This window comes from Acinonyx jubatus, chromosome A3 (genome assembly GCF_027475565.1).
Source record: "Acinonyx jubatus isolate Ajub_Pintada_27869175 chromosome A3, VMU_Ajub_asm_v1.0, whole genome shotgun sequence".
NCBI classification, from domain to species: domain Eukaryota; kingdom Metazoa; phylum Chordata; class Mammalia; order Carnivora; family Felidae; genus Acinonyx; species Acinonyx jubatus.
The window spans coordinates 120057324-120129412 of record NC_069388.1 but is presented as its reverse complement, the minus strand read 5'-3'; the positions used below and the strand labels follow the sequence as shown (position 1 = coordinate 120129412).

General features: G+C 41.4%; 2 long non-coding RNA genes and 1 other non-coding gene across 3 annotated transcripts; 2 read left to right on the top strand and 1 right to left on the bottom strand.

Annotated features, from left to right (window-relative positions):
- The first annotated feature begins 17697 nt into the window (after window positions 1-17697).
- LOC113592442 (uncharacterized) lies at window positions 17698-41326 on the top strand. Its single transcript, XR_003412310.2, has 3 exons — window positions 17698-18540; window positions 21118-21297; window positions 41172-41326. It is a non-coding gene; the product is annotated as an uncharacterized LOC113592442 (long non-coding RNA).
- LOC113592551 (U6 spliceosomal RNA) lies at window positions 32218-32322 on the bottom strand. Its single transcript, XR_003412458.1, has one exon. It is a non-coding gene; the product is annotated as a U6 spliceosomal RNA (small nuclear RNA).
- A 701-nt stretch (window positions 41327-42027) lies between the features above and the next one.
- On the top strand, window positions 42028-51131 carry LOC113592443 (uncharacterized). Its single transcript, XR_003412311.2, has 2 exons — window positions 42028-42213; window positions 50673-51131. It is a non-coding gene; the product is annotated as an uncharacterized LOC113592443 (long non-coding RNA).
- The last annotated feature ends 20958 nt before the right edge of the window (window positions 51132-72089 follow it).

Below are 72089 nucleotides of genomic sequence, written 5' to 3'. Positions count from 1 at the left end.
CAGCCCAGAAATGAGACCCAGTCTCTGAGCCAGCACTAAAATCCCACCACAATCCGGCATGACCTAATTGTGCACAATCACTGAGGACAGGGTCCTTGAACCCCTTCTATGCTTCACCTGTGAAAAAGATGTATCCTTGCACATATTTTCAATGTGATTTTACCTGCCTGCATCACAGAAGCATGCCAGTCTCTGTTGGAAATAATCTCCCTGCCTCTCCCTTCTCATCCACGGTGACACATCAAAATCCTACCCACGCCTTCCATACTTAGTGCAATTTCACCTTCTCCAAAATGTCTCCCCAGTGCCCCCAAGTCAGAGCCTTCCTAGTGACACACAGCCATGCTGGACATCTTTTCAGGTCCCTTTCGGGCTGTGAGTTTCATGAGAGCTGAGGATTCAGTCTATAACATGTGTCTCCCCACCAAACACAATGCCTCCCCATAGCGTGTACTCTGTATGTATTTTTTTAATGACTGAATTCATGAAGACATGAACAAATTCTTTCCTCTCTGCAGCATTTGCTCTGCTATCTAGGTAAAAATTAAATCTTTAGAACATGCCAAAGCACTCTACATAATGGATGCATCTTCTGATTGGATTATAATTAAAATAAGATTTTTTTTTTTTTTTTTTGGTAATAACATAGTTACCTTGATTGGCAGAAGGGAGATGGCAGATGTAATGGATAATTGACGAACAGTTTGAATGTTGCCACACTGTACATCCTATTATGTTTCCTGTTTCAAAAGAGAGCTTTAGAGGAACACCCCAAGAACCTAATGTTGAATTATCATTCCCAGGTGTAGCCAAATTATGCAACGTGAGAAAGTCAAAACTTTCAAAGAGCTTTCAAAGACAGAGGAAGAGGGCACAGAGCAAGAATGCTATGGGGAAGAAAGAACAGGGCAGTTCCCTAGGACACCACAGAATGTCATGCAGGTGGGCTCTAAGCAGCCCAGGAGGCAGGGCCTTTGCATACATTCTAGACCTGGCTGGTCCAGTACAGAGGCCACCAGCCACATGTGGTTATGGAGCACCTGAAATGTGTGTTGCATGAGTTAAGATGTGCTATCATTGCAATAGAAATCCACAGCAGATTTTGAAGATTTAGTGTGGAAAGATGAATGTAAACTATCTCATTAATGATTTTTTACATTGATTGCAGGCTGCAGTGATAAAATATTAGATATGTTGGGTTAAATAAAATATATATTAATTTCAACTGCTTCTTCTTACTTTTTTAATATGGCTGCTAGAAAATTTAAGATTCCATATGGGGATAGCATTTGTGGCTTACATTATACTTCTACTGGACAGCACAGTTCTAGACTAAGTTTCCTAGAGAGAGTAGGATGTCAGTCTTCTCACTCCCCAGAAGGAAAAAGAATATTATATACACTCAAAAGCAAAAAAAAAAAAAAAAAAAAAAAAAGCAGATGCCAGAGCCAGGCAGCTTTGTGGTGGCATGAGAGTCATTTTCTGGCCAGATGTCCATATTCATTTTTCCAGAGCTCTGAGGCCTGGGACTGCTGTCCGAGTCTAAAGAGTAATAAATAAACAGTGTGACTATTACCACAGCCTCAGGATCACTGACCATCTTAAGCCCCAAGCAGGAAAAGTGCCAAGAAGTATTTATCATATTTTGATGTGTGAACAGGAAAAAAAAAAAAAAAGGAAGTTCTTTAAGCAGGAGCTGTCATGATTTAACTTGTATTTTTCTATCATTGCAGGGCTCATTCATATTAATGGTTTATTTGACCTGGTGTCTCTAAATGGGCTAGTAAGTATGGCTTAACTGATTCATTATCAGCTTTGGGTACCATTTGCAGCGATGATTAGGCCTAATTTCTTACCCAAACAAACAAAGTTTAAGATTAACATATAACCAAAGGAATCCCTGAAGACAAAAACTTTGACCATCACTTTGCCTCCTCATCCTAAGTAAACAGATTCTGCATACCAACCTAAGTGAGCCACGTGCACTCCTGGGTAGAAAAACGGTAGAGTTGGGAGGTGGAGGAGGATAGCCTGAAGGTGAATATGCCTTGTATTAACAGAAATTTCTTTGCTGTAATTAACTTAGCCCTCACTTACGTTACACTTACCCAAAATCTCAGGTGGTGTATTTGTTATCTATGGCTGTGTAACAAATTACCCCATAACTCAGCAGCCTGAAACAACACACATCTATTATCTCATAGCATCTATGGGTCAGGAGTCCACATGTGGCTTAGCCACATCTTCCGTCTCACAGCTCTGCAGTCAAGGTCAACAGAGCAGTCATATAAAGTTTCAACCAGGGCAGGATCTGTTCCCAAGCTCACTCACATGGTAAATACTTTGCTGTATGTACCTATGTACATATGATAATGAGACAATTCTAACAAATATTGCTAGTACCTTTTCTAGTAACTGGAAAAATGACTCACCCTGAATTTACATCTGCTCACCACTCCCCTTCCCTCCCTCCCTGCTCCCTCCTTCTCCCCACACAGGCCTTCAATCAAGGATAAATTTATTTTTATTTTATAAAAGACTGAGTCAGAAGCTTATGTAGAACCGGCCTCCCTGTATCACATGTGAGTTCTACAAAAAAAGAAAAAAAAAATGCTTGTAATGCAATTGTTTGTGAGTTTTCACTTGAAATTGTACTAACAGATTAAAGACTAAAGAGGGAGCAGTCCCTTGCACAGCAGAATGTCAATGGCCTCTGGACACTAAGTCATCAATCTCTCCACAAACAGGTGTCCACCCTTTTGCCAACCAATTCATTTCACCCAAGAGATCGCCGGAAGAACAACTGGACTAAATGTGAAGCTGCAGCTTTTGAAATAACAAGGAAAGGCAAAGCCTCTTAGGACAAGATGTGTTTTATTTCTCCCATACTTTTCTGTTTGTTGAAGCTCATCAAGTCCCTCCACCAGTCAAAGGACCATGGAGGTGGAGCTGGGGATTTGCGGCAGCATCATTCAGGACAGACATCCTGCAGATGAGTAATGTGGCAAGTACAGCAGAAGGAAGCCTGGGACCCAGGATGAGCCACGTATGGAAGTTTCTTCCCTAACCCACTGCCCCCACTCTGGCCCTTTTGCCCAATCATGAGGGAACTTCCACCAACGTTTTCACTCCCCTGCCAATGGCTGTAACATCACATTTTAGTTTTACTGAAAAACTCATTTCTGTTTTATTTATAAAACCTACTAATTATTTCTTTGACTAATTAGGTAATAGATCTGATGGTCACATATAACCTTTTACTGATGACTCAGTCACCAGTGACCTCAGGACCACTGAGTGTGTGTGTCTACTTGTTCCTGGTCAAAACGGCCTCAAATTTTTGTGCCAGTATGCTCATGTACTACTTCCTATAGATTTGTGCCCGTCTCTCAGAACTGGGTTTTGGCAGTCATTTCCACATATGGTTAATCCACCTGACTAGAATTCTCTCCTGTATGCAACACACAGATATATATACTTTCACACACTTCTCATGAATGTAGTGTTTCCCATCAGATGTGGGCTTAGGGTGAAATACACAACAACAACAACAACAAAAGATAACTATGCAAAATGAGTTTAAAGGTTCTGACTAAAGATCTCACAGTCTCTCTCCTATGATTTTCCCATCTTTACCTTTATTATTAATTTGCATGGATTCTTACTTATAGTTAAATAGCTTTGCTCCTAATAGCAAAAAAAGGTGAACTCCCATTAGGAGTTTTCCTAATAGGAAAAATGCTGAACTCTGGATACGTGATTAAAGTTCAATTTTTCCCTTAATTTTATGTGTTTCTAATAGAGGTTGGTGTGTGTAGGTGTGCTGCTTTGTGTTCCCTCTGCACATCTCCCACTCCATCATCTGGGATAGGAACACTGAAGACATTACTGACTCATCACCCTCCCTTACTCCTCACATCTGATCAGTCACCAAGACCTTATGATTTCACTTAGACTATTTCTCAGCTCCATCTCTCCTGGCGTATTCTCTTGGCTACTGCTACATGTATTAGTTTGCTGGGCTGCTGTGATGTTTAATTTTATGTGTCAACTTGACGGTGTCATGGGGTGCCCAGATATTTGGTCAAGGACTATTCTGGGTGCGTCCCTGAGCATGTTTTTGGAGGAGGCTAACATTTGAATCGGTAAACCAAGTAAAGTGGATTGTCTTCCCCAGTATGAGTGGCCCTAACCCAATCAGTTCAAGGCCTAAATAGAACAGAAAGGGCGACCTTTTCCCAAATACAATGGAAATCCTCCAGCCTAACTGATTGAGGTGAGACATCAGTTTTTCCCTGCCTTTGAACTTGAAATGAAACACCAGCTCTTCTTGGTTCTCAAGCCTACTGGCCTTGGACTAGAAATTGTACCATCTGCTCTCCTGGTTCTTAAGCCCTTGGATTTAAACTGGAATTACACCATTGGCTCTGCTGGGTTAAGAACGTCTTGGCCTCCATAATTATATGAATCAATTCCTTAAATAAGTTTAATAAGTAGATAGATATAAACAAACAGACTGACAGACATATCCTGTCAGTTCTGTTTCAATGGAGAACTCTGACTAATATAGCTGCCATGACAAAATACCACAGAATAGGTGGCTTAAACAACAGAAGTTTATTTCCTCACAATTTTGGAGGCTGGAAATCCAAGATCAAGGTATCAGCAGATTTGGTTTCTCTTGATGGCCACCTTCTCATTGTGTCCTCTGGGCATGCCCATGCCTGGTGCATCTCTTGGGTCCTAACCTCTTCTTCTTATAAAGACATCAGGCAGATTGAATTGGAACTTATCCTAACAGCCTCATTTAACTTAAGTACTTATTTAAAGACCATATCTCCAAATACACATTCTGAGGTACTTGGAGTAGGGCCTCAACATAAGAAATTTGAAGAGACACAACTAAGTCCATAACGATATGGTTGCTGTCTTAGCTTACATAAATAGTCTTCTATCATTTTTCCTTCCTCCACTGTTGCCACCTTCCATTCCATCTATTATTAGTTATACTTCTAAAATGCAAATCTGATCAGGCATTGTCTATTTCATTTGGTCTCATACATCCTTAATGCTTCATTGCTTTTAGGACACAATTGAAAGTCTCTGGCCAGAAACTACCACCATATTCTGGGTCTTGTCCCTAACTACTCTTTTGTAGCTTCATCTCTCAACATTGTTGCTCACTTGCCCAATATCCTATTTGTAGTCACTCAAAACAACTCTCTGAAGAGAACATTTTTTTTTCAACTATATCCTGTGAGATTTTCAGCCTCCCTGAATACATAGCTTCTGGCCATTGCTGCATAATTATCAGTGGATGTGAATCTTTTTTTCCAGACAGATTAAAACTCCAATATTGCTTTTTGTCCAAATAACGAACTGTACTAATTAGTTAACCCGTTAAATATTTGTTGGGGACCTACTTTCAGTCTAGCCCTTTCCTAGGGACTAAACTTCTCTGTCTTGAGAGGTGGGAAGTATACATGATCTAAAAGAAATAATAATACAATTCATACTCTCTTGGCCTTCTCCCAAAGATGGCCAACAGAGATAACTCATTCAAATCTACTGATAAGGATTTGATACAATCAAAGGTTTAAAATAAATTGAAAAACACTGTCTCATGGAATAGCAACTTTTCTTCCAGCATAACACACACAACCAACCAGTAATAGCCAGCTCTTGGAGTCCAAGTCTTGCCACCTAGAAGTAACATCTAGAAATAACATGAGTGTGACAGTGTAAAGACTCAGACTGTTTATCAGGACAGTGATTTCAAAAGCTTCGTGTAGGTGGATTTATTGGACAAATAAGCCACCACTGCCATATTCTATAATGAAGTAATATAGATCCCAATGAAACCTGGGGAGCTACATTTTGTGCATATGGTTATGTGAGTAGGGGTGATGTATTTGGGGGATACCCACTACCTGAAATCTACACACTGAAACTTCCAGTACAACTTCAACACCTTAAGTTAAATTAAGGCAGCAAAATGCCATCAGTTAATTTCTCCTCCCCCGTCAAAACAAGCTACAGTATCACTATTGTTAATTGTCTGAACAAGGTGCTTACATGGAGAAATAATACCATCACAAAAGAGATCCACAGTGCTTCCTTGGATTTCCTATTTTAATTTTTTTTTTAAGATGTTAAGGTCAGGTGAGTAACATCTCGCCAAAAGGAAACAGCCTTTTTTTGAGTGTTAACTAATTGACCAACCTAAACAGAGCCATTGCAGGTTAGGGGTTCTATGGGGAGAAGATATATGCAAGGAGATGTGAAGAAGTGCTATTAATTGGTTAAATATTGCCATTATAAGGTGCCAGGGAGAACTGATGAAGTCATGGTAGAAAAAAAAAATCTTACTAATAATTTCCAAACTGTCAGCACAGAGACCGTAACTACCATATACAGAGAAAGTATGCACACATGATATATTAATTTCTGGGTGAACGACCAGACCACATAGCTCTGGGTGTTCTAAAATGTGAAGGCAATTGTCCTAGTATCGTTGAAGTGATAACTCATGTAATGCTGCCCTGTTAGGATGACGTTAATAGGGGCTGAAGTGGGAATAACATCTCCAGAGAGTCCCCCATGGTCCAAATGATGGTGGCGCCTGTGAATTTTTCTGGTCCATGGCTCAGCTACAGGGCCATGGTATTGAACCTTCTGTTTTGAATGCATCCAACCTTGAATATGAAATGATGGATCTCCTTAGATTTTAAGCCCCCGACACTTTATTCCATTAATAAATATTCATTTTCCTTTTCTCCCTCCAGTAGCATTTTCTCATCAATCATGGCTGAAGCCACAGCTGTGAAAGCCCTTTATCCGTTACTGTTCATCTCTACATGATTCTGTGCATCTTTCCAAAATTATGAAATTATCGAAAATTGGGTGCGAACCTTTTGTTTGGCGTGGTTTTTTAATCGCCATTGAGTCTGTGTTTATTCCCAGAATGAAACCACTTTGTTATTTTTTTCTTCATTTTCTTCCAGTACATGTATAAATCACTCCATTGGATTCTACTGTCTTGTAAAAATAAAAACGATCCCCAAATGTTCAAGAATTACTCAGGGACTATTCAGTGTTCAATATGTCAAAGCAGCCAAGACAGACAGTCAGGAAGAAGATTAGAATCAATGAAGAAAAATCCATCCCGGGCACAAGTCGTCCTGCTGCCAGCACTGTGGGGGAAAGGCCTGCTCATTCGGCGCTCTCATTACTGGGAGAAAAAGTCTTCAAGCATGCAACCGGGGAGGAGGCCACCAGCCCTGCTGCCTGAGTTCTTCGGACCCATCCATGGTTTATTTTGTCAAAATGGATATTCCTATGGAGTGGCTGTCTGCTGTGCAGTTTTAAAGATCTCCTTTACCTCTCTGCTGCCTCCAGATAGGGAACAGTCACGTGGGCCCCCGCAGGGGCTCTGCCATAACCCAAAAAGCTGGGATACTGAGATCTCCACTTATTCCCTGCTGGTCACCGACATCAGAGGCTCTCTGCCCAGGGCAGACTTTCTGCTCACTTCTGCTGCCCTTCTCATCCTTCCATCCAGTGTTGGATATCATCTGGTCTCCTCCCACTCCATTCGAGCTCATTCCACAACTGGGGGCCTTTAAAAGGTTAACATCTGCCTGGATTTTAAGGATGAAAGCTGGCCCAGGTGTTGATAGAGTTGATAATCATAGATTAAAGCTGCAAAAAATGGGATCGATGAGCACATCGCAACCCGATATTTCATGAGCAGCTTCTGTGGGCATGGCCCTGTGCCAGGCTGCACATTTGCAAAAGCAGCTTCTGGAAACCATAGGGTTACTAGAAGGGTGAAGGCAGGAAAGAAGAGACGCAAAGCAATTGGGGCAGATTTGCTAAAGAAAGGAAACACTTGGAGAAATCTAGGAATATGCTAGAAAAGATGTCTGCTCCTAATGCATGTTAGACTCCCACAACTGCAAAAGGAATCTCAGCCTTAAATACTGACATTTCCTCATCTGGAGGGGAAGTAAACTCATTTCTTCTGGATGAAAGACAGGAACTGCTTGAACCCCACTCCCAATCAAAAACCCTAAATTCTGAGGCACCTGGGTGGCTCAGTGGTTAAGCGTTCAACTTCTGTTCAGGTCATGATCTCATGGTCCTGAATCCAAGCCCCACATCAAGCTCCACACCAATAGTGCAGAAACTGCTTGGGATTCTCTCTTTCTCCCCCTTTCTCTCTGTTCCTACCCCCCTCTTGGCATGAGCGCGCTCTGTCTCTCTCTCTCAAAATAATACATTAAAAAAAAAAACCTCTTTAGAGCTGAGTGACAAGGGAGATGTATCATGTCAGCTTCCTCATTCACAAATTGGAAATGCAAGATGTAAGAGCAAGGAAGATTAAAAAACAAGCCCAAAGTTATGCATCCAAGTGGTCATGTGACCAAGGCTAGAAGCCACATTTCTGGGTTTTCATTCCTAGACTCTTTCCCCACATATCTTAAGTGGGGATGATATGGGCAATGGGTTTCTCCTTCCTACTGAAGCTAAATGTGGAATACAGCTTCCATAAGCCTGAGAAATAGAGCCAGGATGGCTGCAGGACTTAGCCCGGAGAGCCCGTGGCATGTTATGGAAATACAAAGCTTTTAACCGAGACTGCCACAATTTTGTCTCAGGTGACACCAATACCTATTATGGCTTTGAGTACATGCCTTGCAGCTTTACCCTGGTTTCTGCATTTGTAAAATAAGACAGAGAACCTACTGCTCTTACAAAGATGCTGGATGACCAAATTAATGATTAATTATGAGTACACAGAATTTCATGGAGATTACTCGTCAGTTAACATTATTACTCTCAAAAAACCTGTTGTTATAATTATGTGTCCAACAAGTAGGACTAAATATTGAAAGGGTTTTTTTAACTTAAAAGATGACAAATATAATCTGAAGAAAACAAATGTAGTAAAAGCTCATAAAGCATTGTGCAGTTATGCTTTACATGCACAAATCTCCAATACCAGATGCCCAGTGAGACAGCTGCTGACAGGCTTTCAGTTCTTCACAGCACGGCCAACAAATACAGACTGCTGGCACCCTCCCCAACCAGCTCTGAAGACACCAGAAGAGGGGGGTACTCAAAAATTAAAGTGTGTGTGAAGTTTCTGGGGAGACAGAAGATTGGTAGTTGAGTTTGGGCAGTGGCCTAACAAGGGGCAAGCCAGGACTCACTTAGGAAATATCTGATTTACCACTCTGAGTCCCAGGATGGCCCCAGCATATCATTTTTGGGCTTGTTTTAACACAAGGCTTAATATAAGAGTGCAGTTGTTTCTATCTCCCCAGTTAGCGTACCAGAGCCGGCCCGGGGTGGGGAATGCCCTACAGTAGAGAGCATGGGGAAATTCTCTGGGAAAGAGTACAAGGGATGATTAAACATAAATATCAACACCAGAGCCTCCACATCTTCCTAAACTCACGAAGAGGAAAAATCTAGGACCTAAGGTTTGCTCCTCCATACTAGTCAAGACAGCTGGTGGTCCCAAGGGTATTAAAGACAAGCTCATAGAGAAAAGTGAGGTATCTGAAGACAATATACACCATAAAAAAAAGACAACAAATGGACCAACCAATAGCAAAAGATAGAATACACACCAAAAGGAAAAGAGTTCTTAAATCTACTTGGACTTTATTTTCTTATAACAATGAGCTGATTTTTTTTTTCAAAGCTTTACTAAATGATCTATTCATTCTTCCACTGGTTTGTGATGATATGTCTGTCATATACCAAGTTCAGACATATACGTGGATTAAAAAAACATTGTGAATGGCAATAGTATTAAGTTAACAGAGAAAATGTAGTAGAACATATATTTACGTAAGATTGGACAGGTATTTACCTTATAGTGAGAAAGGCTTTGTTAAACAAAACTCAAAATACATAAACCATGAGGGGAAAGCTAAACAGAAAAAGATTCCTGTACCTCAAATGTCACTCTGTGCAGAGCCAATAATAAGAAAAGCCTGGAAGAAGATATTAATAAGGAATTACTGTTTAGATGTATGAAGAATTTCTATAAATCATCTAGAAAAGATAATAAACCCAATACAATATACACAAAGGATAAGAATAGGCAACTCAGAGGGGATCCAAAGACTAATAATAGATGCTCATACCCAGTAGTTATCAGTGAGTATCACTTTGCAAAACAAAACCTGATAAGTAGGAAAAACCAAATGTTGCAAATAGAAATATCCATGCACTGCTGGTGGCTTTCTGGAGAGCATCCGGACAAAACTTAGTGAAATTAAACATACACATAAACCATGGGCCCCAGTCATGCCATCCTTGAGTGGACACCCCAGAGTAACCCTCTCACAGACATTTATGAGGATGGCCACATTATTTGTGGCAGCAGGAAGTTGGAGGCAACCTAGATGCCCATGACCAGAGCATAGATACATGAAACGTGGTATAAGCCCACGGTGAAATACTCTGTCTGCAACAGCCAGAAATTGTCAACTAGTTTTGCATAGAATAACATGGGAGTAATAAGTAAAAAGAAAGGGACTTAATCAATGTTATTTATATGAATTAAATATACATAATAAAAGATTTTTTTAAGCTACACAGCTTATATAAATTAACGTGGAAGTTGAATTGGGAGGACATACACTAAATACACTGGAGAGAGTGTATTTAGGGAGGAGGAAGGGGGACTGGAGTTAGAAAGGAAAGCGATTAAAATTAAATGCAGCAGAAGAGGCACCTTTCCTGAATAACAGTACTACACTAGTCACCTGTGCACATATTGCCTCATTGGTCCAGTAAAAACATGCAGAGTACCTTCCTGTGCCTTGTAAGAACGCTAGGATCCCATAGGTGGATGGCAGAAAGTTACCTGCCCACAAGGTACTTCACATTTGTGAACTGAGGAACAGAAGCACCAGTTGTTTGTAAATGTACTCTGGGCTTCTATGATTCTAAGAGAAATGAAGACGATGGTGATTACAACCAGGATGACATATCAGAAGCGACATATCCTAAGATTAATCACTCCCAAACCTCACCAGCATATATACTTAAATGAATTTAGGCAAACTGGATTTTGAAGTTTGGTAGATGTCCTCTGGAAACAGACTCATGGGAACATGGAAATTCCCTGCAGGAGGACCTCTAGTTATCTGGTGCCCAGCAGCATTTCTCAAGCCCTGCTCTGTCCCCCACATGCACACGGCACTCAGACAGCAGCAGATGTAGAAGACATAAAATACCACATGATCAGTTCATTCTTCCCAGTGTTATCCCTCATTAGATTTCTCCCCTGGAGCCAAAATACAGCCCAGGCCACTAGTGCTGGGCTGGGTTCTGTTTCCTAGGAGTAGATCCGTCTCTAACCCAGGTGGCCAAAGGCAAAAGATGAATTCCTTCTAAAAAGGAAAAGGGCTAGTCGGTGTAAAAGGAGTGCTCCACTCAACCCCTTGTCCTACCTTCAAAGCTACTCAGGAGTAATGAGTTTTGATGACATCTTATCATGCAATCTGCATTTTCAGGACAAAGCGACAGCTTTGCAATGTCAGAAAGTGGCTCGGCCTGGAGTATGTGTGCGTGCTGGTACTAGAGGGGGTGGGGGCTGGGGAATAGAGAGGAAGTTAGAATATCCTTGGGAGACAGCACCTAACCTCAAGTTTGGGGCTGAGATATCTCAGCCTTAAAGATCCTTCTCAGAACTTGAATTTTTCAGGAAAGGGGCTAATTTCCTTAAAGACTATGCCATTTGCTATTTTCACCTTTCATAGACATGAAATATCCTGGGTCCCTCATTTGTCCCACGCTCCTTCCTTCCTCCTTCTTGCACATTTTCTGCTGCTTCTAGATAGGGGATACAATAAAAAACAAAAACAACAAAAACAAAAACAAAAACAAAAACAGACCAATGGATACTGGTTGAGGCTGCAGGTGGGCAAGGATTTCCAGAAGAAAACATGGACATTTTCTCAGGGTCAGTACCCAGGCACTTAAAACCTTCAAAGATTCTGAAACATCACAATACCTTCCAGTGTTGGCAAAGGTATGGGGAAGAGAGCCCTGTCACAGCAAATGGCAATGCATTTCAAGCATTTTATATATGTCCACAACCTCTGGACCAGTAATTGCTCTTATGGGAAATTATAGACAGGGAATTATCAGAAATATGGGCAAAGACTGACATTTAGGAATACTTAATGCAACATTTTGTACATGACCCACATGCCATCTGAAGCCTCCCTGTCTTCTGAAAATTAAATAAAATCATCCCAAGACTCTATCTCGTAGCCTGTGGAAATTCCAGCATCTTCCTCAAGATTTCTGATGATTCTCTGTGCATAATCTTCAAGTTCATGTAATGAGTGAACCCTAAATCTTTCCAGCATTAATCTAAATTCACAGCTTTATACGAACTGAGATCAGGGAATACATTCCCTTTCCTTGACATTCTCTCCAAAACAAACAGGTGGAATTTATATATGCTCAGTCTGCAGAGACGAATCAGGAAAATGGAGGGAACATATACCACAGGAATATAAAGATGTTAAGTTTTAAAACTAAAAAAAAAAATGTTTTTTAATTCTCAAAAACTTTCTTCAGCGTCCCAATTCCCCTGTAACGTCACTCAACTTGCTGTCCTTTTGTTTGTTTGTTTTAATCTCTTTTCTCTCTGTCTCTCTCACTTCTCTGTTTACTCCAACCCCATATTTTACCTAACACCATAAACAGAGCAATGTAGCGCTCTCCTCTTTGCTATCTACAGATAGATCATGCCCTCGTGGCCACACCAAAAAGCCTAAAGAGATATTTTTCTAAAGATGGTTAAGAACGATTTCCTTCCTAATAAGGACATGCAGAGACTCTTTGTCAGCTGATGTTATCATGCTTCATGTGATGTCTGGAACTGTGGCAATCATTTTGTAACCATGGGGAAAAAATGCAAGAGCCAAGAATGGAAGAGTACAAAGGGCCTGGGAGCTAAAAAATGTAACCCTAGAAGGAATTACTACCATAATTCTTTTCATAAGAAATAATAAGCATTTCTGTGTTTATCATTATTTAAAACATTTTTAGACAAATGCATCAACTCAACTCTGACACGATGATCCCATAGGTTAAGGACCCAGTCCCACAAGATTGACTCCCCCCTTCAGATATCTGTTCAAGCCCTGGTTATCCGCTTGCTTCTGGCCACCTGGCTGTGGTCAGAAGTTACAGTGACCCCTCTTTAGGTTTGACTGATTTGCTACAGTGGCTCATGGAAATGACAAAAACATTTCAACCTGGAAGCTCTCCAAATTTCTATTGGGATTTTATGGAGGATTCCTCATGTAGGTATGATTAATTATTAAGTCTATTTCCAGCCCCTCTCCCTTCTCTGGACAAAGGCAGGGAGGGCTGAAAAGTCCAAGCTTTTAATCATGGCTTGGTTTTTTTCTGGTGAGCAGCCCCCATCCAGGAGCCCACTAAGAGTCACCTCATTAGAACAAAAGACACTGCTATCATGCCAGAAATCCCAAGGAATTTAGAAACTCTGTGTCAGGATCCAAGATCAAAGACCAAATATTAACACAAGAGATGCCCCTAGTGCTGTTATTACTTAAGAAGTTACCAGGGTTGGGGGAGCTCTGTCCCAGGAACTGGAGCAGAGACCAATACATGTATTTTTTATTATCTCACAAGCATACCTTTACTTGCAGCCAAAGGCTTCTTAATAGATGCATTATACATCACACTCTTAATATTGATAAGCCTCAGGGTTCCCATCTTTACTAAGGGAATAACAATAGTAATTTATTATATTCAGTTCTTATAGAGATATATTGATCTGATGCCTCCATATAGTAAATAACCTCTACATGTTATACTTGTTATTCTTCCATTAATTAATTCATTCCCTGAATATTCTGTCCTAGATAACATAATGACTACTAGAGGTTCTGAAATGAAAAATGAAGATGCTTAAGATTTTTATCATTTAGCACCTTTAATAATCTGGCTTTCCCAGCTTCTGTTTTTGACAAATCCCACCAAAAAACCTTTGCTATGAATCCACTATATTCACATGTTATTCACCTACGATACTAGACTCTTTCTTCATTCTTGTATGTTTGCTGCTCTTTCTGCCCTGCTCCTTCCTCCCACTCTGCAGGACCGAAGGAATTCAACCTTCGTTTCCTTACACACCTGTAGAATATACTGTTTATTTTGGTTTCCTCTGTGATCCATAAAATGTGTATATGCTTCCATCAGCATATTTTATGAATACAGATGGGAATTTGATGGTATTAAGGCAAGGGTCCAAAAAAGAAAAAAAAATGAATCCTACTAATCAGGGCTTCTGTCCAATGGTAACCCAGGCAGAGAGAGTCTGAAGGAACTGTAGCCGTATGGGTAACAAAGTACTATTCTGCTGTTAGCTCAGAGAGTGTCCCAGGGCTGAATTCAGAGTTCGCTGTCCAGCGCTGAGCTCTCCTCAAAAGTGGGTTAGAGACGTGGGTTTGGTTCAAGCCTCCTAGTTCCTCCCTCCCACTTTTGTGAAGTCTAAACTTGGGCCTCTTAGCATCATCTTAGCAGCCATATAAAGACCAGACTAAGGAGAAAAAGGGATGGTTGGGCACCAAAGAAGTTGCCACTTCAGTTTGCAACTTCTATCGAATATGGCAGAATATAGTGAGAGCGATACAAGCTAGATTTTTCTTAAGGACAGGATCTATCCTGGTCTGGCAGCAGGATTAGGTGCCTGGAACAATGATCAGGCATTTTAGCAACTTTTCCTTTCTCGGGATATTTCTGATGAAGGGAAAGGAGACTAAAGCTTCCTTTCCCAGTAGTATGTGTATGACTGCCTTTATAGATTTATGTGTTTGCTACTTGTAGTAAACTGTGTTCCTATTCAACAATATTTACTGCCTTCCCTATACCTTCCTGCTTTATTGCCTGTGGCTCTCTTTGGCCAGTGAAGTGTGTGCTTCAAACCAGATGACAATACTCGTGGTTGGAAGCTTCAAGAGTAGCACTTGCTTCACCAAACTCTATTTTCCCACTATCAAGTTAACCAGCAATGATCTAGAAAGTAGCTGCTTCATCATCCTGGGCCCTGGGGTGAGGAAGGGAAGGACACAGAGCAGAGCCTCAGCCACCCATCAGCAGGTAAGTGGTGTGAGTGAGCAGTACAACAGGTGTTCTCAAAGTGACTAAGAAGTTCCAGATGTCTATTACAGCAGCACAACCTGGCCAGCACTGGTGGCCCCGGGAGTCCCTCCAGGATTGAAAATATCACCTTGTCATCAGCCTAAAACAAAGCCCAGAACATATGCATGCTCAATGGACTTGCTGAACAAACTGATGAATGTTTTTAATCAAAACTATCATTTTCTTCAGTGAGAGGCAATATAGCACAGCAAAGGAGATTAGACTTCAGAGTCTCAGAGACTCACTTTAAATCCCATTTTTACCACATACCCGTTGTGAACCGTTAGGCAGCCCAACTTTCTAAGTCTTAATCCCCTCTTTTAAGAAGAAATTTGTTTGAAATGCCTTCCTTCAAGGGCTTCCTGGGAGTGTTAAATGAGATAACATCTATAAAGAACCTGGTATGTTGTCAGGACATCATAGATGCTTAATACCTTAAGTTTATTGTAAAGTTATTGGCCAATTGGCCATTTTGGTTTTGTTGTTTTATTCAAAAATGGTACACTCAGTAGCAGTGGAGGTAACAATACATTACAGATACCTCTGCAAGATAATCAACAGTACTGAATAATTGACTGGTTGGGCCAGAATGAGAAAAAATAAGGAAGAGGAAAAATAGAGGTTAATTACCAGATTTTTGAAGGAGATGGGTGGGCACTGCTATCTGATCTAGATAGAGCAGACAGAACAGGTCCTATGTGACTGGGCTTGGTTGGCAGGACAGGTGTATGGGTTATAAATTGAATTTTAGGTTTCCTGGGCTCCAGATGGCTATGAGTCATCCACATAGAGTTGTTAAGTTGATAACTAAATCCACAGGTCTGAAATTTAGGAAACATATAGGACTACACATGTTTGTTAATTAAATGAATAGTTACATGCAGGTCAAGAGAGGTAAGTTACCACTAAATAACTTCTGCGGTAAGCACAATTCATATTTCATGTGTACATTTTTGCATAACCAATTGTCCATGGATAAAGGGATTAGCCTACTTTGCACCTGATTTGCATATGTCCTATTCTGAGGGGAAGAATTTTTTATTATTGTGAAATTTCAGGTTTACATTGAAGGAGACCCATGGCCATTTAACCAAATACAAAGATAGTTACTAAAGATAAACTATTTGGGGAAGTATGAAAGAAATAGCCTCATGAAGCAAAATTTTCAGATGCTAATCCTTTGGTAGTGATGTTTGTGAGTTTTCAGAAGCATCTTAATCAGTACTAGTTATTAACCACAGATGGAGATAGATGGTAGTTAGAAGATAAAGTCACTTTCCCCAAATCATTAATTCAACAACTATCTTGTTTTATTTTGTTTTGTCAACTCTAAGAAAGGCACTGCCCTGGTCATATTGTGAGACGATAAATTAAAACCAGAGGTAGTTCTTCACTTTCATGGCTTCAAATGGGCTGATGATAAGGAGGATTACTACTACAGGGTGATCCAGGTTAGGCTCCATGGTTGGGGGAGTGGGGAACAGTCACTTCCAACTGAGCAAGCCAGGTGGGTCCATGTGGAGCCTGTGATTTTTGAGCTGCTTCTTAAAACTTAAACATCTGTATATGCAGGGAAAATGGTTTGAAGAAGGCATTGTAAAGGGGAGAATGACAGGAGCAAAGGTATGGAGGTGGGAAGAGTCAGGTACTTATGCAGAAGAGTAAAAAACTCAATTTGATTATGATTGAATATTAAGTAGTGAGCAAGGGGACAGAAAATGTAGATGACGGCCAGATGGTAAGGAATTCTGAATACTAGGCTAAGGAATGTGATCTTTACTCGATATTAGATCCTAGGACTCCATTGTTAAGAACCTGAACAGAAGAGAGACTGACTCTTAGAGGGAATTTCCAAAGAATGATACCCGGGGACTTTCCTGGGGATAGTTTTTCTCATCATAAAGTCAGAGAAATAGTATTCACTGCACAAGGATGGTCTAAATGAGATAACCTATATAATGTGTTGGTTGGTAATAGGTTCCCTTCCTATCCTCTTTCCTGAAAGTGACCTGATAATATCCACCTGCTCCTCATTAAGACCCCAAGGGCAGCAACTGCAACAACACAGAGATATTAACAAGGCCAGGTGCTATAAAGGCAGCTGGAGACCCACAAGCAGGGATTTAGCAGATAAAGTAAAGGCAAGCAATAAAAGGAGAAAAGGGGGAAGACATGTTTGCCACAGGCTGTTGAAAAGAAATAAATTGGAAACCTGTTATGCATGTATCTGGGACACTGCTGTTACCTTGGGAAGGGAGGGGGGGCTTACAGAGGGAGCTCTGGTGGGTCCTAGAGCACCCAGGAAACCGGCCCCCCAGGCTGTGTGTGTGCATGCATCTGTGTGTGTGTAGACGCTGCAGCCCATCCCAGCTGTACTGGCTGGCAGAAGGGAGCTAGAGCTAATCACCAGGATTGTTTCATTTAGGAAAATTGGTCTCATCAAGTTGCAATTGTGACATCATAGCAGAGCAGTGTCTGCAGGCAAACTGACATATGCAAAGTTCCAACAGGAAAATCTGAGGAGACACAGCAGGAGCCCTCAGGGCACCACTAACAAGAAATGTATAGAATGGAAACAGCTGAAGATGGGCCTTGCCGCTACAGGGTTAAGTTCTTACCTGTACAGAAAGCCCCCCGAAGTAACCTCAGAGTGTGATCCAACTACCTACCTGCCCACTGAAGTATCATCAAGTCAGCAGTGCCCATGGAACAATGTGTCCACTATTCAAGAATAGAACAAGAGGGACAGCACTTAATGTTTGCTCTCCAAGGAGACCAGAGTCTAGACAGAGAGAGACAATATGTCCTCTATGAGCTATGAAGTCTCCATGAAATATGCAGACATATACTAAGGGATGGCGATGCTCCGAGGAGCCATATATAATCAATCTGCTATAATCAGGGAGTTTCCTGGAAGAGGCATACGTGAGCTGAAGCTCAAAGAATAACAGGAAAACAACAGGGAAGCCAGCTAGGGTTGATAACATGAAGGGGACAACATAAGGGTAGGTAATTAACAATGGCAAAACTAACTCAAAGACAATGACTCTGCTCCTCCTGCTTAACGCCTTCACATGTGTGAACTGCAAAACATCTACAGAGAAGTTTTAAAGTCATGACTCACTGCCCTTCTTCCTAGCACATCTCCTCCAGAGCAGACACCCACCCTTCTGGAGGACCCTGTGAGGCAAACCTTGTGCCTGACTCTTGAAAAGCATCCAGCTTAGGTGTCTCCTAAGCAGCCATGAATCATCCCAGCTCCATACCAGAGATCCTGGGCAAAGAATTTTAGTTCTTCTAAAGAGCTGTATATGACAATGCAAGCTCCAGAGGGTAAGGATGTTATTAAACGAATAAATGAATGAACAGGATAGGTAAACCTTCCAAAAGAACTTAAGCTGGGGCCCCATACATATCCTAGTGAGAAGTGTTGGTAAACTGTTTACACATATAAGTATCTGTTGAATTACTGAGTTAAATAAGGCAAGAATCAATTACTGAATGAGTAACTAAATGAAGGCAAGCATATGCTACTTTTAAAACTATCAGAGTTTTGACCCCTGAGGGAAGTCTTCCTGAAGGCAGGTGCTGGGCAAGCTTTACAAGAGCTTAAGTTTCTAGTTCCCCTCTCAGGGCACATAACCCCATTCATACCCCCACCCCAACTGCCTGTGTACACACAACCCGCCTTATACCAGGTTGCATGAAACCTAGTAACTCACCTAGTGAGCTTTTACATACATCAAAGCCAGCGCATTTTATAGATGAGAAAAATGATACTGATCCAGATCAAATCTGAGTTGCAATAAATTTAGGATTCTAGGATTCTCCTACCATAGGTTTTATTCTGAGACCCTGGGAAGATGGCGACTATTTTCTTATCACCAAAACATACTGACTGTGCCCATTCTTCACAATGACCCCAGTCAAATCCCCAGGGAGTAGCTTTCAACTCAACCAACCAGCCCACCAGCATACTTGGACAAGCTCAAGGTTTTTGTGGCATTTCATTTATTTAAGCTATATAAAGTATATACTTTGATGTGGGTCCTATTGGTAGATATTCTCCTCCATTCATAAACCAGGGTTTAAAATGCTGAAGAAACACTCTTCCTTTAGTGTCCTTAACTTTCCACTGAGAGTTTTGTTTAGCTCATAAATCTCAAGCCTCAGTCTTGGTCTTCTGGATATGAGCAGACTCTTTCCCTGGCAACTTATATCCTGTCTGAGAAATGAGCACAGCCCTATGCTAGGGAGCAACATAAAAATGAGCTCATCCCAGCAGAGAAAGATTGGCCTATTAGACATTCATCTCAGTCTTAGCCACAGACAGAGCAGGAGGCAAGCAGAGTGCCAACTGCTATTGAAGTCAATGATGAGACATGGTTGCCGTGTCCAAGAGGTGACTCTGGTAAGGCAGAGGGTGGCAGGAGGGCTGGGAGGTGGGCTGGCTGCCTGGAGCGCTCAGGCATAATTTCCTTTACCTTCATGCTGTCACTCACAGTCCTTTATATAGCACCAATGTCATGCCACATCAGCTGCACCTGTGCCCCTGTGATGACTTTCAAACTCAGATAAATCCCATCAACAGACATCAGGATGATGGGCACAATGGAACACCCTAGTGATTGATCTGTTTGTTTCCATCCTACGGCTGTGGACCTATTAAATAAACACTGGTGTTTTTGAAGGAAAAGCAGGGGAAATGACTATTGGGTGGCTTTTATATTTCTTGTTCTGTTTGGATGTTGCTGTTGTTGTTTGCTCTTTGGATTTTTTTTTTTTTTTGGTGTGAATGATTCTTTTCAGACAAATAAATCTGGACATAAGCAGCAGGACTTTATTTGCCAGCTCGAATTCCTTAGTGAATATACTCCACAGCTGGCACGATGTCAATGATTAGCTGATTTCCCTGCATTTTGATTGAGCAAAATTCTGCTCAGTGGCCAAGTTATACATGAGAAGTAGAGGGGCTACATGATCTTCCCCAGAGACCTTGCCCCTGAATGCTCCCAAGGCCAGTCCTCTCATGTCAGGCTGGTGGAGAGAATCTAGGATGACGCACACTTTTTTCCTCATTTTGCACAAAGTAAACTAGGGTTTGAGGGCAATATCATGCCTTGCTGTTGCATAATCCATTGCATTTTGGGTTGATTTCCAAAGGAAACAATTTTTTTATTAAGTGTTTTAAGTTTATTTACTTATTTCTGGGGGAGGAGCAGAGAGGGAGAGAGAGGGAGAATCCCAAGCAGGCTCCACACCATCAGCACAGAGACCCATGTAGGGCTCAGACCCACAAACTGCAAGATCATGACCTGAGCTGAAATCAAGAGTCAGACGCTTAGCCAAATGAGCCACCCAGGCACACGATCAAAAGGAAATTATTTATAAAAAAATGTTTATAGTATTTCAAATATATAGTTAGAAGCATTAAGAAACTCTAGACCATAAAAATCCACCCTCCTCAAATCTTTTTAAGTGTTTTTTTCTAGTTTTTAAAATCCTGACCAAAAAAAAAAAATCTATTCAGGATCTGAGAGTCCCTTTTCTTATCTGTTCACCCAAGAGAGTTCCTTAATTAGTATGTTACTATTTCTTTACCTGTAAAATGCAAATGATGTCACTAAGGGTATCATAAAAGGAGTGACTCCAAAGCTATTTCAAGAATCACTTCAGGGGTGCCTGGGTGGCTAAGTCAGCTGAGCATCCGACTTCAGCTCAGGTCATGATCTCGCGGTCTGTGAGTTTGAGCCCTGCGTAAGGCTCTGTGCTGACAGCTCAGAGCCTGGAGCCTGCTTCGGATTCTGTGCCTCCCTCTCTCTCTGACCCTCCCCCATTCATGCTCTGTCTCTCTCTGTCTCAAAAATAAATAAACATTAAAAAAAAAAAAGAATCACTTCTTCATTACAGCCTCCCAAGAACACTGTGCCTTGGAGAACCATGATATCAACACTGGGTATGTGAGAACCTGGAGTACCACAAGTCAACTCTGTCTTCTGCATCCTCCCCACCAGGCCCTGAATGGAATGACCTGAGAAACAATGGGGAAGGAACCTGCATGTCCTTACAGGAATTAGTAGATTCTCAAAGGTAAGGTGGTGACTCCCAGATTCTGCTCATCAGTTCTACGATCAGTCTAAAATGAAGGCATAAGAATTTGGAACATAAGTCAGTCTGTGCATTGTGAGAAAACTCCCTCCAGTTTTCTAAGTTTCGTTGAGAAATGTGTGAATAAGGGCAAGTGACAGCACGACACCCGCCTACACTGCTCCCTATCTATAGTTGTGCAACTCGAGGTGTGGTCTGTGCACCAGGGCCAGCGTGTAAGCTTCCTGTCAATGATCTGCAAGGAGATCAATACAGACATTAGAAGTAAACGTGTCAATACCTGTGTAGCAATTTGGCATTGTCAAAACTTCCAAGGAAGGAATCTACAGGCTCATCTATTTTGAACAGTGTGCAGATTAATCTGGAAGTTGTCCAACTTGGATGGCAAATCACATTGGTCACCTGTACTAGGATATACCTATTCATGACTGACTGGAAGTCAAAAATGCTATATACAGACAAGAGGTACATAGGTAGGTAAGTAGGAAAAATGAACAGGCCCTTTGCCATAGACAGTCTGAGAAGCACAACGCTATCATATTCACCAAACTTATAAATTTCTCATTCATTGTCTTTTCTGACAGGTTGATTATAAGCTTCATGAGGGCAGAAACTGTGTCTGCCTTCTTCAATGCTCCACCACCAAAACCTAGCACAATTCCTGGTTTGTTGAATGAATGAATGAATGAATGTTTAGGATTCTGTCTCCCTCCAGTTTGGCAGCTATTAAATATCAAGAGAAAATGACCACAGTGTATTTGTCAAGTCAAGTCACAAGCTCTCACTCTCCCCACTTAGGCAGTCTTCAATGTTAGGATAAGGAGACAGGAGACTCCAGAATACATCTCCAAATGTATAAACCACATCTCTAGAGAAATACAATTCCCTCTATAGCTTCCATTTCATCACCACCTCTTCAGGAGCACAGCTGAAAAAGTAGAGTATAAGTGACATTTCTTGCTTTAAAGTACTTATTGTTTGGAAGTTGTCCGTGTCCCATAAACATGCCATGGGGTCTTGGTAGGCTCCAGAGAGTAAATGAGGCTAAAGTTCAAGGGCTGCTGACATTACCAAAAAAACCCACAAAAGTCATGGTCTCATTTCCCAAGAGGATACAGGAGAGACATACCACATTCAGCATATTGTAATATTTTGATTTAAAATATATTTTGTTGACAAGTAGTAAAAAGAGAAGCATTAGGTTAGAATCCACAGTGGCTCCCACCTGAGGTCACACAGGCCCCTCAGGGGAACTGGGAAGGGGGTGGATGTTCCAGTTATCTGTTGCTGCATAGCAAAGCCCTCCTAATTAAAATGACATAAAAAAAAAAAAACAACCATGTTGTTATGCTCATAGATTTTGAGGAATCAGGAATTCAGATAGGGTATGGTTGTCTCTGCTCCACAACACTTGAGATTCTAGCTAGAAAGATTCAAATAGCTAAGAAGTTCTCAAATAACTGAAGACCAGAATCGTGGAGATGTTTTCACTCATAGATTTCGTACCTGAGCCAGCATGACTCAAAAGCTGGACTTGGCGGGGGCCGTCGGCCAAAGCAACTCTATGGATACATGGTCTCTCTCTAGGGACTGGGCTTCCTCACAGCATGGCAGTCCCAGTAGCCAATCTCTCATATGATGTCCCAGGCATCCAAGATTAAGACTTCCTGAAAACAAAGGGGAAACTACCTTGCCTTTTAGGACCAAACTTCAGAGGTCACATGATGTCACTGTGGCTGAACTGTATCGGCACAAACAGGCGCAGGCACACCCAGCTTCAAGGGGACATATGTAGACCCCACCTCCTGATGGGAGAAGTGTCAAAGAATGAACAGCCATATTTTAGAACTTCTCCAGTGTAGAAAACTTCTGAGACTTTAGTGATTAACAGCCAGGGATGCTGAAGGTACTACCGAGCATGTGAGAGTTTTGCACCTCAAAGAACTAACCTTCCCAGGATGTCAGGATGCCTGTCCCTACAAACTCCAGATCCTTAGATTTAGAGAGCTAGAGGGGCACCTGGGTGGTTCAGTCCCTTAAGTGTCCAACTTCGGCTCAGGTCATAACCTCACAGTTTGAGCCCCATGCCCAGCTCTGTGCTGACAGCTCAGAGCCTGGAGCCTGCTTTGGATTCTATGTGTGTGTCTCTCTCTCTCTGCCCCTCCCCTGCTCATGCTCTCTCTCTCTCTCTCTCTCTCTCCCTTTCAAAAATAAACATTAAAAAAATTTTTTTAAGAAAGCTAGAGAGAAGCCATTTCACCCAAGGCCACCATCCCTCAACCTATCTGTTTTGCCCAAGAGGAAACTGAAGCCTGGGGTTGATCGGTTGAATTTAGACTCCAGACCTCCTTCTTCTTCCAAGTTAGGTAGTCCTAAACACTCTCTGAGGTGACGTACTTTCTCCAAGTAAATCCATGTTAAAATTCCTAGTGTATAAAATCATTAAAAGATATTAAAACTGGTAGTGAATATATGATGAGTAACAAGATATTTACATGGTTTCTTTTTTAAATTTTTTTTAACGTTTATTTATTTTTGAGACAGAGAGAGACAGAGCATGAACAGGGGAGGAGCAGAGAGAGAGGGAGACACAGAATCTGAAACAGGCTCCAGGCCCTGAGCTGCCAGCACAGAGCCCGACGCGGGGCCCGAACTCACGGACCGTGAGATCATGACCTGAGCCGAAGTCGGACGCTCAACCGACCAAGCCACCCAGGCGCCCCAAGATATTTACATGGTTTCAAAGTAGCCAAACACACATCATTTACTAATAGACAAAAAGAGGAACTTTACAATGGAAAAATCTGGTGGACACCACCCTAACCCAGTGATCAAAGTGACAAATGAGCATCACTTGACTCCTGAGAGGAGGCGCTGAGAAGGCATAACATCACTTCTATGACATTCCTGCACAAAATAAACAAACTACATCTAATGATGATTGAGGAACATTCTACAAATAATTGGGCTGTTTTTCAAAATGTGAAAGATCATGAAAGACAGTCTCCTTCCTTGCAAGTAATGTTTTAAAGAGACTATATTGATACACACACACACACACACACACACACACACACACACACACACACACACAAAGGAGAATGATAAAGTAAATGGATATAGTATAAACAGTTGGAAAATTTGAAAATGTTCCTGTACTCTTCTTGCAACTTTTATGTAAGTTCTGTATACGCTTGAAATTATATCAAAATAAAAAGTTACACAATCAGCAACAATAAAACACATGTTTGTAAATCTCAAGGCGGCGTTCTTCCAGGCTACTGCAATGAATTCCATTCCTTAGCTCCCCAGGCAGTAATGGTTTAAACAAACCACAATGTCCTGAGCTCTGCCCTCACACACTTACACAGTAGCTCTCTTTGGTCACTGAGGCTTCAAGGAAGATATCAACCACAGTACTTCAGGACACAAATGGGCCCGACTTATTGATCTCTTAGGTCATGTCTTACTTAGGTTACAGGTAAAATTGCTTTAATGAAGAGACCCCAAATCCAGAGGCTTAAATAAAATAGAACTTCACTTCTCTCTCATCAAACAGTCCAGAAAGGTTGGGCAGCTCTGCCATCCTCAATTTGAAGCCTCCGTCTCTGTCCAAAGGAGCAGCTTCAATTGCCATTTCCCAGCCAGAGGGGAGAGGAAAAAAAGAAAGAGTGAAAGACACACAGCTTCATTATACTCAGTCTGGAAGTTTGCATACATCACTTCCATTATCACTTTCTTGGCCAAAATTTAATTACATGCCACAGCTAGACTGTAGGGAGGCTGAGTAATCAGCCTCTAACTGGGTGGATGTGGGCCATGTTCCCAGCTAAAACTCAGGGTGGGGGCAATGTTGTATTATTAAGAGGAAGAGAGTAAGAAAAGATAATGGTCGGTAATTAGAGACTCTGCCCAGGGAACAGAGATTGGAGGGCTTCTACAGGACTAGCAGAGCATCTCACTGATATTTCCAACAGGGGTATGGGTTTCTGGGGGAGGTGGGAAATTCATTGAAGACATTGGTCTCCCAAAATAGGCACTGTCCTGGTTGGTGACCATTTGAATGAATTATTTAAGTAGCTATAACATTTCCAGAGACCCAAGGTGTTCTATTCTGGAGACAAAGACCAATCAAGACTTTCTCTGCCATGGAGAGTTAAGATTGCCATGGTCAAATTATTTTCATTCTGTCGATAAAATAAAAGGTCTTTACAAAAACAAAGTTGCTCTCTTTCATGCCTGGATTCACATCTGCATGCACACATACGTGCACACTCAACACAAGGTTGTTCCAAGATACTCAGAGTCCTCTCTTTGGGATACTCTTCATTGATTAGGAGCACTAGGAATATTTATACTGCCTACTCTCACTTACTTTATATGATTACTAAATGGTTTCTGTAAAATAACAGGCGAATTGCTCAACATTGCTTTTTAAGGGACTATGTCTTGACTTGTCAAATTTATGAGTGGCTAAATTGCTTTATGCACATCTGAAAAAATTACTTATCCCAGAACAGGCAAGCTAACACATTTGTATTCAAGTTGATTAGAGCTTTGTTTCATTTCTGAGGATTTTTTTTCTCAACATAACATTCCAGAATGTGACTTTTTCTTCCCTCCTTTTTTCTCCTATCTCTGTAGGATGCAGGCATGTCCACCGGCAGACTACAATGGGCTCTGCCTTTTCTGTCCAGCTTCACTGTACCCTAAGGAGGCTGAGACGAAGCTAACAAGAGTATAGGAGAGTATTGTCTGCTTTACTAGAATCCCCAGTTGGGGGCCACCCAGTTGGTTCACTCGTTTGAGCTTCCAACTTCAGCTCAGGTCATGGTCTCATGGTTCCTGAGTTCAAGCCCCATATCAGCCTAGCTGCTGTCAGCACAGAGCCTGCTTCAGATCCTCTGTCCCCCTCTCTCTGTGCCCCTCCCCCACTTGTGACCCCTCTCTCTCCCTCTCTCTCTTAAAAAATTTTTAAAATTTTAATTAAAAAAATCTCCAGTTGGCCATTTGAACCTGAAGATGTGTGGATCACCAAGGCATATTAGTCCTAGAGCCTGATGAAAAGACAGGGACATTTATGCACCGGGAAACCAAAGATCTGAAAGCCTCCAAAGTGCCACAAAGAGGCTTTGAAAGTCACCGTGGTTCCCCACAGACCAAATTTGTGACTCTTCTTATGCCCCAGATCTGGAAATAGTGACCCCTTCTCCCTGCTGGTAACTTGTCCCAATGTGTAGCTAGGACCACCTACCTCCCTGTGACTGCCTCTTCAGCCATTCCTTCTGCATTGATCCAGTCACAGCCCCAGACCAAGGACTTTCAGAAAGGCTATCAACCCTGGCCTGTGCCACAGACTTCTCCATGTCAAGAGCAGGGGCATCCCTAGATCTAACTGCCAGCTGCATGGCCTTAGCATACCCGCCCACTCTGCTTTTCTTTTTTTTTTTTTTTAAGTTTATTTATTTTGAGAGAGAATGCATGCATGTGCATGAGCTGGGGAGGGGCAAAGAGAGAGGGAGAGAATTCCAAGCAGGCTCCACATTGTCAGTGCGGAGCCCAATGCAAGGGCTCAATCTCATGAAACAGGAGATCATGACCTGAGCTGAAATCAAGAGTCAGACGCTTAACCAACTGAGCCACCCAGGCGCCCTCCACTGCTTTTCAATGCCCCATCTTCAACCAGGGATTGTCAGTGGAAGCAACAGAGGGCAGTCAAATGAAGAGATAGCATCATGTAGAGGTTACAAGTGTGGTGCTGGAGTAGGATTGCCTGGGTTTGCATCCTGGTTCTGCCTCTTTCTAATCCTGTGACCTACGCCAAGGATGCCTCTCTGCCACAGTTTTCTTCTTATTAAAATCTGATTGATAACATTACCTCCTTCACAAGATAGTGTACATTTAAATTACTTAATATATGCAAATCACTTAGAGCCATGCCTGACATAATTAAGCCTTGATAAGCATTAGCTATCACCGTCATTATTATTGTTACTATTATTATGGAATCTGACAATTAGAAGATCATTAATGACCTTGTCCAAAGCAATTTCAGTAAACCAGTGGGAACATATAGGTCAGTGTGATGTGGACAGATGAATGCATGGCAGGTGAGAAAGTAGAAACATGGTATTTGGTCACGAGGAGGAGAACAGATAAAAGATAACTAAGGAAGGGCCAAAAAGGAATCAATTCATTCTTTCACCACAAAATACTCTGACAGAAAAATTGTTACAAGGCTTTGGTGATTCTGATGAAATCATATAAATTTAAATCAATCTATTAAGAGCAATGAAAATATTAATCATAACTTAAGCAAAATGCTTCAAACTTTACGGAATATGTATATCTCACTTTATTCTCTTTTTTTTTCAAATCCAAGTTATTTAACATATAGTGTAATAATGGTTTTGGGAGTGGAATTTAGTGATTCATCACTTACATAGAATACCCAGGGCTCATTGCAACGAATGTGCTCCTTACTGCCCATCATCCATTTAGCCCATCAGCCTACCCAATACTCCTCCATCACTTTATTCTTAAGTCTGAGGATACAGGGGAGTCTCCTTGATGCCATTTACACAAGGGAATCAAGTCTTGGGTGATATGCCCTGTCCCAAGCCATGCACCCATCCTGGGTAACCCTCTCTTTCCTCTCTAGATTATTAATATTGCAGAAATGCTTATGTCTGTTACCCCACTGCTCACAAACCTCAGAGAATCTCTAGTAATGAGAGCAGGTGCATTTTCTGAGTTTGGAAGAAAAGAGCAGCAGCAATTTGCCAACAGTCTGCTTGCCCAAGCTTTTTAACTCAGAATCTCAGAATCTCCCACATTATTCCTTCTTGCTGACCCAGGGTCATAAGAGCAGGAGTATTTCCTCACAGTCTGGCCCCCCATGCAGAACCCCACCATCCTCCTCTTCTGTTCACTTCGTTCTTTTTCCACTGGGCCCCCACACCTGAGCTGATGGCGAAAGACCCTCCTTTGCACTCCAGAAGGCTGAGCACCGGGGCACTCGCTCAGGATCTCACCACCACCACCCTATAAGGGGTTTGCACCTCTGTGTTGGACTCTGAACTGGGGAACGTTCTGCCTCCTTGCAGACCTCTAACTTCCTGTAGCAACAGGCCTCACACCTGTCTCCGGATATCTTGCTCCCTGCTCTGCTTCCTCTGGTGATCTGTACAAAGCCCTATTGACTTAACAGTGCGTGTTCCCTTTGGCATTTCTCCTCCTTGCAACTCCCTGGGGTCTCTCTGTCTAAATGTAAGAGGTTCTGTGCTGATAGACAACACTGGCCAAGACAAACTTGGCAGCAATTGGTGTTTACAAGGTCACTCTGGGGACCCATCCAGCCAAGCAGGGCTGGGGCAGGGGATGCCGGCTGCCCCGAGAGGCCCTCCCATCTCTAAGTGTGGGTCTGACGCTTGCTCACCCAGGACTTTGGCTTATCAAGCATGATACATTGCAGAGCACTTCAGTCTCCTTACTCTTTCTCCATCCATGACAGAGCTGCCCTTTAAAAGCTCTCCTTGGATATCTGAAGCATTTTAAATGTTTTGTTGTAAAGAGTTTTGGCTCTTTGCTTTACATTTCTCTGGACACAAGCAGCAGCCTTAAAACTACATTTAAATACATTGGGGAGTAGGAAGGGGTTGTAAAATTCAGAGCTTCCATTAAAGAAATCCTCTAAATGTAATTTCCTTTATTAGGAAAAGGGAGATGTCACAGAATTAAGAGGGTAGATGCATTAGATGACTATTGCTGCTATAACAAATTATGACAAACTTAAAAAAAACAAAATCCTATTATCTCAGAAGTCTGAGGCATGTCTCAGGAGGCTAGAACAAAGAAGTAGGCAGGGCCTCATTCCTTTATGAAGGCTCTGGGAGAGAATCTTGCCTTTTCTAGCTTCTGGAGGTTGCTCATAGTCCTTGACTCGTGGCATGGTCCATCCTCAGAGCCAGCAATGGCACACTGAGTTCTTCTGATATTGAATTTCTGTGAGCTTCTCCACAGGCACATTTCCTTCCGACTCACTCTCTTCCACCTCTAAGGACCCTTCCGATTATCTTGGGCCCACCAGGATAATTCTCTATTTTAAGATAAGGTGATTAGCAACATTAATTCCATCTGCAACCTTAATTTCTTTTTGCCATGTAATGTATGTTCACAGATTCTAAGGATTTGGGTATGGACATCTTTGGGGAAAGGAGGGAAGGCTTCTGCCTAACACAATAGGTATAATTGGAGATATGCTGGGCTTACAGTTTTAGTGAGCTTGGCATTGAACCTGGTATTGGGAAGACAATTGCAGGGTAGTCTGAATGATCCCCACCTCCTCCCAGCCACCCACATCCGAAAAGGGTCTGCTGAGGTTCTAGACACATGTGCTAATCAAGACTCAGGTCCCAGGGATACAAGCCAGAGAGCAATGTCCTTTTGATGTGGAGAGAGTTCTGGTGACTAACCATTATAGAATTCATGGAAGAGCAATCTCTCTGAACTGCTCTCCCTCAAACAACTACTCGCTTAATGAATCCTCTCCGTGTCTTGGGTAAATCACACTGGCTGAGGGCACCGCGCACTGAAGGCTCTTTGCTAGTTGGCTAATTTCTGATATACACAAACACTGTCAGCTCCACCAATGGAGCTGGATGCTCAGCCATGTCAATTGCAATTGCACCCCAACCTATTTATGCCAGCCTATGGTCTGGTAATAATGTAATGTAACTAAATGTCACATAAACCAGTGAAAGATAAACACAAACAGCATTGTTTTATGCATACCAACTGGAATGCTGTAGAAAGACTCGATAAAGATGAGTGACTTCCACGGCAACCACAAAAAAAGAGGCAGGCAAATTAGTTGGTAAAACAACTATAAAAGATAGGGAATAAAATCATAAAAGTTTCAGAGGATTTTGCCAAAAAAACAGAGACAGAGCCAACAGTGGGAAACTAGAGACCGTGCAGAAACAAGTGCAGCGGGAGCACAGTGTGGGAAGCACAGTGGGGTGCTCCAGGGAGCACCCCTGGAGCTCTAAACAAGCAGTGAAAGGGGTCCTAGCCTTGCTCTATTGGGTGAGTGAGGTCTGACTGATGTGCAAATCCCATGTAGGCACCGGAAGATTCATTTAAGGAAGGCTTGCAAAGTGTGCACAGATAAGAGGATTATTTCTAAAAGGCAAAGCAAGGTGAGGGGCACCTCCCCTTCTCAGTCACAGCAGTGGCTGGTCCTTCAAATCCTCTCTGCCTTCCTGCCTGGAAGTAGAAGGAATTATTGGAAACTCCACTCTGTCTGCAAAGCCTGTGTGTGATCCCAGGCTGACAGATGGGGCCATTGAAATAATGCTTCTCTGAGAAAGTACTTCCAGAAAATCCCAGCTCTTTGCTTGGTAACCTCACCCCTTTGAAGACAGTTATTAATTTGGGGGAATATCAAAGAGCGTCTGGTGACACATCTTCTGACCTCGTCCTCCTTCTTGCTCATGAGCATGTCCCAAGAAGAAAATAAATACTTTCTTTAGTCATAGCCTTAAAGCCTTTAATGGGCCTTGTGCCCATATGCACAAAGAAGTCAGACCCAAATGAATTCAAGACAGCGGAGGAAGATGAACCCAGAGCCCTAGGGTCACATTTTCCCTGCCTTTCCTTTCTCTGTGGGTTTCTATCAGTCAGAATGCAGTCTGCCATCTGTGAGCCTGGGGTCCACGGCTGCTCTAGAAGGAAGAGGTGGGTCACTGGATAAGCTTGAATTCTGGTACATATGTGCAGATGCCAAGCAAAATGTATTGAATCCATACGGATTCTACAGAATCCAAAACATATAGAATCTAGCCCTTTTCAGCCCCAGTCCTAAGGGAGAAAGACAAATGTAATTGCATGGAGATAGGTCCAGATACAGATATCTTCATATAATTTCAAAAACAGAAAATAAAGCAGTACACTTATAATTAAAGCATGATGATTGAAGATCAAATGGAGAAGGAACTAGTGTAAATGATATAAACATTCCATATACTGAACAAATCAACAAATGATATTTGAAATTAGTAAATCATTTCTAGGTTACCACTGGGAGAATTAGAGATAGAAATACTGAAAAGAAGATGCACGACAGGGAAGGAGCGTGTACTGACTGAATTTGCATGGAAATAGTAAACGGTCCAGCAAAACGTGCATTAAACTTTTACAAATGTGTCCACGTAGAGAAGGAGGTGGAAGGTGGTTGAGAAGAGAGTATGTTACTCCTGGCTTTGCCTGACCTCTGTACTGTACCCACTGAAACTAAAAACTGGAAAATTGGAAATAAGTGTTTATGCACTTAGAAAGTAAAATATTATGAAACTATTCAAAATGTCACTGTTGTGGAAGACTAATGGCATGGAAGATGTTCATAATATGTGGCCAAACTTTTATGGCCATTGTGGCCATTGGCAAGAATCTGAAAACGATTTGAAGTTCACACATGGGCAAAATAAACCTGACCACATTCAAATAAATTGTTTGATTCATGGCCTGATAGATGTTTCAAATCACTTGTTTTATAAGTTATAAAATGTCTTAAAAACTTGTTGGAAACAATCAAGTTAAAACAAAAGTATAAAAATTGTAGCAAAGTACCCACATTGTTGATCCCCTAGTGATAACATTCTAGTGTACAGTCTTTCGGATATTTATCTACAGGTTTATAAATTTTCACTATATACACACACACACACACACACACACACATATACACACATATATATACATATATACATATGTATACATACGCATATACATACACATATACATATATACATATACATATATACACACACACACACACATATAGACACACACATATGATTCCATTAAACAAAACAGAATAATACAATTCCTACTATTCCACAAAAACAGTAAGAATGCTTCAAAGATATTTGTGTCGTTCTTGCACAAGGACCTTGGTAATTTTTTCTGTACCCTTCTAGGTTTATAACATGAACTGCCATATAGTGAAGATAGTGTTTAAAATATTATCAAAATTATAAAAACTTTTGAATTTAAAATGAGTTCAAAGACAATTAGCTTAAAAAGCCCAAAAGGCTTTATTGAGTTAACAATAAGTTTAAAAAATGAAATTAATTTTAAGGCATTGATTTTTTTTTCCTAAAAGAGTAAGACATTTAAATTGTTTTTTAATTCAGTGTTTCAACTCAAGAAATAGAAATTAACTCAATTTAGCTTTTCTATAGTGTTTGCAAATAGGTCTTAATATTCATATGGCCTAAACAGCACAGCATGTCAATTCCTGGTTGTTAGCTTTTCCCCAAAAAGCGGAATTCAGCAGTCAGCAGGCTTGCCTTGGACAACGTTGCTTGGGAGATCAGTGGTAAGGGAGGAGTGCCATTTAGTGTTTGAAAGACCTAAAGCATTATTGAAAGTGATGGTTCTATGCATACATCCCTTTAAAAGGATGACATTGAAGTGTTAGGCTAACCTTTGGCCTAGGTTAACCTAGTTTTGGAAAAGCTTCAATCACCAGCTCTAATTATTGCCACCCCCCGAAAGGCTGCCACCCTGGCTTCAGTATCTACTATCTCGTGTGCTTCCTCTTGATGCGCAAGAGGAACTGGGTCCAGTGGACCCTCTGGGACTGACAGATTATGACCTTCTGTGAGAAGAGGAAGGGCCATGCTCCTAAATGAGGCAACAGAGTGGGGAACCCAGGCTTCTGATTGGGTAATGTGATTCGCAGAAGCATTTATTAAACCTCCCTGATGTGTAAGGCAATGCACTGTAAAGCACATCCATCAGTGAATCGGGTTTTTGTGTTCTAAGCCTAGGGCCCTCTAGGTAATAATTAGATGATCTTAGGTAATTGATCTAATCTCAAAGTGACTCAGTACCTTAAATGCAAAGTGGGGACAATAAATACTACCTGGGTAATATACTTTTTTTTTTAATGCTATCTTGACCCAGTTTTGAGGCCCAGGCTAGAGGCTAGTCAGTTCCCATTCTTTTATTTTTTTTTAATATTTATTTATTTGAGAGAGAGGGACAGAGAAAGGAAGAGCAAGTGGAGAAGGGGTAGAGAAACAGAGGGAAAGAGAGAATCCCTAGCAGGCTCTGCACCATCAGCCCAGAGCCTGAGGCAGAGCTCGATCTCTGGAACCATGAGTTCATGGTCTGAGCTGAAATCAAGAGTCGGAGGCTGAACTGACTTAGCCACCCAGGTGCCCCATCAGTTCCTTTTCTTGAGAAGTCAGTTGGTTCCACACCCCAACCACCTCCCTTATCAAGCACTCATATTCCTGGCCCTTATAACTCACCTGATTCCAGGGTGAGTAACAGGGCCAGGTAACAGACAACCCTTTAATAGCCCTTATGACCCAGATCCTGTTGAAAGATTTTAAATTAGGCAATTCTAAATCTGCTTGCCTCTCCTTGCTCTTTCCTTCCTGTAAAAATCACAGGGTGCTTGCCCACCATTCCCTTCCCTCCCTCTCCTTGGTGACAGACCCTCATGCTTCCCCTGACTGGTCCTGCATGGCATGCTGTATTCTGCCCAGGGAATCATCAGCACAACAAAACTGCAAAATTCTTTCTGGTTTCTCTCCTTTGATGTGTGTCTGGACTCACCATAATTCGCCCAAGGCAATATGGTTAAAAGAGCCTGCCCTGCGTAACTCACACAGTGATTTGGAGACACATTAAGATAATGGATATGAAAGCACTTGAACAGGTGGAGGGATTACAGGCATGTAATACGGCCTGAAGTGCTCTCTTCAGTGGTGGAGAGAAGCACAATGTCAGGTGACAGATGAACGCTTCGGTAGACATCATTAGTGCTCATCAGTATTGTATTCTCTCCTCACTGGGCACACTAGACACCATATCTCCTAGCTCTCTTGCACCTGAACAAATCCAAGTGACTATTTCTGGCCAAAGGTTATGAGTGGAAATGACATGTTTTGTTTCCAAACTGAGGCAAGGGAAAACCTTGCAAGATATTCTAACTCTATTTCCATGCAGCATTGAGTATGGGAACCATGCATAAAGATTGCAGAACCACAAGATCTAATAGCCTAGATCACTGACTCAGTACATGCTTGGGAGCCCCTGAAGGTTAAGACGACCTCTAGCAAATTTTACTTGAGTGAGAAATAGATTTACACTATATTCTGCTGGAATTTGGGGTATTTTATAGATATTTAAAAACTAGATATTTTATAGATACTTAAAAACTGAGCCTGGGTGGCTCAGTCAGTTAAGCATCCAACTTCAGCTCAGGTCATGATCTGACAGTTTGTGAGTTAGAGCTCTGCATCGGGCTCTGTGCTGACAGCTCGGAGCCTGGAGCCTGCTTTGGATTCTGTGTCTCCCTCTCTCTCTGCCCCTCCCCTGCTCATGCTCTGTCTTTCTCTGTCTTGAAAATAAAAATAAAACATTTAAAAACTAATACACACACACACACACACACACACACACACTAAGAATAGCCATATGGCTATAAATTTAACAACTTAAATAAGAAACTTTTTTAAAAACACAATTTACCAAAAGAGCAGAAAAAAGAAATGGGAAATCTGAATAGCAATAGGTCTATTAAAACAATTGAACTTTAAATTTTTTTTTAATTTTTTTAATGTTTATTTTTGAGAGAGACAGAGCATGAATGGGGGAGGGGCAGAGAGAGAGAGAGGGAGACACAGAATCTGAAGCAGGCTCCAGGCTCAGAGCTGTCAGCATAAAGCCCAATGCGGGGCTCAAACTCATGAACCATGAGATCATGACCTGAGCTGAAGTCCAGTGCTTCACCAACTTAGCCACCCAGGTGCCCCTGAACAACCGAACTTTTAATTAAAAACCTCTTAATAACAAAAACTCGAAGCACGGTGTCTTCACTGGTGAAGCCTATCAAACATTTAAGAAAAAAATAATACCATTCCTACACCAAGACCCTTTCTCTAAAGAGAAAAATGTAAGAATATTTTCCAATTCTTTTTCATGTTATTTGGCTCTTCCCCACTGCTAGCTCATTTGTTTTCAATTTTTCTTGTTTTCTTGTTTTTTTTTTAAATTTTTAATTCCAGTGTAGTTGGCATACAGGGTTATACTATTTCAGGTTTACAATATAGTGATTCAGCAGGTTCCATACATTAATTAGTCAGCACTTATCAAGATATGTGTACTTTTAATCCCCTTTGCTCTTTCACCAATCCCCCTACCCACCTTCCCTCTGGTAACCATCAGTTTGTTCTCTATAGTTCATAGTCTATTGTGGGGTTTTTTTTTTTTGGGGGGGGGGAGCTTGGTTTTTTTCCTTTGTTTTTTTTCTCAAATTCTACATATGAATGAAATCATATGGTATTTGTCTTTTTCTGGTTGGCTTATTTCCCTTATTAGCATCATACTCTCTAGATCCATCCATGTTGTTGCAAATGGAAAGACCACATTCTTTTTTATAGCTGAGTAATAGTTCTTTTATGTAAGTATATATATCCCACTTCTTTAGCCATTTATCTATTGATGGAAATCTGGACTTTTACCACAGTTTGGCTATTATAAATAATGCTGCAATAAGCTTAGGGGTGCATATATCCTTTTGAATTAGTGTTTCATATTCTTTGGGTAAATACCCAGTAGTGAAATTATTAGATCATATAGTACTTCCATTTTCAACTTTTTGAGCAATCTCCATACTGTCTTCCACAGGGGCCGCACCAGTTTGCATTCCCACCAACAGTTCATAAGGGTTCCTTTTTCTCCACATCTTCACCAACATTTGTTGTTTCTTGAGTTTTTCATTTTAGTCATTTTGACAGGTGTGAGATAATATCTTATTGTAGTTGTGATTTGCATGTCCCTGATGATGAGTGATGTTGAACATCTTTTTGTGTGTCTGTTGGCCATCTGTACATCTTCTTTGGAGAAATGTCTGTTCATGTCCTGTGCCCATTTTTTAATTAGATTATTTGTTTTTGTGGTATTGAGTCTATAAGTTCTTTATAGATTTTGGATACTAACCATTTATCAGGTATGTCATTGCAAATATCATCTCCCATTCAGTATTCTGTCTTTTACTTTTGTTGGTTGTTTCCTTTCCTGTGCTGTAGAATTTTTTAACTTTAATTTATTTATTTTTGAGAGAGACAGAGAGCCAGGGAGGGACAGAGAGAGAGAGAGAAACAGAAAGAAAAATCCAAGCAGGCTCCATATTCAGCAAAGAGTCCAATGTGGGGCTTAATCTCACAACCACAAGATCACAACCTGAGATGATATCAATAGTTGGACACTTAACTGACTGAGCCACCCAGGTACTCCAGGATATTTTATTTTGATGAAGTCCAAATAGTTTATTTTTTGTTTTTGTTTCCCTTGCCTCAGGAGAAATATCTAGAAAGATGTTGCAATGACTGATGCCAAAATTACTGCCTGTGATCTCTTCTAGGATTATTATGGTTTCAGGTCTCCCATTTACATCCTTAATCCATTTTGAGTTTATTTTTATATATGGTGTGAGAAAGTAGTTCAGTCTCATTCTTTTGCATATAGCTGTCCAGTTTTCCCAACACTATTTGTTGAAGACACTGTCTTTTTCCCATTAGATATTCTTTCCTCCTTTGTTAAGGATTAATTGACCATATAATTGTGAGTTTATTTCTGGGCTTCCTATTTTGTCCTATTGATGTATGTATCTATTGTTGTGCCAGTACCGTACTGTTTTGATCACTACAACTTTGTAATATAAGTTAAAGTCTGGAATTGTGGTGACTCTAGTTTTGTTTTTCTTTTTCAAGATTGCTTTAGCTATTCAGAGACTTTTGTGGTTCCATACAAATTTTAGGATTTTTTTTTTTTTGTCTAGTTCTGTGAAAAATACCGTTGCTATTTTGATAGAGATTCCATTAAATCCGTAGATTGCTTTGGGTAGTAAGACATTAAACAATATTTGTTCTTACAATATGAGCATGAAATATCTTTCCATTTCTTTGTGTCATCTTCAATTTCTTTCATCAGTTCATCATAGTTTTCATAGTACAGGTCTCTTACCTCTTTGGTTAAGTTTATCCCTAAGTATTTTTCTCTCTTTTGCGAAATTATCAATGGGATTGTTTTATCAATTTCTCTTTCTGCTGCTTCATTATTAGTGAATAGAAGTGCAACAGATTTCCTACATATTGACTTTATATGCTGCAACTTTACTGAATTCATTTATCCATTCTAGCAGGTTTTTGGTGGAGTCTCTAGGGTTTTCTATATACAGTATCATATCATCTGCAAATAGTGAAAGTTTTACTTCTTCCTTGACATATTTTGCAATTTATTTTATGAGGCTGGTATTATCCTGATACCAAAACAACTAGACAAAGATAGTATAAGAACACTGGGGTGCCTGGGTGGCTCAGTGTGTTGAGCATCTGACTTTGGCTCAGGTCATGATCTCCCAGTTCGTGGGCTTGAGCCCCGCATTAGGCTCTGTGCTGACAGCTCAGAGCCTGGATCCTGCTTCAGATTCTGTGTCTCCCTCTCTGTCTGCTCCTCCCCCTCTCATGCTCTGTCTCTCTCTCCTTCAAAAATGAATAAACAAAAAAATTTTAAATGAAAAATTAAAAAAGAAAAAAAACTGGACTTTCATGAATATAGAGGCAAAATTCCTTAACAAAATATTAGCATATCAAATATAGAAATGTATAAGCAGAATAATATACCAAGAAAAAGTGGGACCTATTCAATCATTAGAAAATTAGCATAAAATTTCAAAACCAATCAATATGGTTTACCATATTAAAAAAAAATAGTGGAGAAAAAAAACATATGATCCTATCAATAGATATAACAAAATCATTTGACAAAATTTAACACCTATTCTCTTCCTTTAACTTAGTAAAGAGTATCTATGAAAAATCTACAGTTAACACAATGTTTAATGGTAACAACAAATATATTTAACTATTTCCCCTTAGGGACAAAAAGAAGGCAAGGATGTTTTCTGTCACTGCTACGATTTAGCACTGTACTCAAAGGTCTAAGCCAGCTGAATAAGGATAGAAAAAGGGGCATACAGATTGAGAGAAAGAATAAAAATGCTTTTATTCAAAGATAAAGAAATTTTATATGAAGAAATTCTAATACATCTAGAGAAAAATCGTTTTATTTATTTATTTATTTATTTATTTATTTATTTATTTATTTATTTTAAGAGAGAGAGAGAAAGAAGGAACATGAATGGGGGAGAGGGGCAGAAGGAGAGAGAGAATCTTAAGCAGACTCCACGTTCAGTGCCGGGCAATGTGAGGCTCAATCTCACCATTGTGGGATCATGGTCTGAGCCAAAATCAAGAGTTGGAGACTCACCCAACAGAGCCACCCAGGCACCCATTAGACAAAACCTTAGAGCTAATAATGAGTTGAACTGAGTTTCAGGAAACAAGATACAAAAATCAATTACATACTAAGAAAAAAAATTAAAAATTGAATTGAAAATAATACTATTTAGAATAGCATCCAAAATTGAATACTTAGGAATAAATCTAACAAAACATATGCAAGTTTTATTTATTTAATACTATAAAACTTTGCTGAGAACAAAATGGGGGCACCTGGGTGGCTCGGTCTGTTAAGCATCCAACTCTTAATTTTGGTTCAGGTCATGATCTCACAATCCTTGAGAGCCCCACATAAGGCTCTCTCTCAAAATAAATAAATAAATAAACCTTAAAAAAATACTTAAAAAAGAAGAGAAATGGAAGAATTATAGAACTTGGTTTCAAGATCTATAAAGTCCTAGTAAGACACAAATATAAGCAAATAGATCAATGGGAACATATTCAGAGTCTCAAAATAGACCTGTACACATATGATCAATGGGTTTTCAGAGGCCAAGATATTTCAGTGGGGAAAAGATAGTCTTTTAAACAAAAAGTGCTGGAAAACCGGGTATCTATATAAAATAAAACCTGATCATTACTTCATACCATACATAAAAATTAACTTAAAATAATTATAGGCTTAAATGTGAAAAGTGAAAACTCTAAAAGTTTAGAAGAATGCACAGGAAAAATCTTTGTGACCTTCAGATAGACAAATATTTCTTAGATTGAAGAGAAAAACACAAGTCATAAAAGAAAACACTGCTATACTGGACTTCATCAAAATTTAAAAATTGATTCCCTGAAAGGCAGTAAATAAAAGGATGACCGTCTGTGATATTACATTAGAATACATGTATCTGAAAAATGATTTGTATCTTACAACCCAACCCTATGAAGACACATCCAATTTTTAAAATGGACAAAATAGTTAAACAGAAAGATTAGGCAAAATGTTATATAAGCACCTTACAATATGCCCCAAACCATTAGTCTTTAGGAAATGCAAATAAAAACTATTGCATGCAATGGGATGGCCAGAATTTTAAAAATACTGGCAATTCCTAGTGTTCGTCAGAATGTGGAGTAACTGGAACTCTCATATAGGAGTATACCACTTTGGTAAATAATGGATTAGTTTCCTAAAAGTTCAGCATACCTTTACCATGTTGACCAGCAATTCTACTCCTAGATATTTACCCAAGAGAAATGAAAACATATATTCACAAAAAAAATGTATTCAAAAATGTTCTTATAGCTTTATTCATAATAGCCCCAAACTGGCATCCACCCCAATATCCATCAACAGGTGAATGGATAAACAAATTGTGTTATATCTATACAATAAATACTACCTTCTTATAAAAAGCACTAACTACTGATACATGCATCAAAAAGGATATATCTGGGGGCATCTGGGGGCATCTGGGTGGCTCAATTGGTTAAGCATCCTACTTCGGCTCGGGTCATGATCTCATGGCTCATGAGTTCGAGCCCCACACTGGGCTCTATGCTGACAGCTCGGAGCCTGGAGCCTGCTTCAAATTCTATGTCTCCCTGTCTCTCCCTGCCCCTCCCCCACTCATGCTCTGTCTCTCTCTCTCTCTCTCCTTCAAAATAAATAAACATTAAAAACAAATTTTTTAAAAAGCATATATCTCAAAAACATTTTTCTAAGAAGGAAAAAAAGTGCAGAGCACGTACTATATGATTCCACCTATGCAACTTCTACAACATGCAAATCAAATCTACAATCACATAAAAATCAATGATTACCTGGGCCAAATATCAAATATGTGGTCATAGGGATGAGATACAAAAGATAGAAAGGAACTTTCTGAATTAATAGAAATATCTATCCTTATAGTGCTTGTGGTTACATGAGTGTCCATATTTACCCAAGCTCAATGAATTGGACACTTATAATAGTTAAATCTTCATTATGTAAATCGCATCTCAACAAAGTTTAATTTTTATTTTTTTTAATTTTTTTTAATGTTTATTAATTTTTGAGAGAGAGAGAGAGACAGAGAGAGACAGAGCTGGGGAGGAACAGAGAGAGAGGGAGACACAGAATCCGAAACAGGCTCCAGGCTCTGAACTGTCAGCACAGGACCCGACGCGGGGCTCGAACTCACAAACCGTGAGATCATGACCTGAGCCGAAGCTGGGTGCTCAACCGACTGAGCCACCCGGGCGCCCCTTACTTAATTTTTAAAAAAGGTAATCACTGGAAGGTACAGGAGGTTTGTCAATATGAAAACAAACAGGACCTGAAATGTACTTTGAACCCACATTTCATGATAGCAATACAGAAAAAAAGGACTCTAATCATGTTCAGATGCCTGTATCCATCTCTGAGTAATGTGATTATAGAAGGAAGTTAGCATGCATGCCCTAGCTGTCCCTTTAAAAGAATGATCTGAAATAGGAATATCAAAGGATGTCTGTGAAACAAAAACTTAAACATCTTCTTTTCCTTAATCAACACAGACTTTCCGGAAGCAACAAAGAACTTGAAGAAAGATGCATCTTCCTTCACTGGCACCACCCAATCCCTTCAATAAAAAAAATCAAAAGAAATCAAAAGGAGAGGATAAAGACCTGCATTAGAATCACATCTCCTCTACCTACCAGCCTTGTGATTTTGGCAAGTTACTTAGCCTTTTCCAGACTTGCTTTTCTCATCTGTTAAACGAGGACCAGAAAGTATAAATGACAGCTTCTTTGCAAATATTAATGGAATACCATATGGAAAATGCTTAGCAATGCTTGAAATATAATATACCTGCAGTAAATAGTAGTTAGGAGAAAAGAGAAAGGTAGCTCTTATTGTGTGACTTATGTTTTATACAAACATGTGTTCCCTAGAATTCCTGGTGTTTCCACAATGCCTCTAAAAGAACCATAACTTCTGCTGTTAGAATATACTCAAATTCTTTAAGAATGAAATAATATACAAATGTTTTATGTACTGTGTTATGGCTTTTCCCTTTGTTTGTTATTTGTTTCTTCTGTAGGAAAACTGATGGAAATGCAAAAGGAATGTATAGATGATTAATTTCAAAAACCTAGGGAAGCCTGAGGTTTAAATTCAGTTTAAATTCAGTCTAGATTTACTTTCTTCTGCAAACTTTGGAAGGAAATGATGTCACCACTTGGAGTATGAGAAAGTAGGATGCTCTTATCTGAACTGTGGATGATGAGACAGGAGCAAATCCACATCTGTAGGTCTTATACAATGGCTGTCCATCCTCAGAGCTGAAATCCTACCCATCATTCAGGCTTATTCAACAATTTATTTACAGTTTCTAAATTTATTGAAATCTGTTCAACTGTTTTCAGGCAACAAACAGATGGAGTTTAGGATTGGTGAATTCAAATCATCAAGCTCACAAACTGGGAGAAGATGGACTGGGTCTAAGAACAGACTGCATTGTTGAAGACAAAATGAAAGGGTAACCTTTATACACCAGCATTTCACTGCTAGGAATTTCCAAACTGATGAAAACAGTTGGCTGTCCATCTGGAAAAGGTATTTAAAAATTAACTGAAATTCAGAGTGCTATTTTAAGGTAGCAATTGCTTTCTATAGATGCCCATTCTGTTCCAATGAAAATATGACATTGGAATCTGTTAAAAGATAAACTGAGGCATATTAAAATTTTTAAGGGTTTATCTGAGCAAAAACCAATTCGAATTGGGTAGCATCAAATCGAAAGTGGTGGAAAGCGCCCCCGCCCCCAGACAAGAACTCTGGGTGAGACTTTTATAAAGAATAAAGAAAAGGCAGAAGCAAAGGAAATTATTGATTGACTACTGATTAAAGCCTACTTGGCTGTGTGTGATTCATTGTCCATAGGTTCCAGTTTTATAACCTTGATGTATTTACAGGTTTAGAATTTGATGTGTTTACATAGGCTGCCATGGCATTACAGCCACATCAGTCTAATGGCCTCCTTGTTTAATTAATTTAAATCTCAATAACCTCAATGCTGAGATATCTTCTGCAACTCTAAAAGATACCATTGAATCATTTTAAAATTTAGAAAGTTTGAAGGTGGTGACGAATGTCAGCAATCTATGATGACTTCAGACTATGAAAATGCCAGATGTTAGGCCATAAGATGTATATGACTGAATTTAACAAATTTTTCTTTTTGCACAATTCAAAGCTTTTAATAAAGTGTTCTAATCAATAGTAAAATGCCTGACCAAAGCTATTAGCCTCAGCATTAGAAGGCTAAAAGGTAATACTATCCCAATTATATCATAACTGCTAAGACGGCATGGCAACAATTAGCCTGGAAATATGGCTAAATTACTTAAGTCTTATCCTGAATAAACCAGGGTTCAGATGTACCAGTATCCAGAATTAAAATCACAATACCATATTAGAAGTCTACAGCTGGTTGATAAATCCTTTTGGGAATCTTGCTCAGCCCCAAAAATATGCAAGTTCATAATCTTGGCCAGAGACTTACATGTCACTGGAGCAACATCAGAGTAGTGTAATCTCTCCCTTGACTACAAGCTATCCCTTTATTCATTAGCCAGATGCTAACTTTAAGAAAGGTGAGGCAGACACAGAGCTCACCAAGACATCCAGGGTTCCTCTACACATCACAGCCTCCCTTGCAGTTGGGTTGGGGCCACATAACTGGGTTATGAATAACAGAATAGGAGTGGATGTGATAAACCACTTCCTGGCTTGACTATCTAAAACCTCTCATCATGGGATCCAGCCTTTTCTTTCCTTTCCGAGGCAGTGAACGAAGTCACCATGTAGCTACTGGATAGGAGCAACCTAGGGCTCAGAACTCACTGTTTGCAAGAGAGACACAGGAGAAATGCCCCAGACATACTGGGTGTCATGTCAGAGAGCTACAAACATTCTCCTTTCTGGTACTGTGGTTAAGCCAGTGGGATTTGGGATTTACTTCTTACTGCCGCAAAGACTACCATACATATCCTGACGACCATAAAGCCAATAAAAAGGACCTTTCTGTTTTGACTATAACACAACAGAAAATACCCTTGGTTTCATTCATACCTGATAGGTCCCTGAGAGATTTCTATTACAAAAGATAACTTTGCTTGATATTCAACCAAGAAGAGGGCTCAGATGCATGAAAGAGTCATCTCAGCCACTTTCCAAAATTAAGAATCACATAAGCCTCCATTTGTGCAGCAACATCAGTTTTTCATAATGCTTTCACTCACGTACAACCTTCACAACAGCCCGACAACTCTCCTTTGTTTTAAGTGTATAAAATCCCAACCTCATGACTGAACAAAGTGAGTAACAGCAGGATTTTAAGTGCGGAGTCCAGCCACCCAGCTAGGCAGAGCACAGATGAGACAGGCCGCTGCCTTTAGTCCTCTGTAATCAAGAAATGCTCCCAGCTTTCAGCCTTGTTGCAGATTTTTACAAGCTCCTCTCTTAATAACCTTTCTCCATTGCATTCCTGACTTATTACCTCCCTGGCTCCCAGCACTCTTATTTATATGCAGACTCATTCCAGCTTTGCATCCCAATGTTTATGCTGTGTTTATGGTGTTGTCTCCTAACTAGAGTCCATTATCTGCTGAAACAAGAAGGGATGTTCGTGAATAAAACACAGCTTGCCTGTGGCTACGGGACCAGCAGAGCCCATTGCAGGGGGCAAAGATGTATCTCTGCTGATAGGGAGTAACCTGCTGCTTTCCCATGAGCTTCCCCTTGGGTGGCTCCAAGAGGAGGAGGAGGAGGAGGAGGAGGAGAGGGCTGAGAGCATGTGACCTACTTCAGGGAACAAGCCAGCTGTCTTTCAAAGCCTCACTCCCAGGAAGCTCTGCCCCCGAGGTAGATGAGCCCCTGCTCAGCTACTGATAGACTCCACGTCAGCAAGGTTGCATTTGTAGTCAAATTGACTTACACAGGAAAAAGGAAGACTATATATGATGGTGGCTGGAAGATACTTGGCCCTAACCAACGACTGAGAGGATTTAATGAAGCTCAAAGCCAGGTTCAGAAGCTGTCTCTCTGCTTCCTGCCTGGCCCACTGTCTGGCCCCTTTGGAATAACAAGGAGAGGTTCCTGGCTTAGGCGGCATGTAGGAGGGCCTGGGAGGATGGGCGGAGCACAGCTGAGCCACTCTCACCAAAAGTCACAGGCCAGGTTCAGCCCTCATCCCTTCTGCCCGCTAGTAACGGCCATAGTAGAAGGTGGTGAAATGTAGGTTAATGTAGGTGAGATGCACAGCGTGCTGGCTCTGAAGTCTGGCTCAGTACCTGAGAGCTGGGTGACCTTGGCTAAGTGACTTAACCTCTCTATGACTTGATTTTCTCATGGAGAAAGTGGGAAATAAGAATAACTACCTCTGCTGAGTTGTTTTAAGGATTAGGAATCGTGTATGCAAGCATTCATGTACGTATAGAGGGCCTGGTGTGGCATAAACACTGGCATATGATTGGCCCTCTGGTAAATGGTAGCTTTTCCTAATTGTTTTTATAATTATGATTATTAAATGGAAAACTACTTGTGCTCTTGCTCTCATCCACCTCTCACCATCTCTATGAAACCATATGTGTAATGCCAATCCCTCTTCATATGGAACAGAAACAGGCACAGTGCCCTGGGCCTACTTAGTAGATACATATATTTGTTGAACGGAATTGAATTGAACTGAACTGTGCCCAAAATTTTACATCCATAGGCGACTTCCTTGGTTTGCTTCTTTGGCTTTGATATTCCTCTAAAAATTAAGCTTGGCTTACTCCTGCCTAGAGCTCCTGAGTGTTTTGGCTGCAGTTATAAAGTGTTTGTGATTTTTAGTGTATGAAACATTTCATATTTGGTCATGTGCTTTCACATAATTATATTAATACTATGGTGCAATTAAAAAAGAAAAACAAGAACAAAACTGTTGGATCACATTTCTGTCTATAGGCTACACGTTTTGGATTTGTCTTCTGCAAAAAAGTGGGAGAGACCCACAAAAAGTCTTTAGAATTCTAGGTGACAGTTTAATTTTGCAGAATATCGGGGTCATGTCTTCTGAGTTCATCACAGAGTCTTGAGATGGGAAGGGAACTTAGAGGTCATCTGTCCCTGCCCCCACCCCAGGCCACGTCTGCCGACTCACACTGAAACTGTGAACAGCACCGGCTCCACAGGCACTGGCACTGACCCCAGTGCACACTGCCAGGCCCTGGGGCAGCAGGTGCCCACAACTAAGGAGGGGCATATAGGCCAATAAAGATTGTGTTGACCACTGCACACCGCGGAGCCTTGCCTGGTCTTTTCCATCTTACAAAATTCAACAGGAAGATGTGAGGCTTATTGAAGGACGCATTCTCAAGGCCCACAGCTCTAGAGTGTGAGCCCATTTGTATGGGCCCATATGCACATCTCTAGACCTGGATCAAGCTAACTCATTATCACAGGGATGACACACAGGGGCACAATGCATTTCACATACAACCTTCTATTCCTTTATTCCTAGAGGTCACTTATTAAGTTTTTTAAGAATGCCTGCCTTGGCTATGAACCTAGACTTCACTTAGTGCATACTTCCTTCATGAAAATGTATATCCAGGCCTTCATTTGTCATGTTTCTTTTACATCCTTGGCAGTGAGGAGGTGCAGGTGGAGAAAAACCTGCAAATTCAGGTAGTCTATGATCCGGTCCAGGCAGTGATGGGTGAGTGCCTGGCCTCGGTCGTGTCCCTGCAGGTGAAGGTGCCACAGAGCTGGGCTTTGGTGGGGATAGCGCCTTCCTTCTCTGCATGCCTAAAGCTCTATTTTACATTTTAAATCACTGTTGTGTCATAGGGTTACATTCTGATAGCAGCCAAGTAGTTAAGTTCAGATTCTTTTCCTCTGAACAGTAAATAGTTTACTTTTCAAATAGCATAATTTTTGAAGTTTTTATTCCTCACCATCACTGTGTTAAGAAAGCTGTCAAGTTTTGTAATTTCATGGAGAAGTGTGAAGTGGCCTTTGTAAGCTCCAGAGGAACCCTCTGAGGCCTGACATTCTAAACGTGATGGCTCTATTTACATATATATTGTCCTTCCAAGGGAAGGCTGGAGGTCTGGATTTGGGATTACTGTCTTAGACAGCTTCTGCTTTGTCATAGGGGCCTTGTCTCTCTTATATTCATGTATACATTCATTCATTCACTCGCTCATTTATTTATTCATTGAAAAGAGTTTATCATTTTATCTTTGATATCTGGGAAGGCTGGGGCTTCTGTTCTGCTATTAAGGAGGGCAATAGGAGTCAGGAGTCAGAGCCGCCTAGAAGAGAGCCCAAGCACCCACAGAGATAAGCAACGTGTATTCTGAGAGATTTTGATCCCACCCAAAGAGCTTTCAGTCAAATCAAGAAATTGTATCTGCTGTTCGCCTGTGTTTGTTTGTCTTAAACTATGAATATCTGAGCCCCTTCCAGAGGCCTTCTCAAGAAAACCAACTTGCAGGGCGCCTGGATGACTCAGTCGGTTTAGCGTCCAACTTCAGCTCAGGTCATGATCCCATGGTTCATGGGTTCGAGCCCTGCATCAGGCTCTGTTCTGACAGCTAGGAGCCAGGAGCCTGCTTCCGATTCTGTGTCTCCCTCTCTCCCTCTGCCCCTCCTGGCTCATGCTCACTCTCTCTCTCAAAAATAAATAAACTTAAAAAAAACCTCAAAAAACAGAAAACCACTTTGCATTTATCCTTGAGCTGGGTTTTGGTTTTGCCTTCTACCTCTGCTCTCCTTGGCTTGACTTCTCTGCACCTAGTTCATTAGGTCTTGCCTAAAAGGTCAAGGAAGCTCCAGGCGGTCCTCACTCCAGAAATGGAGCTGAGAAGGCAGCAGGATTTCAGGGAGTACCAGCCCTGGGAAGAAAAAGTAACACCTGTGTCCAGTACGTACCACAGTTGGCAATAACTCCAGCAGCATCTGCTTCAGTGACATTTAACACAGTGGTCCAAGCTGTAACAATGTTATGCACTCTGGGCTAGGAGCACCCTTACATCAACCCACAAGATGCTCATAAGCACCCTGAGAGGCAGCTTCAGTGTCCCCTTTTCACAGATGGAAAAACCGAGAGTGCCAAGGTTACATAGACTGCCCAAGTCCCTCCTAATTAGCAAGTGGCTGAGTTAGCAATTCGAAATAACCATTGGTTAACACTGCCTGCTACAAGCAGTGCCCATGTTAGAAAGGCCAAAGAATGAGGTCAAGGACATGACTGGAATTTTTAAGCTTTTGTAATTTTCCCATATTTGTTACTTATTTCCTCCTTATACTTCCCTGTAGCGATAGAAAGAGTAAAACAATCTGGAAGAGATGGTGCCTCCCACATTGAAGAATCCTAAGTGATATACTGGGGATAAGGATCGTAAAAAAAAAAAAAAAAAAGAAAGAAAGGAAACAAAGGTAGACTAAGTTGATGGGCCCTACTTCAAGGAAGAAAGTAGCATGAGGCATGGAATAAGAATTTCTAGGATGTAACAAAGTCTCTAGGTTTCCCTACTAATGCCTGAAAGTTTTACTAATGCCGAGCCTTACTATGTAAAGAGTAAGAAGCCTAAACCAAACTATAAATTATGGATTTATTCATTGCTTTCTGTCACTTGACCTACTTAGTTCTCCTTAATCAGGAATATATACATAGTCATGCACCTAAGAATGGGCACACAAATTAAGATAAGGAAAGATGATTAGGAAAGTGTCTGGCTGGTATTTATTCAATCCCTTTATTCAGTGAATGAATAGATACTGAGTCCCACTGCTGTGCTAGATGCCAGAATCAGCAATGAGAGAACAGAGAGGTATAAATCACAATGTTCTTGCCCTTGAGGAAGGTGTCTGGTATCTAGGCAGAAAAAATATACCAATGCAATTCTCACAGATGGGAGCAGAGAAAGCCAGAATGCCAGCGCATTCCATGGAGGAAAAACTAGGGACAGGTGATCAAAGCCTGCCATCTCTCCATGATAATGAGAAAGCAGCATGGAGGGCCAGTTCAAGACAGACCACAGGTCCGCAGATGGGGTAAGATTTATATTCCCAAAACAATCAGGTCATATATGTACTGGGCAATTGTGTTAACTTTTATGTCTTTTTATTTTAAATAACATAAAATGACAATGGAGAGCTGAGGCCTGGCCAAGACTTTACTAGCATGATAATATTTTATGTTTAATATCAAAGGCTGGGAAAGAATATATCAAGGGTTGGGGGGAGGGAAGGGAATTCCAAGTGGAGGAAAGAGTACAGCAAAGAAGGTGAGGGAGAGCAAGGCAATTTATCCTCCTGAAACTCAGGGGTGGGCCTTCCTTCCACTCAGGGTCCCTTCAAATAAAGAAAGATTCTATCAAGGAAGTGGCATCTCCAGGTATGTCCCCTCCAATAATACTGACTATAAAATACATGTTATTTTCCTTTGCATAAGACTGTACACCAACCACCGAGTTCCCAAAGGTGGAATTTAAATAAATAATTTATTTTTAGAGTATTTGTGGAGCTCTTATAATCCTGGCCCTATGTGGGTAAGTACTGTTGGGGGAAAAAATCTGGGTAGGGGTGTCAGAGCTGATGTTCTATTGCATACGGCATCAAGCTAATGGTCCAGTAATGTAGGCAGAAAACACTTAGATTTCTGAAAACAAGGCAGTGGGTAATGGATGTGAAGTAGTTAAGACAAGCCAGGTCTTTAAGAGAGCCAAAGTTGGAGGTATTGAAAGCACTCTTTCTTTGCCAAATAAATTAGATGACTTGGCAGATGAGGCACAAAAGAGTGTCAGGCATTTCAGGGAGACAACGTGTTGTGTGGCAATGCAAACATCTGCAGTGTGGAGAAAATTTGGGGATGAGAATTATGAAGTATATATTAGGGACTCCTGGGAAAAAAGCGATTATAGCCTGATTCTAAAGGACCTTAAAAGCTAGGCTAAGCTCAACTTTTAGTAGACAATGGGAAGCCACTGAATTTTCTTGAGCCAGGCAGCAGCTTAAGATTAATCCTTCAGGGAGCACAGAATAAACTGGTATGCCCAGATCAGAGAGGAGAATGTCCGGTTGAACCACCATCATCTAAGCATGAGTTGATGAGAACTGGACCAGAGTCCTGGTTGTTGACACAGGGACAGAGAGGTGATTAGTGGCTATGATTTACAGGGTGCATGAAATACTGAATGAAATAAAAAGGATGAAGAAACGTATAATGTTATGGAAAAGGTACTGAGGTGAAATGAATATCCTTAACAATTGTTTATAATACTAAGCATGACTTAAAAGAGTTCTGGGGAGTGCTATTTAGAAGAACTGGAGAAACCACTAACAAGTTACATACATAACTCCACAGGATAACTGTTGCCTTGCTACCAAAACCACTTGGGGATGGGGGTGGAGGGTAACACTGACTGCTTCCCTTTCCTCGAACCACCCAGTTATCTCTGTCCCTCCACACCTGCCAGGACAGAATGCCAAAGAAAAGCTGAGCAATCTGTGGGATGCCATCCAATGTATGGTTCATTCAGGGCAGCCAGGAAAGTGTGAGACAACCTACCTGCTCATCCCAAACTTGTCCCTAAACAGGAAGGGAAAAGATCTCAGTGCTCTCCAGGGCTCTATATGAAAGCAGGTAGGAAATACTTTGAAAAGGGGGGAGTAGAGGGTTAGGGCAAAGGAGCATTGTGGTTCACACTGCTTCCTGGTGCTTCATTTTCCTCATCTTGGCTATTTGGAGCTCTGCTGAAGCCCTCAGGGATGGCATAGGATGCCAATGCTCCAGGAGGAATGCCCTGGGAAACCAGAGCACATTTCTGAGAAAAGTAGGTCCTACTCTCCATAACTATTCAGCTGCCACCTTCCCAAAGGCCAGCGTCCCAAAACAACCACAGAAGAATGTTATTGCTCCCAGGAAGACTGCAGGAGGCCCTGCCCTTTGAAGTTGAGCACAGCGATTTGTGCTGAGCCAGCCGCCCGCCCTCGAGTTAAACTCTTGTCCCTATTTTCAGCAGGAGCAGCATGCCTCTGTCTTGCATGGAGCCAGTCAACTGCAGACCCAGAGCCCTTCAGTAGCTTCCTGCCTCCTTCCAAGTCATGGAGACTTATTGACTTCAGAGTGATTCCGTAAAACTATTCTGAAGTCAATGAACCTAAAGGTCTAAATCGTCAAATAATAGAGAAGGTTCTGTAAGTGGTTCTTTGCCACGTGCTTCAAGAGATAATAAGACATCAGTCTTCAGATGGTTTCCCAATGACCTAGCACGGTATGTCTGCAGTATCTCCATCATACATGAGCCGCAGCCTCTCTGAAGACTAGACTGGAAAGTAAAGGTTAAGAAGATCACATCAGGAGCCAAACATTCTTGGAAGCTGATGCTTCTCTACAGACTATTGATATTCAAATCCCACCAAGTGTGTGCCCTATTTTAACTGGACCACCTCAGTTAATGAATGCATCTGTTAACTTATTTAGGAGTGGGTTTTCTTTGAACTATGACAGATTCAATTTCCCCCGAGGTGTACCATTCCAAGATCAATGAAGACCTGTGACTTATATTTATATGCAATTCAGTGGGAGAGAAAGGGATTTGTGAATTCTTGCACCTAGGGATATAATATTAGCTACCTTCAACTCATTAATTAATTATTGCCATTAAATGAATGCTTACTTCTTGCAGGATACTAATCTAAGTACCAGGGAATTAAATAGACAGATAGATGGGTAGACAGATAGATAGATACACACACACACACAACCAATCTTGGTCTTCAACAGGTGCAAATAATCCTGCAATCTTACAAGAGATAAGGATCAGACAAGGAAAGTGTAAGTGTGACACAAGAGCAATAGGAAAAGCAATGTGCAATAATGACAATAATGATAGCAATAATTTCAAAAATGCATATATAGCAGTCTGAGTAAGTGAGCACTCTTCGAAGTATCGTAGGTATGACAATCCAATTAATCCCCTCAACAGCCCTGTTGGGTTGTATTGTTGGGCAACACATATTTTCACTTCCAGATAAGAAAACTTAGCTCACAGAAGTTAATTAATTTATGTAAGGTCATAGAGATAGGGCTCAGTTCGATCTAAGGCTATACAGTTTAGTGCCAAGTGCCATGCCCTGAAACACTGTGCTACCAGATTTCAGAGTTAGTCAACTGTAGCATGGTGCAGAATGTTCAGGAAGGCTTCTTGTGGGAACTAGGTTGTAAGCTGGCCTTGAAAGATGAGCTAGAACTCAGAAGTGTGAAGAGGAAAGGAACAGAGCATTCTAGGTAAGATGAACAATCTGAGCCAAGCTTGAGAGGCAGGAATAGCTGTGGAGGAGAGAAACGGCACAGTGATTAAGTGTGTGGTCCTTGGAGCCAGAGGCTGCTGCTTCAAACCCTGGCAGCCCCCCTTACTAGCTCTGTGACTTTGGACAAGTTCCCTAGCCTCTCTGTTGTGTCCTAGGTTTCTTATGGTAAAGTGAACATAAAAATAGTGCAGAAGAGTAGATTGGTAAATATTTGTACACCCACTTAGAACAGCCCCTGACACATAATAAGTGTTACACGACTTACCTGGGGCGCCTGGGTGGCACAGTCGGTTAAGCGTCTGACTTCAGCCAGGTCACGATCTCGTGGTCCGTGATTTCGAGCCCCGCGTCGGGCTCTGGGCTGATGGCTCAGAGCCTGGAGCCTGTTTCCGATTCTGTGTCTCCCTCTCTCTCTGCCCCTCCCCCGTTCATGCTCTGTCTCTCTCTGTCCCAAAAATAAATAAATGTTGAAAAAAAAAAATTAAAAAAAAAAATAAGTGTTACACGAGGCATTTCTGAGTCACAGGCACTGAGAGCCAGGCTTAGCTAAAAGGATAAGTGATATTTAACTGCTTGTCAGCCTGTGTCTTCCCCTTATCACTCTCCCCTTTTCAGACCACCTCCTCGACGCCCCAGCATAATTTTTGCCTGGGTATAGAATTAAAGGAAAGCTCCTGACCAAACCCTGTTATAAAGGACACCAGTGCAATTGCCATCAAAATAACCACAAACATTTACCCAGAGCCTGTAAGTGAAAAGCACTTTTAGGTGTACTCAATAATTTAGGGAGAAAAAAAAGGAAGAAGAAATTGCAGTTTGAATGCCTCCAGGTGGAACCAGTTGCACTGAAAGCCCACGGCTATGTCGGGCCCATGGCTGGCTGCAGTGCAGTGCACATGGGGCTGACTCCAATGCCCAGAGCAGCCACGGGAGTGAGGGAAGGAGTCAAGGAGGTCAGGAGCCCTTACTAGCTCATTAGTGCTATCTGGATTTAAAAGAGAGATTCCCAAATCCCAGGAGGTGGCTCACTGCTTGGAACAAAACCCAATGCATTAACATCCTGGTATTCCAAAACGATCCCCGAAGCCCCGCAGTTACGCTGATGGAATGTGATTTATACAGAGGCAAGTGCTGCCAAGGCCCAGACTGGGGAGGCAGCCGAGCAAGGGAACCGCTGAGAATGCTATGAATTTCTCTATTTGCGAACCTCCCAATTAAATAGAAGTGCACCTCAGGGGTCGTGGGTGCCCAAGACCAGGCCTCTGCCATTGTGTGCCTGTGGACTGCAGGCCTAGTCACTACATCGGACCTCTGCATCTCGGCTGGGCTCCCGCAAGTGCCACAGTGGCCATCTGCAAAAGCCTACTCTCTGAGCTTGCTGCCTTCGGCCTGAAGGTTACCCCAAGAGATGGTTCTAGACCCAGCTCAAAAGCTGCTTTGGTTTCTTTTGGGAGGATAGAGGTGAGGGGACGGGATAGGAACACACAGGTGAAATAGAGACACAATTCACACAACAAAAAATGCCCATATGCACAACTTCTAGAATTCTCTCCAGCTCAGGAATATTATGAGTTAGGCTCTCCCTTACAGTCTTCCACGGCACTGATGGCTACCACTGTAGCCTGGAGAGCGACAAAGCAGAAATGGGTCAGGAGCACACTCTCTGGAGTCAGACAGGCCATGGTTTGCATTCATAGCCCTACCAAATTAGAAAACTGTTCACGCATATTCCCAAGAGGCATATTCCCGAGTGCCCTACCTGAGGGTGTGTTCAATTAGCAAAGGACCACTATTTTCAACTTTCAACCAGTCAGTGTATCAGCCTGGACAGGCCAATTGCTGCGCAAACCACCTCTACCTCTCAGAGGCTTAGCTCAGTGCAGGTTTATTTCTCATTCTTGTCACAGTCAGATGTGGGGGCCCTGCTCCACATGGTCACTGAGGGATCCAGGCTTCTCAGATAAGGCAACTCCTGCCAATTCCTAGGACCTCAGCATTTTACACTGGCAGACAAGGTAAAAATGGAGCAGCTAGGAGCCAAATTTGGAAGTGACACATATCACTCCCACCCACATTCCGTTGTCACATGGAGTGCATTTCTATGAAGGGACGGTAGGAAAGTAGCGTCTATTTCTGTGTATAGGAGGAAAGGGAATTAATGGAGCTTGCTAAACACTTCTGCTGTCTGCAGAATCAGGGAGGCTTCCTGGAGGAGTGATACCCGAGCTCCCTGAGAATGTGCATTCTTGCAGCCTCCCCTGTCTCTGGCTGGAAGTAACCTCAGAGGTCATTTCAGCCACTATCTCCCAGTCCAGCAAAGCACAGAGCTGGGTGCACGGTAATTGCTTGGACAACATTTGGTGTTTGATCTGAAATGGGATCTAGAGGAGCGCAGCAGACAGAGGGGCTGAGGGTGGATGCTGGGCCCAGGGTCCAGAGCCAGAGCATCGATACCACCTGAGTGCGAGTCAGAGGGACCCCGGGAGGGTCCCCACAAATTAACTCCACTAGTGGGTGGGCAGAGGGTCAACCAGAGAATGTGTCTGGCTCTTTGCAGCTGTTGTATACGTTTGCAAAACCTCCCAGACCGTGTAAATACCTAGACAGCTTCTGCTGAACACCATGTGTATTTGACAGCCATTTGACTGGCTTTCACTGAAAAACATCCGGAATATATAATCCAAAATAAATATATATAAATACTCATTTATAATTAGCCCGCTGTTACTCCCTCATATATGGAGTGAAAAGATTTCCAATCTTGCAGTTAAAAAACCCCAATAAACCATTTTCAATGATAAACTGCGTGTGTCATTCTTGTAGTTAGAGTCTTAGGGTTACAATGGCTATCAGAGGTCACTTGATCCTTTTCCCATTTTCCCAGAAAGATCCCAGCTTGTTTTTAGGACCTCATAAAAGGAGAAAGCACAGAACATCAGTGCCTGAAAAGCCCTGGGCTGTTCCACTCTGCTAAGGCTCACCAAGAGAGACTGCTTGCGCACACAGAGCTGTCGACAAGAATGGGAGTCCCCTGTTTCTCACCTGGCCCTAACTCCCTCTGCACTTCCCCTGCTTGAGACTACCAGCCCCAGAGTTAGTACACTCAGGCTGCCAGAACAAAATGTCACAGACGGGGGGGCTTCAATAATGGAAATGTATTTTCTCACAGTTCTGGAGGCTAAAAGCCCAACCTCGAGGGCCAGCGGGACTGGTCTCATGTGTTTGTCTCCTCAACTTGCTTACAACACCTTCTCACTGTGTCATCACACAGCCTCTTCTCTGCGCACATGCGGAGGGAGAGAGCTCTGGGTTCTCTTTTCTTATATGGACACAAGTCCTATCAGATTAGGGCCCCACCCCAGTGACCTCAAGAAAACTTAATTCCCTCCTTACAGGACCTATCTCCAAAGCAATCACATTGGGTGATAAGGCTTTGCCAGGTGAGCTTTGGAGGGACACAGTTCAGTCCATAACAGCCCCCCACTCCAAGGGACCAGCCTGAACCCTGACTCAGTTGTGCAGAGCAGTATGGAGTTGGTCCCACTAGTCTCGCGCTCCTCTGCCCCATGGCTCAGTCAGTGGCTGAGATCTGCCTCCTAGGGATCGCCCCTTCAGATGGTCCTCGGTCCCTTCCTCCCTCCTCAGAGATCTAATCCTACACCCCTGGCTGTCCAGAGACAGTCCTTCCTGAGGATCTGCAAAGTAACTTTGGTGACAGCCTGCTTCCTTTGTCTTCCACCCACTGTCAGGCTGTTTCAGAATGTCAGCCTTCCCTGGACCACACGCTGTCTGTAGTCAGGTAGGATGATACAAATTAGATTCCTGAGTCATAATCTTATTCATTCATGGGGGTCGTTCATTCATTCAGCAGATTTGGGCTGGTTTGGGGGGACTCTCCTGCCTGCGTGAGTTACATGGCTATTGTTTTAGCTGTATTCAGAGACGGGGGGACCGGACATGACCCCTGACCTTCCTGAGGAGCATGAGGCCATCTCACAGGACATGTAGAAATCACAGTAGAATCTCCTTAGTTTGAGATCAATCCTGGGGCTGTGGGGTGGAAGGCAAGGAAGGAAGGAGCCCGGGACAGGACACCAGGACTCTGGTTCCTGCTCTACCATCCATTCTGTGTGCCTTGGGGTGAATGACAGCCCCTGTGTGAGCCCCTGTCTCCTGACCTATTGTCTGGGAATGTGAACTAAATGTTATCTCCAGGCTCCCTCCTATCTGCATGTCCTGCTGTGCCAATCCTTTCTTTTTTTCTTCCTGGCCTGGGCCATGCAGGAATATCTATTACAGAGGGCTTCCTGCACTCCACTAAGATTCCTTGGGAATGTCCTAATCAGGCTCACTCCCCTAGATTTCCCTGGATACAACTGTGGCCCACGCATCTTCATGTCAGGGACCCGTCTCATTTTCCAGGTCCAAGAAGATGAATGCTCAGCAGGTGCACCAAGGGAATGGAGTATTTCTTCGAGGAAGTTAATAAGATTGTATATTTTAGCCTTGGGGCACTGGAGAAGGGAAAGAAAAATTCCCTGAAACAACATGTCTCTTGTTTAATAAAGTTTTATTATTATTACATATGAGTGTGTGAGAATGAGAAATCCATATCAGTTCTTTGCCGTCACAGCTTTATTGGTGCTGAGCTTAAAAAATCAGTTTGGTGACTAACAGAATAAAGAACTGACTGACCAGTGATTTTCAATATGTGGCTCTTTCAAGAAGCAATCTAATAGAGTAAGAGCTTATTGAAAAGTGTAGATGATGTGGAAATGAGTTACACAGAGGGGTGGCCTGTCCTGGTGTGCACCTTGGGAAGGACAGGCATATATGACAGGTGACAGGGGCCTCTTTGATTGCTGGCTACACTAGCTCAGTCAACACTCCTGCTTTAGGAAGTAAAATTAAGCTTATGGCTTAATTTTTCTCTGACTCCTATCTCCCAGTCCTTGTTTTGAACCTCCTTAAACTGAGAGCATCTTACTACCACAGGAAACTCTTTTGTTCAGGCAGGCAGGCCTCGGGTTTCTGTGTGTGTGTGTGTGTGTGTGTACATGCCTATGTGCATCTGTGTGTACCTGTGTGTACATTGAGCCCAGGTGTCTGTCCCCAGGGCTTATGGTCTCAGCCTGGGCTCTCCCTGGAGGATAGCAGACCCTGCTTCTCGTTGGAGCTCATTGAGGGATAGAACAACCATGACCTACCCTAGGGACTCTACAACTCCCTACATCCAGGTCTATACCAAGGGTTTTCCCTGGCCTAAGGACAGTGGTTAACACCTCTTTAGTAAACACCAAAATCTGTTTTGGCCCTGGGGTGGGCCTCTTTACCCTTAATCTCCTGAGCTTCCTTGGTACTATCCACAGCCACTAACTTTTGAATCCCTGAACCAAAGTATTTTAAATTTGGCTTTTCTGAGCAGAGTAGAAGATAGGATTTTCTTTCCGTGTTCAAGTAGTACTTTGTGGCCAGGTGGCAGAGCTAAGCCATGTTCCAGGAGTCCACGATGGCAGCAGGGTTGGGCTGGTGAGGTGGAGGTGATATGATGCAGTGCGTCCGTCTGCTGGGGCCGCCATAACAAACTACCCCAGGATGGGCAGCGTAAACAGCAAGAGTTTATTTTGGTGGCTTCTTCCAAGGCCTCCGTCCTTGACTTGTAGGTGGCTACCTTTCTCCCTGTGCCTTCACATCACCTTCCCTCTGTCTTATCTGTATCCTAATTTCCTCTTCTTCCAAGGATTCTAGTCAGATTGGAGTAAGGTACATCCTAATGAATTAATTTTAACTTAATTACCTCTCTAAAGACTGCGTCCAAGTATAGTCACACTCTGGGGTACTGGGGTTAGGATTTCAATACATGAATTTGGGAGAGACACAATTCAGCTCATAAAACATGTGACAAAGGAACAGAAGCTGTGTGAGATAAGCACCAGGGATTGAGAAGCAGAATGTGTCTTTGCTGTTGTCAGCATTCTCCCTGGGCTGGAGCACAGTGCACCCCCACCCCGGCCCAGTTCTCAGGTGCCCAGGGTCCCCAGCATCCCTGGGGTCCCTCCCTCTGCACCTTTTCTTGCAGCACAAGAGGTGCAATGATTGATGAGGCATATAAGGTGGGCCCACACAAGCCACAGGGGAATAAGCCTCTAATAGTGGAATTATAAATATTAACCACAGAAAATAGATACTGTTTTTAGTAAAGGAGATATCCATGTACAAGAAGAGATCATGCACGGGAAGCAGCCACTCTTCCTGCCTCAACCCAAGTCTGGGACACAACTTGTTTAGTCCCTGCATATCTGAATCAGCTGCCTGTGGCCCTGCTGTCCTTCTTTCTCCAGCAGGAAAGAATGAGAAACTGGTACCCCCAAAGCATCAAAAGAGCAAGTAGAGTCAACAGAGAGCTGTTTGGATCTGAACAGCTATTTTTCCTGGTTGGACATTAGAAACCGAGGTTCTATCTCCCAGAGAAAGAGTGGGTATTGGATTAGTGACATTCTGGGAGGGGCACTGAGCCTCTGGCAGGGAGATGTAGACCAGAATTACTTTGGGGAACGACATGCAGGGATGCATCATGGTTCTGCAGATTTAAGTGTCTGTCCCAGACCTCAGAGCTACTCTGTTGAGCTGAGGCTTTAGGTAGAGGGGAGGATTGACCCTCCAATGGGGCAGGTGGTGCTCCTTTCATCTAGAGTTTTTATCCAGCCAGGGAGCCATCTGCAGTCTAGGCTGAGTTTCCTGTGGGGCACCAATGAGGAGAGCAGCACGGCAGTGGAGGTGGCCTTATCCATCTCTCTTTCCTGCTCCCTCCATCCTCCGTCTTCAGGCTATGTGTCCTGGGGATAACTATTAACAGCTCCAAGTCTTCTAATTTTTTTGCATTGAGTTTTCATTACCCTTTAAACATCACCACGGATGGAATTAATGAGCAGAGGCCTGCTGGATATTCAGCCAGAATTCTCAGAACCCCAACGGTCTTGACTCTGAGAGCTTAGGACCACTTGTCACTTAAGTGATCCATAATTTTGTTTCTGATTAGTTCTGAGTAGTACCCTCAGTTGCTCTGGGAACCCCTTAGCCTTCTGTCTGACCATGAGCATGTTTGACTTTCTGCTCTTTGTCTTATGGACTTGATTCAAGTCCAGAGGGTCCCTCAGAGGTGGGAGTTTATGACTCCAAAGGACATGAGCAGCTAAGAAGGCCACCCTTTTTACAGGACTATCTTCACAGGAAGAAAAGCCAAACTCTCTGCATAGATAAGCAGAAAAATCCTTTGGCTCTGAAAACTTTCCTCCTGTGTTCTCAGTGCCTGGAATTCTATTACTGGAACTTGACTCCTTTGTAAAATGCAAAGACATCTAGGAAGAGTGAAAAACTTACATTATCAGTAAGAATTTGAGGTCTGAGGGCATGACTTAAATGCCTTTCCTTATATATTACTTTTTTTTTTTCCTGCCCAGGACTCTCAGAAGGTTAAGTCATTCCATATAATCAAGGAGTTCAGATTGCTGAAGATTTACCTCTTATAAGTCTAATTTCAACAATATGAACTAGTTTGGATAGAGATCCCATCTAAAATGTTTCAGGCTGTGCTACCTTCTTAAATACAACCTACCAAATGCATAAAACACTTTCTTGATAGTTCAAGGTCATCATTATGAACTCCCATTGCTGCCCCCTGTGCTGATTCTCTCCGGCTTCATCGCAGGGTCCTGGGCTGTTGCAATGGCGGTCCTTTCCTTTCCTTTTAAGTTTTCTGTCTTCTCTCTCTCATATAAGCCATTTTTGCTCTCTTTCTGCTCAAGCTGAAGCGTTGCCTTAGGCATTTGTTCTCTTTTCTAACCTATCCTTTTAATCACCTGGGGGGAGGAAATAAGATACCCAAGCTTTGGGGAGATCTGTGAGTAAAAGAAGAGTAGACAGGCTTTGAATAAGAATTTTTCCCATAGACTAGGGCAAGAACTTTATTACAGGATTTACTAATTCTTACTACACAGATACTTTGGCTTTTTCTCTGATTTTCAGCTATTATCTGGATAAGTGAAGTGACCAGATACCCTGCTGCATGATAGGGGAATTATGTTTCTTTAGAAAGTTAGGGATAGAGATGCCTGCCTTGAGCATAAGGGAATGAGCACCTTTTATAGATGCCACTGCTCACACTTGCTTCTGTCTCATCAGCAAGCCTGTCCCTCTGCAACAAGTTTCCTCAAAGTAAATTATTGTCCAAACTGGCATACTTTTGAGAACAAAAGAATGCACTATCAATATTTATTTCAAGACAACAGGACTACCCCAGGCAAATCAAGACCTAGGGTCTCCTAATTTCTAGGACAAACTCTAGCAATATCAGCTGGCATAAAGAAATAAAAATGTAGTGGATTTACTGCAGGGCTGTATGTTCATCATGGCCACAATCACAGACTTTTCTTGAGCAACTTCCCCATTGCGATTTAAATTTACAGGCCATAGACTCTGGCCAATGGCATAGAATGTCTGACATCTTAACAAAGCTAATACAAAGATTTAATTATTCCTTTTGGACTTAATATGCTAATCCTTCTGCTTCCAAATACTACTAAGTTTCTTGGGTTGGCAAATTAAATGTGTTTCTGGATTATTTTTCTTGAAATATCTTTTATAATGAGTTTATGGACCAGTGGTTTGTTTGGGCTGAAATATTACAATCATTAGATCAGATGGTGTGTGTAAAGTTCTTAGTCTAGTATCTGGAACATAGGAAGTACTCAGTTAATATTAACTAAAGCAAACACGTGTACTTGTGAGTACACACACACACACACACACACACACACATATAATTCTGCTTTTAAACTAAAGCACAATATGGAAATGTGTGTCAATACTTAAAATATCCTTTGGCCTAGATATCCAGCTTCTAAGAATTTGTCCTAAGGATAAACATGTTTATCACAATGTTGTTTACAATACTGAAAAATTGGAATAACCCAAATCTATCAATAGAGCATTAGTTAAAAGAATAACAAGGCATTTATACAATAGAATATGATATACAGCTCTTAAAAATAATGAAGAAGAATTTTATTTATTGATGTGAAAATGTCAATGATATATTATCAAATAAAAATGCAACTTACAAAGCAGTATTTATGGTGTGATTTTTTTTGGTCAAAAAATAAAAAGAAGGCAGAAAAGACATCAAAAAAATCTCCTAAAAATATATACTGAAGTTATATGCCTTTTTAAAATCTTTTTTTAGTTATGACCTCTGAACTATGGGATAGCTGGTCATCTCAGTTTTCTTCTCTTGAATGTTTAGAATTTTGTTTCTTATATATAAATATACAAATACATATACATATACACATTTATGAAGGAAAATTCAGAACTTTCAAGGAAGAAGAAAATTAAGATGACCAGGTATCACATAATCATACATATTACATACAGCTATATATGCATATATACGTGTGTATATAACTTTCATAATCAGAATAAAGTAATATGACTATTTGAAAATAACCCTCAGCTCAGATCCCAGCCCCTCTGAGCAGTGCCCCCAATCTCTCCAGTGTTCAGTGGCACTGCTCCTCTGTGCCCTCATAATTCCCTGTATATATAATTTTCCTTGCATTTATCTGCCTTATAGTTTACTTATTATATACATCAGCCTCATCAACAAGACCATGTAAATTTGAGGGCAAGCCATTTACCTGACTCATCTTTGACTTTCCCTTATATGCCACCTAGCTTATAATTTATGCTCAGTCTATGTTTGTTTAATGAACCAGTGCATATGTGAATGGGCCCCGTGGCTTCTAGAACTAACCCAGTCTTCAAAGTCTCATAGGAGAAAAAGTAGAAGTAATATTCCACCAGCCTTCATAATCTGGCTGCATCACGTGAGACCTTCAGTCTGGGATCCCCTGAACGGGTCCCCCCACCCAGGTACGCAGCAAGGGTTCAGTATGTGTTTGTTGAAAGAGAGAATAAGATATTGAATGGGTGACAATGAACACAAGTGATTATAACAGCACCAGCTCCATCCTCTACAGAGGATCTAGGAACAGCGGGCACCAGGACCTGAACATTGCCCCAAAATTGGAAGACAGAAGTGTGGTGGAAGTTTAGAGATCATTTAATCCATCTTCCTCATTTCACAGGTGAGGAGACATGGCCCAAAGAGGAGAATGATCTCCCTGAAGACACAGGACAGGTTAGCAGGTGGAATCTGAGCTAGAACTCAGAGCACTCACCACCTGGCTTGGGACCACTTCCCTGCAAAGCTGCCTCTTCCCTCAGCCACAGCCTCAGGTTTCTGTTATTTCTGCTACTTTTCTAGCTGGACAAATAGAAGGCAAAATCAGGATGTTCGCTATTCATCTCTGTGGTTTGTTTGTTTTTTTCCTTCTTGCATCCACTCTATATGCCATTTGAACCGGACCCCTTCCCAGAGCAATGCCCCTCTGCTGGCAACCCGCATGCATCTGGAGACCTGGCTGCCCTGGGTGCTGAATCTCACCTACCAGGATTTTGTTCTGTTGAACAAAAGCAAATCCTGTATCAGGCAACAAATAACTTTCCAATTCTTGAATAATTGAGAGGCTGGGCCCCAAACCGCAGCAGGCTAGGCACTGATTAGAAATGCAGAACTGAGGAGTCGGCAGCCAGCATCGCCCCTGGGAGCCTGGGACACTCCCCAGGGAAACCGCCTCCCTCGGGTCTGTTATCAGGGCCGAGGCGTGTGTGGGACAGACAGAAGAATTCTGCAAGCCTCAGCTTCTTCATATCCCCTCTGTCCCTGCCACCAAACTAACCTATGTGGTAAAAGCAATGGAAAACCTGGATCACTTAATGGCGTGCATCCCCAAGCTGTGATAACTGATCAAAGGAATTGAAAGTAGCAATCCAACAACTATCTTCACACTCTTTCCAGATGGGCCACTGGGGAGGATGAGGCCATTTCTCAGCTCACACCTGATTCCTAAGAAAATGTGGGCCTCCTTTTCATTTCTAGGATCTTCTCTTCCAGGTCAGATGAGGAAAACAAAATGCAGGTCACACTGACCTCACTTTGCAGCCTTTACGTCTTATAACCACCCCATAGGAGAATACAGAGAGTTCCTTTATATGTGGGAGAATCTGGGAGAACAAGGAGGGGACCCAGGACTTCTGGCCACCAGCTTGCACTTGTGTTACCCTCGGGGCCAGCCGCCTCTAGTCTTAAACGCCTCCTGCCCATGTTCAATGCTACAGCCACAACCGTCTCTGCAAACTTCAAATATGATCATATCATTCCCCTGTTCAAATCTAAACTTCGTCAAGTGTTTCCTGTCACTTTGGGGACAGAGACCAAAGTCCTGAAGAGGGCTTTCCAGGGCTTCCCGTTCCAGTCTGTCTGCCTCCATGCCCTCATCAAGCACTGTGTTTCCTGCCACGGTCACACCCTCAGCCACAGCCACCTTGGCCTTCCTTGTGTCGTGCTCTGTGGCTCTGAGCCTTCACATGTGTGCCCACCAGGCCTGGAACATTCTCTGCTAATGAGCTTTTTTCCTCACCACTCAAGGCTTTGATCCCTAAGGATCACTAATCCCCGAGGCGGTGAGTTCTCTGAGGTATTCATCCCCATGGTGCCCTCTACTTCCCCTCATGATCTCCCTCATGATCACACTCCCATGGCCATTCTTCCCATCAGGCAGTGAACTTCACACTCCCGCAGGATCACAACTCTCCAGTTCATATCTATGAACCAACATCTCTTAGGACACCTGGCTCAGAGGAGGGCTTGGTAAATATTCGTTGCATGAACAACTAAACAAATGACTGAGTAAAAAGCAAAAACCAGAAACAGAATCAAAATCAGACCATGAAAAAATCTTTACTATCTTTTCCTTCCCGCTTTGTTATTTTTTTAATGAATATTTATTTAGTATCTGTGATGTGCCAGGACCTGCTCTAGGCACAGAGAAAAAAATATAAAACAGTGAAGACAGGCAAAAATCCCTCCACTCATGGGGTGGCTTTTGCTTTAATTAAAGGAGACATTTTAGAAGAAAATAAAATGCATAGTTTGTTATATGGTGCTTGGCACCATTATCAGGGCAGTATGGGGAGGAAGCAAGAGATATTCACCCATCAATGCTGACTACAGCTAGCTAAAACCAAATCTCATGCTACCTCAGAGGTCCCCGCAGCCTGTAGTCCTCTAAATTTCTTTTCTTTTTTCTCGAATTCCCCTAATGGTGTACATTTAATTAGCTTTCTATTTTAATGCTATTTTAGCTCATTCTGAAATGATATATGGGTCAGGCATCATTTTGTTCCCATGAAATGATCTCTTGATAAATTCCTAAATGGAGAATTATTTAATCAAAATGTACATTTTTAAGATCTCATGAAGTGTTTCCATTTTAAATAATTTTAGAAACTTCTAAGGCCATTTTAGCAAAAGTAAGTGTACCACTTTCATCATAATCATTGACAGGCCTGAGAACTATTGTTTTTTGTTTGTTGTTATTTTAGTAGATGTGAAAATGGCATTTCAAGGTTACATTCATTTGTACTTCTTTGATTCTCCCGTTTTTATTTTTAAAATCTGATTACCTGAATACAAAGCAGTGCTTCCTCTCTTTGCGGAAACGTATGACTGTTTTTACAAAACCTGAGGTCTCTGTATTTTTGATAAAAGATCAGCGAATGCATTAAAGACCAAGTCCAGGAAATAGATTCCACAAAATGAACAGACTGTTCCATTAGCATGACTGGATCATGAAAACTGCCAGACCTGAAATATGGAAAAGACTGATAGGTCTACCATGCTGGCATCTTGTCAAATACTTAAAGTATCAAATACTTAGGACAAATAAGCAATAATCACATACAGTACTAAAGACTAAAGTTACCAGACTAAAGACCAACCATACCTTTTGACCAATTGAAGAGTGGCCTTCAATGGTAATGTTTTTTTGTCTTTTATCTGCCTTTGCTGAGTAAAGATTTGGGGGTTTACATCCTGGAGGCTTGATTATTCAGATTATTTCTGTGTGGCTGAATCAATTAGTAAGTCAAGGCGTTTTTTTAGTTACCATTTCATTTTAAAAATTATACTTAAGGGCTACTTAGATCACTTAGGACCTTATCTCATTCTTATGATTATCATCGATGCATAGTTTTTAAACTTGAACATAGACTCGATCCCAGTCAAATGGCTTCTAATTTTCACTTTCAAAGATAGTAATTGGAAATTTCAACTGCTAATTTACATTTACTGTCTTATCTGAGACATTCTATACAATTTATGTTTTTCTTATTGTCTGCCATATTTTCTTCTTTTTCTATCAGTTAGATATTGTGTCTTTTGGTTTCAACTGGATTTCATGTATTTATGTTCCTTTCCTTGGAAAAGTGTGGCATATGGGGTGCCTGGGTGGTTCATTTGGTTAAGTGTTCAACTTTGGCCCAGGTCATGATCTCACAGTTCATGAGTTCTAGCCCCACATTGGGCTCTGCACTGTCAGTGCAGAGCCTGCTTGGGATATTCTCTCTCTTTCTCTCTCTCTCTCTCTCCTCCTCCTCCTCCTCCTCCTCCTCCGCCTCCTCCTCCTCCTCTTCTTCCTCCTCCTCCTCCTCTTCCCCTCAGTTGTGCTTTCTCTCTCAAAATAAATAAATAAACTTTAACAAATAAATTAAAAAATTAAAGAGTGTGGCATAATTTACATTTAATGACATTGACCATTTTCAATGTGCAGTTCTATGAGCTTGACACATCTAGTTACAAATAATGTGACAGCTACCAGAATCAAGATGTAGAAACACTTCATGACCTTCAAAAATGTCCTTATACCCCTTTGCAATTAACCTCTTCCTCTGTTTTCTACCCCTGGCAACTACTGATCTGTTTTGCCTTTTCCAGAATATCAAGTAAATGGAAGCATATAGTACACAGCCTTTTGAGTCTGGCTTCTTTCATTTAGCAGAATGTATTAGAGACTCATCCAGGGTGTTGCAGGTATCAGTACTTTATTCCTTTTTATTGCCAAACAGTATTCCTTTACATGGATGTGCCACAGTTTGTGTATCCATTTGTTACTTAAAGCACATAGGAGTTGTTTCCCTACAGGCAACTTGTGAATAAAGCTGCTATAAACATTCAGGTACAGGTCTTTGTATGATCATAAGTTTTCATTTCCTTTGGGTACACAAATATCGAGGAGTGGCAATTCTGGGTGTACGATAACTTATATGAAACTGCCAAATTACTCCACATTTTGCATTCCTGCCGGCAATTATATGAGAGTTCCAGTCATTTTATAGGCTTATTAGTTCTTGCATTGTCTGATATTCTTATTTTAGCCTTTGTGTTAGGTGTGTACCAGTATCACACTGTGATTTCAATTCCCATTTTTCTGATGGCTAACGAAGATGGGCAACGTTCCACAGGCTTACTAGCTATCCATACTTTGTGGTAGAGTGTCCCTTCACATATTTTCCATGTTTAATTGGGTTGGATGTTCCCTCATTATTGAATTTGCAGAGCAATTTATATATTCTGGATACGAGACCTTTGTATTTGGCCAATATTTGCTCTCAGTCCATGGTGTGTCTTTTCATTTTCTTAACAGTATCATTTGCAAAGCAGAAGTTTTTAATTGTGAAGAAGTCCAATTTATTTATATTCCTTTTAACTGTGTGTGTGTGTGTGTGTGTGTGTTTTCCTGTCTCTTTGTATACCTCGTACCCCCATCAGTGACCACTGTTCAGCAGGTACGTTTTGGCCTATTTTTACTAAGCACATCCAGCTGCCACCGTATCTCCTTAGCATGACAGGAACAAGCGTGAAGACATGGAATGAATATTGAACGAAGAGTCAAGATGTCTAGATTCCTGGTTATGTCGTTAGTTTGCTATTGACCTTGAGTTTACTATTTAAATTCTTTAGGCTCCATTTCTTCATCTGCACATTAAAATAAGACCCACCTCACTCATTTCAGAAATGGTGAGGATAAAGTGAGATGAAAGATACGAAAGTGCTTGCAGTGTTGCCAAAAGGACTGCACATGCATAAGACGGCCCTAAGGTAACATTATTTTTCCCCTAATAATTTCCCATCAACTTTGGAAGACACACTCGGACCCCACGTTACAAAGGCACTTCTATAACTACAAATATAAATCTCTAGTGTCCTTCATGTCCCCAGTGCTTCTCTTCCACTCTGGCACATCCTTCGGCAACTTTGAAATTTCTTTTCACGCTTTATATCAAATCTCTTTTTTTCTTTCACTCTGGCACATCCTTCGGCAACTTTGAAATTTCTTTTCACGCTTTATATCAAATCTCTTTTTTTTTATTACATATATTAAACACTCGATAATCTTCAGATTTCATTTCTGAAATTTATAATGTTTAAGTTTTCAGAAATAAATCAAATAGAAACCAGCAATAGAATTGATTAAGATTCTTTCCTTTGGACATCTGGCAGAAACATCTTCTTTCATGAAACAGTGGTGTTATTCAACAATGGAGCGTGATTTTTTTTCTTCTCTTTCTCAAGGAAAGGAACTGAAGTACAGCAGAATATTAGACATTCTCTAGGAAATGCGTGGTTCTTCTAGTAAAACTAGATAAAGAAAAGGATATTTCTGTGGGCAGGAATATTTGTGGCTAGGAATTACAGCTGTGAGGATCTAAAAATTGAAACCATCTAGGAAAGGAATCAATTTTTAAAAAGATTTAGTCTGTATAACCATTGAGAGTTGATAATCTGTCATATTCATGAAGTTTTTAATATGTTTGTTTAACATTTTGGATTTCTTTTAAAAAAATAAAAAGGCTTCTTTATAAGTTATGGAACTAATTTTAGTAAAATGGCTCTTAGCCTATTTTGGGAAATAGGTAAATCTTACACTGTACTCCTATAATAGCCAAATATCTCAAATCCAGGATAATTGTTTTCAAATGAAGGTCAAATCATGTCACTGTTCTGGTCAATGGCTTTGCCATCTCACTCAGAGTGGCGGCCAAAGTCCCTACATGGGCCCATCTGTGGCACCCTCCCCACCTCGCCAATGCCATCTCCTGTCACTCTCCCCTCTTCCTGCCCCACTCCAGTTGACTTGCCTTCTGTTCCTTGTTCATTTTAGCCCTTGTGTGCTCACTGGTGTCTTTTGCCTGCAGATCTCTCTCCTCAGTTATCACATAGCTCATTCTCGGTCCAGGACCAGCTAGGTAGTCTGTTTGGCCCAGTATAAAATGAAAATGTATTTTGTTAAATCATTAAGAATCTCAGGATGGTGACAGTAGAGAATTGAACCAAGTGTAATGCCCTATACCATTACATAGACAGTATATCCATGATGTCTGCCCTGCCTGTCTCCTTGTTCCCTCCATATCTTTGTTCCAAAGTTACCTTATGGTAGAGAACTTGTCCCTCTGTCCATCTGTCCATTCTATAGAAATAGCTACCCCTAGTACCTTTGGCCCTTTCTTTCTTCCTTCCTTTCTTTCTTTCCTTCCTTCCTTCCTTCCTTCCTTCCTTCCTTCCTTCCTTCCTTTTTTTCTTCCTTCTCCCCCCTCTCTCTCTCACTATTATCAATCTTTCCAAGTGGAATATAAAGTCCATACATGCTGTATCACTTGGAGCATAGAACACGCTCAGCACATGGTAACTGCTCAAATATTTGCTGACTGAATGAACAAATGAGTGAATGAGAAGTAATGAAAATCTAAAACCATATGAATGAAAAGAGAAGAAAAGCAATCAAGAGACACATCAGATTTTCAGACACTGGATGCAGAATCTATGTTTGAATGCCTGGGGAGGAGTCCAGATTTGAAAATTCTAATTTGGGAATGCAGAGAGTAGATTCAGCCTCATCTTTACCACTTGCTGGTTGTGTGACTTTCAACAGGTTTCTTGAACCCTCTGACTCCCACATCAGCACCAGTGCAGTGAGGAGCCTCCCAACACTTCATTCCACAGCTTTATAGAATAGTCTCAAAATTTCAAACGAGACAGTGTAATATAATAATCTTGCCAATTGAAGATCTTTTCTGTACATATGGGTCAAGATAAAAATGAAGCTCTCTTTTTTGTGAAGATGAAGGTTGACAGGTTTCCAGTCTTCCCCTTCAATGTGAAGGTCTAATTATAGATATAGATGGGATATCCACATATACCATATTATAAACTACGGCCACACGAAACCATTTTTCCTGAGGGGAAAAAATGACTCCACTTTGGTAGTAACTAGAATTCTTATAAATAGCTTATTATGCATCAGTTTGGGTCACTTGACCATTTAAATTCTTAAACTGGTCATACTAACCTGAGTTTATTTGGGCCCATGGATTGTCAGATGTTAGTCCCTTAAAAAGAAATAAAGGGGTACCTGGGTGGCTCAGTAGGTTGAGTATCTGACTTCGGCTCAGGTTATTATCTCACGGTTCGTGGGTTCAAGCCCCACATTGGGCTTTGTGCTGACAGCACAGAGCCTGCTTCAGATTCTCTGTCTCCCTCTTTCTGCCCCTCCCCTGCTCTTTCGGTCTCCCTTTCTCTCTGCCCCTCCCCCACTCTCTCTTTCTCTCTCTCTCTCTCAAAAAGTAAATCAACATTTAAAAAAATAAAAATAAAAAGAGATAGAAAGCTATGTGTGGAGGCCCCTGAGCTTCAGTTTCCTCACTGCTGGTTGGGACATTCCAGGTGTCTATTGCTGAATACATTATGGAAAACAGAACCTTCGTTTAATATGCCAAGCTCCCCTTTTTATTTATTAACTCTAAAAATCATGAATAAATATTCTGATCATAAATTCTCCTGACAGAGATGATTTAAAAAAACACACACTAAAAAAAAAACAACCAAAAAAACCAGAACATTAAAATGCCTTCTGGCTTCGTATGTGTCTGTGTTGAAAAATATTTGTTTTCTAAATCTCAGCCTCTCTCCTTTTTGGTCAATAATTGTGCACAGTATTTGCTTTGTAGTTTGTGTTTCATGTCCATTTTGCTTGAGATACTGTCCTGTGTCCTTTTTATTCTGAGTCATTTTTCCTCTACTCATTGCACTTTTTAGCAAAGAAGTAAACCGATATTTTCCCCCAAGAATCCACATTAATCCTTTTTCACCAAAAGATTTCTGATGTTGCTTTTATCACTATTTTAAAATAATCCCCATATTATATCTGATGGAATGAGAGCAAGATGGACCCCAATCACATAAAAATAGAGGCAAAACAAACCAAAAGTTAAACCCAATGCAGATTCTATGCGCAAGGTTACAGATTTGGTCAACTGAGTAGGAAGGAAGGGCTTGGGAGTTGTATAAATCTCAGTATAGGGTCAGAGCAGGACTTGATGCTGAAGCCTCAACATCCTGATTATAAACCCTATTTCTAGGGGCAAGGATTCTAGCTCCTTACTGGACATCCCCAGTTACAACATTAGGGAAATGTGGACGCAGGGAGCTTACCTGATCATCAGAAAGGCAGGTTAGGCAGAAAAGAGCTTAGTGAATTAAAGATAAGTTATAGTTGAATGTCTTTTTGCTCAAACAGAAAGGACAATGTAAGAAAAAAAGTCATATTTACACATTATTCCCAAGTATGTTACCAGCACGCAAGGAGTGTCTCAGAAGCATGGCAGTTCCAGAATGTCCCATGGAATGCACATATAGATTCAAGAATATCCAGGATGATATATGATATCTGTCTTACTCTGACTGACTTATTTCACCTAGCATAATACCCTCCAGTTCCATCCACGTTGTGCAAATGGCAAATTTCACTCTTTCTCATTGCCAAGTAGTATTCGATTATATATATAAACCACGTCTTCTTTACCCATTCATCAGCTGATGGAGATTTGGGCTTTTTCCATAATTTGGCTATTGTTGACATCACTGCTGTAAACATTGGGGTACATGTGCCCCTACAAATTGGCACTCCTGTATCCCTTGGATAAATTCCTAGTAGTGCTATTGCTGGATCAAAGGGTAATTCTATTTTTACTTTTTTGAGGAACCTTCACACTGTTTTGCAGAGTGGCTGCACCAGTTTGTTTTCACTCATATGTGGAATTTGAGAAACTTAACAGAAGGCCATGGGGGAAGGGAAGGGGAAAAAAATAGTTTCAGACAGAGAAGGAGGGAAGCAAATCATAAGAGACTCTTAAATACAGAGAACAAACTGAGGGTTGATGGGGGGGGGTGGCAGGAGGGAGGGGAAAATGGGTGATGGGCTTTGAGGAGGGCCTTTGTTGGGATGAGCACTGGGTGTTGTATGTAATCAATGAATCATGGAAATCTACTCTCAAAACCAAGAGCACACTGTATTCACTGTATGTTAGCTACTTGACAATAAATTATATTTAAAAAAAAAAAGAATCTCAGGGATGATTCCCTGTCCATGAAGGAAATCTCCTCTTTCTCTCCCTCCTAAAGGTTAAATAAAAGCATAAGAACTCTTCCTACAATAGAAAAGTGAAAGACCACCTGGTGTAGAAGAGAAAACTCTCCACAGTAGGAACTGGAAGATCTGTTTCCAATCCCAGCCATTTCATGAACCAGCCTGAGTAAGTTTCTCTCAGCCCCTCCAGACCAGCCCTCTGTCAACTCAACACTGTGGGCGGGGGTGACCCAACTGACATCAGGTAGAACAAGAGGATCGCTCGGCTGAGGCCTTCTTGAATTTTTGGCCCATAACACTATGGCGTACAATCAAATCACTGCCACTTGAAGCTACCAAAGTTTGGAGTCACTTGGTACACAGTAAGAGGTAACTGAAACTGAATTTTGTGCTAGAAGTGGGATGCTTTTGCAACCTAGCCCTAAAGCACGTGGCGTTGGCTTTGGAGCCTCAGAGTGAGTGAAAGGTAAAAAAGCTGGAGGCAACTATTGGTAAAGAGTCAAAGGACAGTGGGAGAATGTTTTTGGAGGCTGGAGAAAAGATGCAGTGTAGAAAGTGTAGTGAAACCATTGCCTGTAGTAATGTAGCAAATAGAAAAAGTATCTAAGGATCTGGCTAAAGAGATTTCCAGACAGCACATCAAAAGTAGCAACTGTTTTCTCTTGACTCTCTGTGATAAAATACTGATGGAGAGGAATGAGATTACACAGTAAAATGTTGAGTCTCAAGCAGAATTTAGAG